Genomic DNA, 72,089 nt, shown 5'->3' with positions numbered 1-72,089 from the left:
TGGTAGCCAAAGATGGGGAAACTCTATACAGTCAGCAAAAACAAGACTGGGAGCTGACTGTGGCTCAGATCATGAACCCCTTATTGCCAAATTCAGACTTAAATTGAAAAAGTAGGGAAAACCACTGAACCATTCAGGTATGACCTAAATCAAATCCCTTATGATTATACAGTGGAAGTGACAAATAGATTCAAGAAATTAGATCTAATAGAGTGCCTGATGAACTATGGACAGAGGGTCATGACATTGTACAGGAGAGAGGGATCAAGACCATCCCCAAGAAAAAGAAATGCAAAAATGCAAAATGGCTGTCTGAGGAGGCATTACAAATAGCTGTGAAAAGAAGAGAAGCGAAATGCAAAGGAGAAAAAGGAAAGAAATACCCATTTGAATGCAGAGTTCCAAAGAACAGCAAGGAGAGATAAGAAAGCCTTCCTCAGTGATCAGTGCAGAGAAATAGAGGAAAACAATAGAATGGGAAACACTAGAGATCTATTCAAGAAAATTAGAGATACCAAGGGAACATTTCATGCAAAGATGGGCTCAATAAAGGACAGAAATTGTATGGACCTAACAGAAGCAGAAGATATTAAGAAGAGGTGTCAAGAATACACAGAAGAACTGTACAAAAAAGATATTTATGACCCAGATAACCATGATGGTGTGATCACTCACCTAGAGCCAGACATCCTGGAATGGAAATCCAGTTGGCCTTAGGAAGCATCACTATGAACAAAGCTAGTGGATGTGATGGAACTCCAGTTGAGCTATTTCAAATCCTGAAAGATGATGCTGTGAAAGTGCTGCACTCAATATGCCAGCAAATTTGGAAAACTCAGCAGTGGCCACAGGACTGGAAAAGGCCAGTTTTCATTCCAATCCCGAGAAAAGGCAATGCCAAAGAATGCCAAACTGCCCCACAGTAGCACTCATCTCACATGCTAATTAAGTAATGCTTAAAATTCTCCAAGCCAGGCTTCAACAGTATGTGAATTGTGAACTTTCAGATTTTCAAGTTGGTTTTAGAAGAGGCGGAGGAACCAGAGATCAAATTGCAAACATCCAGTGGATCATCGAAAAAGCAAGAGAGTTCCAGAAAAACATCTATTTCTGCTTTACTGACTATGCCAAAGCCTTTGACTGTGTGGATCACAATAAACTGTGGAAAATTCTGAAAGAGATGGGAATACCAGACCACCCAACCTGCCTCTTGAGAAATCTGTGTGCAGGTCAGGAAGCAACAGTTAGAACTGGACATGGAACAACAGACTGGTTCCAAATAGGAAAGGAGTACATCAAGGCTGTATTTTGTCACCCTGCTTATTTAGCTTATATTCAGAGTATATCATGAGAAATGTTGGGCTGGATGAAGCACAAGCTGGAATCAAGATTGCTGGAAGAAATATCAATAACCCCAGATATGCATATGGCACCACCCTTATGACAGAAAGTGAAGAACTAAAGAGCTTCTTGATGAAACTGAAAGAGGAGAGTGAAAAGTTGGCTTAAAGCTCTACATTCAGAAAACTAAGATCATGGCATCTGGTCCCATCACTTCATGGCAAATAGATGGGGAAACAGTGGAAACAGTGGCAGACTTTATTTTCTTGGGCTCTAAAATCACTGCCAATGCAGCCGTGAAATTAAAAGATGCTTACTCCTTGAAAGAAAAACTATGACCAATCTAGACAACATATTAAAAAGCAGAGACACTACTTTGCTAACTAAGGTCTGTCTAGTCAAGGCTATGGTTTTTCCAGTAGTCATGTATGGATGTGAGAGTTGGACTGTAAAGAAAGCTGAGGGCCAAAGTATTGATACTTTTGAACTGTGGTGTTGGAGAAGACTCTGAGAGTCCCTTGGACTGCAAGGAGATCCAACCAGTCCATTCTAAAGGAGATCATTCCTGACTGTTCATTGGAAGGACTGATGTTGAAGCTGAAACACCAATACTTTGGCCACCTGATGTGAAGAGCTGACTCATTTGAAAAGACCCTGAGGATGGGAAAGATTGAAGACGGGAGGAGAAGAGGATGACAGAGGATGAGATGGTTGGATGGCATCGCCGACTCAATGGACATGAGTTTGAGTAAACTCTGGGAGTTGGTGATGGACAAGGAGGCTTAGCATGCTGCAGTCCATGGGGTCGCAAAGAATCAGACATGATGAACAACTGAACTGAACTGACTGTAATCTCTTCCTTGAGGCTTAGCTGAAAAATTAAACTAAACTAAGAGTAGTGAATCTCTTGCCAACTTAGACACAAAATACTGCTAATGATGTGATAAAAGTAAATCTAGGGGTCATGCTAGATATTTGTGATCTCATGTGGTCTTCCTACAAACGTCATAAGATGTACACGGCTGTCCTCAGTTGGAGAGGGGATTGCTAGAAGGAAAACAAGTCAAATAGCAAAGTGAAGATTTAAGGGGCAGCCCAGTGACATATGAGTGGCTTTAGGTAGTGGGACATTGGCACAGATCAGGGGCACCTTTGATGCCCGTCTCTGTCAAAGATCTAGGCTGGAGCAGAATTGCAATTGCATGGTTTCAGTATTGAAAGAAATGTGATACAGGCATCCACAAGATACTTTATATTATCCAACAAACATATAAGGAGAACCCGGTGTGCTGGGATCTGGATAGGACACTGGAAAGTCCAAAGTTGAGTAACACTCAGGTGGTCTTTATCCTCAGGGTAGAGCAGTCTAAGTCATTTCTCACTAATTCCTGGCCCAAGAGAAATGAATGGAAGCACTCGGAGGGCATCCTGGACACCCAGCATCACAGGCCCTAATATTGGGGGCAGCCTCTCCTCAGCTCCAACCAGCGGCTGCCATGCTGGAAAGCGGGCTGACCGGCCTCATTTAGAAGAGAGCTCAGAAGCCTGGATATTTATGTACAATCTTCTGATTTAAATGCTAGCAACTTACTTTTTTTTTTTTTAAACAAACTAAAAACAAAATGAGGTAGCTATAGTTGGCCTCTGGGCCAGAAACCTGGTGGTTGTCAAGTGGAGTAAAATTGAGCTTTTGTTCTCACTGACTGTCCAAGGACAAAGCTAGTGGTAAAAGCTGAGCTCTACTAAAACAAGGAGATAAGGTGCCCACTCCTGAGTGCAAGGAAGATTTCATCGTCTGCACATGCTCCAGAAGGCTTCGTGGGGTGGAAAAGGGAGCAGACCTCACCCCATATTAAGTGTGGACACACACCCATAGGCCTGTGCAGTGGGATCCATCTTAGCAAAAATTTGCGAATCCATCTCGGGGAGGGTCCACGGATCAGTCAGGTGTGAAGAAAGAAGATAACTGGCCAAGGACTGTCCTAGACCTAGGACTGTCCTATATGATTTCCTTCACCTCCATACTGCACTCCTCACTCAGGACGCCCACAGTCCTCTCTGGGTATGGCCTCTGCCTAGTTTCTGACTTACTGCGCTCCCCCTCATTAGAGAAGATGCCCATGCCCTTTTTCTCTCTGTGTCTATCTCTACCCTGCTTCTGAGTTGAATAAACCAACTGTTTCCCCATGTGTCCCCCCCATACATTGTGCTGTGTCTCTAGTAATAAACTTTGTACTTGGTTTTACAGTTTTTGCCTCCTTGAAACAGTCTTGCTTTCAAGCAGGGACAGGCGCCAGGCCCACTTTGCTTCTAGCCCCTAGCCCCAGGTGGTGTAGTGATTCTTGGTTTTCTCCCAGGTTGCTTGGGCTTAATTCCTGGCCAGGGAATGAAGATCTCTCTTCAGCACTGCTCACTGCTCTCCCTCTGAGATCAAAAGTGGAGGCCAAATGTCAAACAACTGTGTGCCGAATTCAACCTGCAGACTGCGTGGTCTTTATTTCCATCCTAGAGGTGCAAGTAGAGAGGGGACAGAGAGGGGATTCAATTCAAGTTGGTTGATTGAATAAGAGACTGGATGCATATCACTTATGTTAATTTCCCTTCCATTTGTAAAGAAAGTTCAGCAGGGTCATATAAACCAATGAATACTCTTTGTTGATGACAAATGGATAGAATTCTAATTCCCTAAGAGTTTCCATGTGAAATGAATGCAATAGTGCGGTAGTTTGAACATTCTTTGGCATTGCCCTTCTTTGTGATTGGAATGAAAACTGGCCTTTTCCAGTCCTGTGGCCACTGCTGAGTTTTCCAAATTTGCTGGCATATTGAGTGCAGCACTTTCATAGCATCATCATTTAGGATTTGAAATAGTTCAGCTGGACTTACATCACCTCCACTAGCTTTGTTCCTGGTAATGCTTCATAAGGCACATTTGCCTTCACACTCCAGTATGTCTGGCTCTAGGTGAGTGATCACGCCATTGTAATTATCCAGATCATTAAGACCTGAATTTTTGTAGAGTTCTTCTGTGAATTCTTAACACCTCTTCTTAATATCTTCTGCTTTTGTTAGGTCCATACTTCTCCTTTATTATGCCCATATTTGCATGAAATGTTCCCTTAGTATCTCTAATTTTTTTTAAAGAGATTTCTAGTATTTCCCATTCTATTGTTTTCCTCTATTTCTTTGCATTGTTCACTTAAGAATGTGTTCTTATCTCTCCTTGCTATTCTTTGGAACTCTGCATTCAGATGCTTATGTCTTTCCTTTTCTCCTTTGCCTTTGGATTCTCTTCCTTATTCAGCTATTTTTACAGATGCCTCAGACAATAATTTTGCCTTGATACATTTCTTTTTCCTTGGGGATGGTTTTGGTCACACCTCCTGTACAATGTTATGAACCTCCATCTGTAGTTCTTAAGGCACTCTGTCTACCACATCTAATACCTTGAACCTATTAGTCACTTAAACTGTATAATCATAAGGGGTTAGCTTTAAGTCACATTTGAATGGCCTGATTGTTCTCCCTACTTTTTTCAATTTAAGTCTGAGTTTGCCAATGAGGAGCTTATGACCTGAGCCAGTCAGTCCATGTCTTGCTTTTGCTGACTGTATAGTTTCCCTGTCTTCAGCTGCAAAGAATATAATCAATCTGATTTTGGCATTGACTACACAACTGTGCTTATTTCACTTGCTAGCAAGCTAGTGCTGAAAATCCTTCAAGCTAGGCGTCAATAGTACGTGAACCGAGAACTTCCAGATGTACAAGCTGGATTTAGAAAATGCAGAGGAACCAGAGATCATATTGCCAACATCTGTTGTATCATAGATAAAGCAAGGGAATTCCAGAAAAACATCTACTTCTGCTTCATTGACTATGCTAAAGCCTTTGACCATGTGGATCACAACAAACTGTGGAAAATTCTTCAAGAGATGGGTGTAACAGACCACCTTACTTGCCTCCTGAGAAACCTGTAAGGAGGTCAAGAAGCAACAATTAGAACTGGACATGCAACGATGGACAGGTTCACAATTGTGAAGGAGCATGTCAAGGCTGTGTATTGTCATCCTGCTTATTTAACTTATATTCAGAGTACATCATGTGAAATGCCAGGCTAGATAAAGCACAAACTGGAATCAAGATTGCTGGGAGAAATAACAACCTCTTATATGCAGATGATACCACCCTAATGGCAGAGAGCAGAGAGGAACTAAAGAACTTCTTGATGAAGGTGAAAGAGGAAGAGTGTGAAAAATCTGGCTTAAAACTCAACATTTAAAAAGCAAAGATCATGGCATCTTGTCCCATCACTTCATAGCAAATAGATGGGGAAACAATGGAAACAGTGACAGATTTAATTTTCTTGGTCTCCAAAATCATTGCAGACAGTGACTGCAGCCTTGAAATTAAAAGATGCTTGTTCCTTCGAAGAAAAGCTATAGCAAACTTAGACAGTGTATTACAAAACAGAGACATCACTTTGCCAACAAAGATCCATGTACTCAAAGCTATGGTTTTTCCAGTAGTCATGTACAGATGTGAGAGTTGGATTATAAAGAAGGCTGAGAGCTGAAAAAGTGATACTTTTGAATTGTGGGGCTGGAAAAGACTCTTAAGAGCCCCATGTACAGCAAGGGGATCAAGCCAGTCAATTCTGAAGGAAGTCAACCCTGAATATTCATTGGAAGGACTGATGCTAAAGCTGAAGTGTGAATAATTTGGCCATCTGATGCGAAGACCTAACTCATTGGAAAAGACTCTGATGTGGGAAAAGATTACGGGCAGGAGGAGAAGGGGAAGACAGAGGTCGAGATGGTTGGATAGCATCATTGACTCAGTGGACATGAGTTTGAGCAAACTCTGGGAGAGAGTGATGGACAGGGAAGCCTGGCATGCTGCAATCCATGGGGTGGAAAAGAGTTGGACATGGCTGAATGACTGAATAGCAAGAATAGGATCCATGCCTTGAAACATTTTTTCTGCCAAATCATACATAGAAAGAGATAATTGCAAGGTGTCTAATCAGTCAAGGAACATATACACACAAAATACAAACCATTCAGAGCTCCTGCTCAGCCTGAGATGAACAGGGCTACCTCTTAGACTGTTATTCCATGCAAAATAAAGACGATGGTGCTTCATGGTTCCTTCTACAACTCCCAGGGCCTGGGTATTCCTGTATGAGGTTCGTGCAAGCCTGTCCCTTGGGTAGAACATTGGGAGGCTCCCCAGTCACCAGGTGTGTAGTGATGGGGTGCTGGGTCTTATCCTTCATTTTTGCACAATGTTAACATTCAGTTCAATCCCTACAGAGGGGATTTGACAGCATCTAACAAATGACACACACATATGCTCTTTAACTCAGCCAATTCTACTTCTAGGGATCTGTCCCAAAAATTCACTGGCAAAAAATACAAGAAGTACCATATGTACAAACTATTCACTACAACACTGTGAAAGTATAAGATTATAAATATACTCAAAGTGACCTTCCATGGGAGAGTGTGGAATAAGGCACAGGGCATCCCAACACCTGGGTATCATGTGGATAAAAGGAGAGAAGAGTGGAATGGGTGAGATCTTCAGGATACACTGTTTAGTTTTTTGAAAAAGAGGGACTGAAGAAGTGCTTACAGTTGTTGCTTTTACATACAATATCTGTCTATTTTCAATAAGAAAGAGGGGAAGAAAAAGCCTAAACCTCCTGAAAATGTAATTTATGGATGAGGGCCAGGAATGGAAGTGATTTTTCTTGTTTTATAGTTTGAGTTTGCAATCAAATGAAAATGCATCACAGGCTAAAAAAACAGATAAAGAAATACATCTGCAGAATTTTAGAATAATCAAAAACCAAATGAGCCTAATTGTATCAAGTTGGTGACATTACTGCACAGAACAAAATATTATTTAAGTGGTTTAAATTCAGAAGTGTGACTCTACATTCACAGTGGAATGTCTTCCGATGACTAAGGCAATCAAAAATACTCTGCTGTATCCAAAACAAAACCAAAAGAAAACAGAAAAGCAAAGAAATTTGAGATTATATCCATCTCCTTATTGTTGGTGATATTGCTTTTGTTATTGTGAAAGTACCATATGTTTATTACTGGTTAAAGCAAGTCAATAATTTATGCTAATATTGTTCTGAAGCAAGACTTTCAGTGGATAGGGTAAAGAGGTCAAGTATAAAACAAAAAACTTTTAGTAAAGCCCTACAGCCTTAAAAATTGATAACATAAGTTTGTACCATTTAATTATTTTCCTTTTTTCCCCCCATTTTCTTTAAAGGAATCAATACTTCCTGGCTCTTTCAACTGAAAAGCCTAGAAGGGATGGCAACTTGGTTACAGTGACTATCCTGAGATCTATCACGTGGCTTCTAAATTCCATTTCCCACCTTAGGGTCCATGGATTCTTGAAGAGATGACTGCTTTCAGGACTGGGCCAAGGAATGAACAAGATAAGCCTGAGAATCTTGAAGGACCAGAAATTTGAGGGCCTTCAAAGATTAGCAAGAGCTGAACAAAAAGTTTAGGAATCCATTTGATGAGGCCGAAAGTGAGACAATTTTAGCATCAGATCAAATCCACTGAAACAAATTAAATATGTAAAAATTCAGGATGTTGATAGATAACATGTAATTTGTCACTGTGGCAGATTGCTAGGGCACAAAGTCACTGTCATGGACATTGAGAAAGGGAAATACTCATCAATATTTATGCTATTTTTGTTTGTATGAAACATATTTCATGTAACTATAAACATTTGAAAGAATGCTCTTATTAATTGAAGATTTCCAGGAATTAAATTTAGCAGTGGTAGAAAGAAGAAACCACTGTTTTGCAACATTCTCATGAGCTAGTAGATCTTGGCCAAGATCATCTATGGATGATAAAACCATAAGATGAAAGGTCAAAGGTGAAGTTTATAATGCCTGCATGAGGTTGGAGACATCAGGATCCGCTGCATCTCAGCATACATCAAAGTGAGCAACTAGCGGGTATGTCTCTTAAGTGATGCCATAAGAAATATATGTAACTACAAATTAAATATTCCAATAAAATTTGTTGAACACAAGTCTAGATCTAACTACCAGTTTTCAGGGAAATACATAGATAAAGGAACAGAGAAGCAATCCTCTAAATCAGCAGTCTCCAGCTTTTTTTGGCACTAGGAACTGGTTTCCTGGAAGACAATTTTTCTAGAGACTTGGTGGAGGGGGTGATTTCTGGATGATTCAAGGGTATTACGTTTATTGTGGACTTTATTTCTATTACTATTATGTTGTGATACATAATGAAATAATTATACAACTCACTGTAATACAGACTCTGTGGGAGCCCTGAGCTTGTTTTCCTGGACCGAGACTATCACATCTGGGGGTGATGGGAGAGCGATGGGGAGCCGCAGAAAATACAGATGAAGCCTCGCTTGTGGGCTGCTCATCTCCTGCTGTGTGTCTGGTTCTTAATGGACCAAGGACTGGTACTGGTCCTGGTACTGGTGTGGTGGACTCCTGCTCTCAACACAAGATTTGGGACTTTCTATGAGGCAAATCACCTACCTCCTCTCACATTTTAAACAAATAAATGGTATAAAAAGAAAGGGGGAGAATTTAATTTATTGAAAGTCTTAGAACAACCAAGTGCAACATCCAAATATTTATTCCCTAGACCTAGATTTGAATAAGTAAACTATAAAGGACTTTTTTTTTTAGAGGATTAGGGAAATTTGAACATGGACTAGATATCAGATATTAATTTTATTTGGAAGAAAATAGCATTTGTGGTTATATACATTTTATGAAATGGTACTCTCTTCCTTGGGCTTCCCAGGAGGCTGAGTGGTAGAGAATCTGCCTGCAATGCAGGAGACACTATTTTGATCCCTGGGTTGAGAAGAGCCCATGGAGAAAAAAAAGTTGCAACTCACTGCAGTATTTTTCCCTGGGAAATTCCATGGACAGAGGAGCCAGCAGACTACAGTTCATGGGGCCACAAGAGTCAGACTAAACAACAACAGCAGCAACAACAACAGCAACAATGACAGTCTCTTCCTTAAAATACTTTAGCGAAAATGAATGCATAGCAAAAACCAAAATTTAAATGAGGGTGTGCTTTGATTTAAAGAAATAGATCTGAGTATTTGCTATGGATTGAATTGTGTCCACCCTCAAGTTCAAATGTTGAATCCTTAACTCCTGATGTGATGATTTTAGGAGGCAGGGCCTCTGGGAGGTCATTAGGTTGAGATGAGGTCTTAATGGTGAGGCCCTCATGGTGGGATTAGCACCTTTATAAGAAGAACCACTTGAGAACTTCCTCTCTTTCTCTCATTCTCTCTCTGCTTCCCTCCCTCTCCCTTTCCCATCACGTGTGAGGACACAGCAAGGCTAGAACTGTCTGGGCCAAGAAGAGGGCTCCCACCAGGAACACAAGTGACCAGCATCTTGATCTTGGACATGTAGCCTCAGGTCTATGACCCCCTGGGTGGACCAAGAGAGTAGTGTTGTAGTTCTGATCTCGGTGAGGCAGCAGTGAGCGGTGACATGAAGCAAGATCTTCATTCCCTGCAGAGAAATTGAACCTGGTAGCCTGGATGAGAACCAGGAATCCCAACAACCAGACCAGCAAGGGCTAGAGGCTCGAAACTATTTTTCCCTGGACCTTTGTCCCCAGTGGAAAATGCCTTTATCACGGATGCAGAAGCTGTAAATGAAGGTAGATAGTTTCTTATTAAAGACATAGAACAAGTGGGAGAGCACACGGAGAAATGGTTTGTATAGATGGGATAGAAGCAAGGCAGAAATGCACCCCCGGAGAGAAAGAGGATGGGCCTAGTGAGTAGGAGTTCACTAAAGAGGCGGTTAAGTTATTTATATGGGTCAGTTCTTCAGGGTTTTTGTCTTCCTTCAGGTCAATTATCTGATTTCTTTTTCCATACCTGACTCACCCTGGGAACCTCCCCGGGTGTGCATGCACCCCTCAGCCAAGACAGATCTGGAAGTGAAGGCTTCTGGAAGAGCAAGACTCAGTACTTTCGTTGTTCAGTCGCTAATTCGTGCCCAACTCTTTGCGACCCCGTGGGCTGCAGAACTCCAGGCTTCCCTGTCGTTCACTATCTCCTGGATTTTGACAGGAGGATGTTGGAACTCATTAAAAGAAAAAAAAGATATCCTATGTCACAGGACAAGGGAGAAACCACAAGATGTTAGGAGGGGCACAATCACGTTAAAGTCAAATCCCATACCCACCAGGTGACCCATAATGGAGAACCATAATGCCAGAGAAGTTCTCACATTTTTGTGAAGCTCTAGGCCCCACATAAGACTTCCCAACCTGGGGATCTGACAAAGGGACTGGGCATCCCCGGGGAATCTGACTTTGAAGGTCAGTGGGATTTGATTATAAAACTTCCACAGGACTGGGTGAAACAGAGACTCTTGGAGGACACAAACAAATCATTGCATGCACCAGGACCCAGGGGAAAGGAGCAGTGACCCCCAAAAGACTGAGCTAGACCTGCATGTGAATTTTGAGGGTCTCCTGTGGCAGCTGTGGCCTGCTGCCTGGACAGGGGCACTGGTAGCAGCGGTCCTGGGGGTGTGTTGGTGTAAGTTATTTTGGACTTCACCTTTAACCCTACCACAGAGCCTATAGACTCCAGGACTGGGCTGTCTGAGGTCAAACGACTAACAGGGAGGGAGCACAGCTCCTCCAGAAATCTTGCCTGGAAAATCCCATGGACAGGGGAGCCTGGTGGGCTACAGTCCATGGGGTTATGAAGAGTCCCAGCACATCCCAGTGGTGATCAGATACGACTGAGCAACTGAGCACATGATGCACAGTTTACAAATGATAATAATACATCCAGTGGTTTTTGTTGCAAATTCCACAGGCCAATTACTTTTCACACAGTGCTTTCATCAATTTCAACTCTAACTCTTTTGTGTTAAGATTTATATTAAGTCTCAACATATGCAAGTGTTAGAAATAAGCAAATCCAATTCCAAGCATATATATAGTTCCCAACTAGGGATCAAACCTAGGCCCCTGGTGTGGAAGGGCAGAGTCCAAACCCACGGGGGCCGCCAGGGAATTCCCTTCCATCATTCAATTTAAATCACAATAGCTAGGACATGGAAGCAACCTAGATGTCCATCAGCTGATGAATGGATAAGAAAGCTGTGGTACATATATACAATGGAATATTACTCAGCTATTAAAAAAGAGTACATTTGAATAAGTTATAGTGAGGTGGATGAAACTGGAGCCTATAATGCAGAGTGAAGTAAGTCAGAAAAACACCAATGCAGTATATTAATGCATATATATGAAATTTAGAAAGATGGTAATGATGACCTTATATGTGAAGAGCAGAAGAGACACAGATATAAAGAACAGACTTTTGGACTCTGTGGGAGAAGGTGAGGGTGGGATGATTTGAGAGGATAGCATTGAAACATGTATATTACCATATGTGAAATAGATCACCAGTCCAAGTTTGATGCATGAAGCAGGGCTCTCAAAGCCAGTGTACTGGGATAACCCTGAGGGATGGGATGGGGAGGGAGGTGGGGGGGGTTCAGGATGGGGGACACGTGTACACCCATGGCGATTCATGTCAATGTATGGCAAAACCCACCACAATATTGTAAAGTAATTAGCCTCCAATTAAAATAAGTAAATCAATTTAAAAAAAAAATCTCTGTCCCCAAAACTCCTAAGAGATGAAGCAGCTCTCTCAGCATGGAAGAATGCGCCACCTGCTGGAGACATCAGAGGACTCCGCTTTGCCACAAGTCATCAGGGAAATCTGGGTGTGTCGCCTTTATGAGGAGGTCTAGCACTTTCTGGATGGCTCAGATGGCAATGCAGGAGACCCGGGTTCAATCCCTGGGTCAGGAAGATCCCCTGGAGGAGGGAATGGCAACCCACTCCAGTACTCTTGCCTGGAGAATTCCATGGACAGAGGAACCTAGGGGCTACAGAGTCCGACATGACTGAGCTACTAACACCGCACAGCCTCACCAATGAGCAGAAACTTGGATTAAAGATTTATTGAGTATGGCCCTGCCCATCAGAGCAAGACCCAGTTTTTCCCAAGTCAGTCACTTCCATTAGAAAGTTCACACAAGCTTCTTATCCTCATCCATCAGAGGGCAGGCAGAAGCAAGAACTAAAATCCACATCCTTCAGAATGAAAAGCACAATTACAGAAAGCTAACCAAAGTGATCACATGGATTATGCCTTGTGTAAGTCAGTGAAGCTCTGAGCCATGTTGTGCAGGGCCACCCGAGATGGACGGGTCATAGTGGAGTGTTGTGACAAAACGTGGTCCACTAGAGAAGAGAATGGTAAACCACTTCAGTATTCTTGCCTTGAGAAGCCCATTAACAGTATGAAAAGGCAAAAAAAAAAAAAAAAGAAAAAAAAGAAAAAAAAGAAAAGACTCATTATGGCCTGGTGTTATCCCATGTCTTTCTACCTACAAGGAGCCTTTCTGCACATGTGTAGTGTCTCCCTTGTCCCAAAAGAGTGGGGAGTGGTGATCCCTTAAACCTTTAATCAAACAGGGTTTTTCTCCTCTTTGTCCTTGCCATGACTATTACCTTAAGGTGTTTACAAGAGGTTAAACACTGGCTATTTACCCTGTTTCTGTTGTTACTCCCATTTTGGAGGGCAAAGAGGAGGCTGACTGTAAATGCCCTAACTGGATTCCAGCTATCTCTTGCCTCAGAAAATGCTAACAGTTGTGAGTATCCTGGCTGAAACCCACTTCTTTGTGCCCCATGAACTGCAAACAGGAGGCCAGTTGTAAATGTCTAACCTGGAGCCCATCTCTCTCCTGCAGTTTTGATGCTGTGTGATGAAATACAGGGCTCATGATAGCATGCTTTTAAATTTTTGTTATGTTTGAAATCTTTTTGTAGTAAGAAGCTTACATAATATCCATTTTGAAGTTTCTGTCTTCAGTGATGCCCTGAGGGTCCCAGAAAAGCAGTTTTGTGCAGGCCGAGTGGTTGGAGACCCACCTGCTCATTCCTTACTCCAGCTCTTCTCCTGTTATCTGATCACCTCACCCCACTCCAGACAACCACCCACCACATCCCCACCCCACTGCTACCTGCTTGGTCATTCAGCTGAGCCAGGTTAGAGGCTGGAGGTAGAAGGAATGAGGACTATTTAGAAAGAATAAACCACGATGCATGAGACAGGGTGCTCAGGGCTGGTGCACGGGGATGACCCAGAGGGATGGGATGGGGAGGGAGGTGGGAAGGGGGTTCAGGATGGGGAACAGATATACACCCGTGGCAGATTCATGTCAATGTATGGCCAAAGCACTACAATATTGTAAAGTGATTAGCCTTCAATTAAAACAAATAAATTTATATTATAAAAAAAGAGAATGAACCATATATTAAGGAAAAGGTAATTGAATACTAACAGGATCCTCTCAATTTGTTTCTGAAGCTTGTCTCAGTCATCTTCAGATTAAGACTGCATGACCTACAATCAGGGGATGATGTGTACTGGAAGACATAATTTAAAGGACTGTCTCTGATCTGAATGTAAGGGGCTTTTTCAGGTACTGTTAATTAGCATATGCACAGTACACTGAAGGGAAACTGACTCTTGATTAATTCCCACTTACAAAGACCCTACACTGGACTGGTCTATAGAGAGGACTGCTGACCTCCAGCTTACCTTAAAACAATGCTCAAATAGAAGAAGCCACACTTACACCAGGATGAGAAGAAGATGACACCAGAAGTAGACAGCTTGCCTAAAATGTCAGAAGATGACAGACCTAATTCTTGTGATCATTTATAATGTTTGGTTGACTTTTTGGACCTTTGCCTATAAATTAAATGTTTTCTATCATGGACATGGCCAAATGCTAGTTTTAAAAACTGATACAAAAGAAAAAAATCTATTCAATTGTTGGATTGTGGCTAATTACCTGTGTCTAGTAAGTCTAGATTACCTTGGTGAAATTCTCTACTACAAGATTCTAATTAGCTGACCCTTAAAAAATTAATTTTAGCAGAAAGAAAGTTCACTCCTGTTCAGGCTACTCTTGATATTACTAAGTGGGATCCTCTCACCTGTCCAATTAATAATACCTGCTCTGACCCTGGACATAATATGAATTTCCCTCTAAGTTACTCAAACTCAGCCAGAACAACAAGCAAAAATTAGGAATAAAACCTCTAACATTTATAGGATGGATTTATGCAGTTATCACTAGGCTGTGGTCATTTAAGTTTTCAGGTCACCCTTTAACTGGGGATCAATTAAATTATACTAAGGGTAACTGGGTTAGTAACAATAGGAAATGAGGCTGGGAGCCTTATGAACAGTGTCAATACATAATTTCCCTGAAAGATAAAGATTGGTACAAAATAGACTAAGTCAAACAACCTGAGAATATACTGGGCTACACCTAATGCAAGTTCTTGGTTTAATTCTTACTTATAACTTTAATAATACTGCTAGCTCCATTATTTGTGTTTTGTCGATTTTGCAAGATTGCTGTTTCTTGTGTTACCAAATGTGTGACTGGAACTGCAATGAAAATGAAGACTAGGTGACTTGAAGCAGTTGATCTAATATATAGTTGCAAATGCCACTGCTGTTCAGTCACTCAGTCCTGCCTGACTCTTTGCCACCCTATGGACTGCAGCATGTCAGGCCTCCCCGTCTTTCACCATCTCCCGGAGATTGCTCAAAAGCGTGTCCGTTGAGTCAGTGATGCCATCCAATCACCTCGTCCTCTGTCGTCCCCTTCTCCTCCTGTCTTCAATCTTTCCCAGCATCAGTGCTGTGCTGTGCTGCGCTTGGTCACTCAGTCGTGTCTGACTCTTTGCGACCCCATGGACTGCAGCCTGCCAGGCTTCTCTGTCCATGGGGATTCTCCAGGCAAGAATACTGGAGTGGGTTGCCATGCCCTCCTCCAGGGGATCTTCCCAACCCAGGGATCAGATCCAGGTCTCTGGTATTGCAGGTGGATTCTTTAACATCTGAGCCACCAGGGAAGCCCTCCCAGCATCAGGGTCTTTTCTATTGAGTTTGCTGTTCTTATCAGGTATCCAGAGTATTGGAGCTTCAGCTTCAGTGTCACTCCTTCCAATGAATATTCAGTGTTGATTTCCTTTAGGATTGACTGGTTTGATCTCCTTGCAGTCCAAGGGACTCTCAAGAGTCTTCTCCAACCCCACAGTTCAAAAGCATCAATTCTTTGATGCTCAGCCTTCTTTATGGTCCAATTCTCACATCCATACATGACTACTACTAGAAAAACTGTACCTTTGACTATATGGATATTTATTGGCAAAGTAATGTCTCTGCTTTTTAATATGCTGTCTATTTTTATCATAGCTTTTCTTCCAAGGAGCAAGAGTCTTTTAATTTCATGACCACAGTCACCATCTGCAGTGATTTTGGAGCCCAAGAAAATAGAGTCTGTCACTGTTTCCACTGTTTCCCCATCTATTTGCCATTATGTGATAGGCCTGGATGCCATGATCTTAGTTTTTTGAATGCTGAATTTTAAGCCAAGTTTTTCACTCTTCTCTTTCACCTTCTTCAAGAGGCTGTCTAGTTCCTCTTTGCTTTTTGCCATAAGGTGGTGTCATCGCATATCTGAGGTTATTGATATTTGTCCTGGCAATCTTGATTCCAGTTTGTGCTTCATCCAGTCCAGCATTTTGCATGATGCACTCTGCATCTTGAAGGCGAGACTGAAGGCAGGAAGAGAAGGGGATGACAGAGGGTGAGATGGTTTGATGGCATCACCAATTCGATGGATATTAGTTTGAGCAGGCTCTGGGAGTTGGTAATGGACAGGGAAGCCTGGCATGCTGCAGTCCATGGGGTCACAAAGAGTCGGACATGACTGAGCAACTGAACCGAATTAAACTGAACTCTACATATAAGTTAAATAGGCAAGGTGATGATATACAACCTTGACATACTCCTTTCCCAATTTTGAACCAGATAGCTCTGAGAAGCTGCTCCAAATAAGCAGGAGGGAAAGTCAGTATATACAAGATTTTGTTGAAGGAGGAACACATGCAATCAAGCAATTATTTTTCCAAAAGGTTTCTGGAAAAACTAGTCTCATGAAGTTTTTGCTACTCACAAGGAATACTCATCACTTGAAGGGTTTTAGTGTTTTTCTAGATATGAGGAGACACAGGAATTGGGCTCATAAAATTGTCTCCTGAAAATATCTATTTGAAGATTTGTCCTGTCAATTTTTCCTTGAGTACACACTGCCTCATATCTGCTCTCCACCGTGAATTCCCTTCAGGGGGAGTAAAAAATCAGTACCTACTGCAGCACAGGATTTAATCCTTTTATTTATTTATTTATTTATTTTTGTTTTTGTTTTTTTCCCCCAATTATTTTTATTAGTTGGAGGCTAATTACTTTACAATATTGTAGTGGTTTTTGCCATACATTGACATGAATCAGCCATGGATTTACATGTGTTCCCCATCCTGAACCCCCCTCCCACCTCCCTCCCCATCCCATCCCTCTGGATTTAATCCTTTTAGAGGTAGATGGCTAGTGCCCATGGCAAGTGGGTCTGCCATTAGTGATTGTAATAGTGTCACTCTAGATATGGGAATATACAACAAGAGGGAATTTTTTCCTGGACCATAACAGATCCCATGTGGTCTGGAGCCCCTTGGTTACTGTTGATAGACTTAGTCCAGTAATAGCACATGGAGTGGCCTACTAGCAAAATCTTTGCCTGACCTCGAAATGAAACTTCCTGGCACTATAGGATGAAATGGTCATGAAATGCCTCCCAAAGTATGGTCAAATTTATGACCATGTGGGGCTTCCCTGGTAGCTCAGCTGGTAAAGAATCAGCCTGCAAAGTGGGAGACCTGGGTTTGATCCCTGGTTTGGGAAGATCCCTTGGAGGAGAGCGTGGCAAACCACTCAGTAGTCTTGCCTAGAGAATCCCCATGGACAGAGGAGCCTGGCAGGCTGTAGTCCATGGGGTAGCAGAGTCAGACCCAACTGAGTGGCTAAGCACACACGCATGGGGCTCTGTCCACAAATTGGCAGTTGCCACAGCACTTGCCATATACCTCTTCCGGGAATAAATCCTGCAGCAGCAGCTGGTGATTTTCAACCTCCCCTGAAAGGAGTTGAGGGTGGAGAGCAGAAATGAGGCACTCTGGGCTCAGGAAAAAGCCCAGGACAGATCTTCAAATAGATACCCTGAGGAGGCAATTTTATGAGCTCAATAAAGATAGAATGAAAAATGATGGTTGGCAAGGACTTGGGGAAGGGAGGAATGGAAGTTAATGTTTAATGGGTACAATGTTTCAGTTGGACGATGAAAGAATTCTGGAGGTTGATGGTAATGATGCTTGTACAAGAGTGTGAATGTACTTAATGTCATAAAATTATACACTTTAAATGTTTAAAATGGTAAATGATAGCTCAGTCAGTAAAGAGTTCACCTGCAATGCAGGAAACTGGGATTCGATCCCTGGGTTAGGAATCACCTGGAGAAGGAAATGGCAACCCACTCCAGTATTCTTGCCTGAAAAAATCCCATGGATAGAGGAGCCTGGTGGGCTATAGTCCACGGGTTTGCGACCTGGACATGACTTAGTGACTAAACCACCACCACAGTGTTCTACCATAATTAAAGGGTATCTCTTACATATTTTTACTTTTGAAGTACTTGTGTCTGTATATTTAAAGTGGATTTCTTGTTGGCAGCGGTAGATGAGCTTTGTATTTTTTAAAATCCAATTTTAAAATGTCTGCCTTTTTGCTGGTGACTGCCCATGGTCTCAGACAGTTGACTTGTGGTATTGTATGACCCGTTAGGTCATTATTTGACATGGAGGAATAATCAAAGATGATACGTCCTGGTGGGTCTCACCACTGGCTGCATTTTAGAATCACTTGCAGAGTTCTTAGAAATCCCAATGTGAGGATGTTCCCCATACTATAAGAGTTTTGAGGGTTGAACCAATTGTCAGGCTTTTTTTTAAGGCCTCCCAGTATACCATCAGAGCCAAGAGCCATTGATAAATACCCTCTAGTGATGAGTGTTTGTAAGTGTTGAAATCAAGTGGTTCCTGAAACCAACCCAGAATCTGCATGGCCACTTTCTCACCGGGGTATGAGGTCAGGGAAAGGGAAGCAGAGCTGATGCCCAAGTTAGAAATGTAAATAACAACAGAAAGGTATAATGTGAAAAGACTTCCCCACTGCTTCCCTGAAGGTGACCAGTATTCTCTGTATGTCCTTCCAGAAAATATTAGCTGCATACATATACACATTCATATATATGCATTCAGTTTCTATTAAATTTTATATCTTTATATTTGATTATATATTTGTATCAAATCTATATAGGTATTAAACCATGTAATTGGTAACATTTCCATATTACTCTTTGGACAGCATTTTTAAATGACATGAATACACTCCCAGTGCTCCTTTATTTCTTTCTGGAAAAAACACTACTGTGAAATTAATACCCACCACGCATACTTTTTCAAGAATATCCAATATGTAAATTCCTTGTAGTGAATATTGATTGATCAAAGGGTATATGTTAATTTTAATAAATGTTGCCATCCAGAAATCGTTGTACTTAAACTCCTATGAAAAATAAATGTACAAGTGTGTTTAAAAAAAAAAAAAGTCTGCCTTTTAACGGATGTTTAGACCACACACTTTTAATATGACTATTGCTGTAGTTGGGTTTAGTTCTCAAGGCTCTTCTAGTCCACGTTCATGCTCCCCCAGTGGCTCAGATGGTAAAGAATCTGCTTGCAATGCAGGAGACCTGGGTTTGATTCCTGGGTCCCTCTGATCCCCTGGAGAAGAGAATGGCAACCCACTCCAGTATTGTTGCCTGGAGATTTCCATGGGCAGAGGTGCCTGCTGGGCTACAGTCCATGGGGTGAGAAAGAGTTGGACATGGCTGAGTGACTAACACATACATGTATTCCACTTTCACCCTCCAGATCATAGATTTTAATTTAACCTGACGATGTCAGCTAGGGCATTTTTCTTGCAATTCCCTCTGACAGGTATGCTGTGACTCAAGGCTGTGCTCTGCATCTACATGTTGGGCAGACATCTTGCCTGAACCCGCTTGCTAGGGTGCAGTTACAGTTGCCTGAAGGTCATGCCTAGAGTCTGAGACACATGGGACACTGGGTGATGGGGACCGGTGGGCAATATGTCTTTTTTCCTTCTGGCAACTTTTATTGTTATTTGTTTCAATCAATGTATTTATGATGTGCCTTGGAGTAGTTTTCATATTTCTTGTGTTTGGGTTAACTGATTTTTTGTATCTGTGGTCTTAAAGGTTCCATCACATTTGGAAATTTTACACTGAGTTATTTTTCAGGAATTTTCTCTGTCTCTTATCTCTTGCTTCTTTGGAACTCTAGTTATACATTTTAGTATTCTTAAAGTTGTTTCAAAGCTCCCTGTTGCTCAATTTTTCTTTTGCCTGTATTTTAAAACTTTGTGGTTCCTTTTGTGTAGTTTCTGTTGCTGTTTCTTCAAGTTTACTGACCATTTCTTCTGTTGTGTCTAACCTGCTGTAATTTTCATTCTGTATGCTTCATTCCCAGAATTTTGATTTGGATCTTTTTATTATTTTCCATGTCTCTGCTTAAAGTGTTCAATCTTCTTTAGCTTCTTGAATGTATAGAATATGATTGTAGTAACCATCTTAATGTCCTTCCCTGCTAATTTCATTATCTGTATTTTTGAGTGTGTTTCTATTGATTAATTTTCCCCTTCATTATGAATCATATTTCTCACTTCATTGTATGTATGTAAATTTTTCACTGGATGTTGGATGTTAGGAATTTCATGCTTTTGGGTGCTGGATTTTTTTTTTTTTTTTATATTTCTGGCACTGTTTGGGGACACTGTTAATTTCCTGGAAATAGTTTATTTTTTTTAAAGGCATGCTGTTCAGCTTTGTCAACTGAGAGGAGACCAGCCTTTAGACCAGGGTTACTTTTCCCCACACTCAAGGCAATATCCTCTTCAGTGCCCTCTTGATGTCCTGTGAATTATGAACTATTTCCACTCTGTTAGGTGGTGACACAATTAGTCGTAGCTCAAGTTGAGGCTCAAGGATCATTTCCTCTGATCCTGACCGGTACTATCAATGCTCAGCTGAAAACAGGAGTGGTGTCTCGAGCAGATTTCCAGGGTTCTCTGCGTGCAGCTTTCTCCTGTGAACTCTGGCTACCTAGAGCCCCAAATCTCTCTTCCCAGCTTGCGGAGACTGCAGGACTTTGCCTGGATATATGCTTCCTGTTCCAGGCTTGGAAACTGTCTAGACTTGGAAACGCTTGGAACACTGTCAGAGTTGATTCAATATAGAGCTCATCCCCTTTGTTCCTCCCTCTGAGGAATCTATTCTCTGCTGCCAGATGTCCAATGTCTGAAAACTGTTATTTCGTTTAATATGTCTGTTTGGGTGTTGTTTGAGGTAGGAGAGTAAATCTGGTTGCCTGCTCCTGTTTTTTTCTTTTGTTATTCTGTTGCTAAATCATGTCCAACTCTTTATGACCTGACAGACTGTAGTGCACCAGGCTTCCTGGCCTCCACCATCTCTCAGAGTTTGCTCCTGTTCGTGTTCATTGAGTGAGTGATGCTATCTAGCCATCTCATCCTCTGCTGTCCTCTTCTCCTGTTCTTAATCTTTCCCCACATCAGGGTCTTTTCCAAAGAGTTGGCTCTTTGAATCAGCTGGCCAAAGTTTTGGAGCTTCAGCTTCAGCGTCAGTCCTTCCAATGAATATTCGGAGTTGACTTCCTTTAGGATTGCTTGACTTGATCTCCCTGCAGTCCAAGGGACTCTCAAGAGTTTTTTCAAGCACCATGATTCAAATGCATCAATTCTTTTGTGCTCAGTCTTCTTTATGGTCCAACTCTCACAGTCATACTTGACTACTGGAAAAACGATAGCTATGACTATACAGACTTTTGTCTGCAATGTGTTGTCTCTGCTTTGTAATATGCTATCTAGGTTTGTCATAGCTTTTATCCCAAGAAGCAAGAGTCTTTTAATTTCACAGCTACAATCACTGTCTTCAGTGATTTTGGAGCCCAAGAAAATGAAGTCTCTCACTGTTTCCATTTTTTCCACTTCTGTTTCCCTTGAGGTGATGGGACTGGATGCCTAATAGAGCAGAAGAGGCAGAATAATTAATATTTATTCCAGACTCAGGAGTCCATAAAGCTCTCTCAGGGACCCTCGCTCATCCCAGGCACACATGCGATCCCCATGGTGGGGCTATCATCTTGCTACCCATTTTGCTGATGAGGAAACTGAAGTTATGAGACTTGATCAAGGTCACACAGATGAAGTGCTGAGGAGCCAAAATGCAAACCCAAGACATCAGTCCCCATGTTGTCTGTTTCCACTCGGCATCCAGAGTTTGAGGGAAGTGAAGAGCTGGCACTAATTATTTATGCTAAAGAAAGAGGGGAAGGGGCACCGCCCCCTATCTCTAGGTCTGCATACCTTACTCTAATCTGAGTGTCCTCATGCTTAGAAAATGCTTTGCTTTGCATTCAGTCTTTCCTTTTTCTCCCCTGAGTTTATGGTTATAGGATCTGATGTCAGGTGAAACTATTTGTTGTTGAGCTGAACAGTCCCAGGGTAGATTGTTATTGAGCAAGAGCCATCAATACCTTGCGTTTTTACCCTATTGACATCAGTTCTGGAGAGTTATCCTGATCGAAGCCCTCACCAGCATCTCTTCCCCAGCGGGACTTTCTGCAGCCTCCCTTTTGCAGGTAGTGACCAGAGGCATCACACTGGCCTCCAACTACCGGGTATTGTGTAGCTGCATGTGGGCCTTACTATCATCCAATAGATCAAGTTCCCAGGCATTTGAGGTACATGAGCTGGATTTTGTAAAGATAGAAAGTAGCGGGAAGAAGTTGAAGGCAAGATTGCAAGCAGCAGGGCCAGTATCTGGAGACTTCATGACCCCTCCCCATGGTGAGAGGTTTAGCAAGGCCCACGGTGTGCACAGAAAAGCATCTACTTCTGCTTCACTGACTATGCCAAAGCCTTGACTGTGTGGATCACAACAAATTGTAGAAAATTCTTCAAGAGATGGGAATACCAGACCATCTTACCTGCCTCCTGATAAATCTGTATGCAGGTGAAGAAGCAATCGTTAGGCTGGACATGGAACAACAGCTCAAAACTGGGAAAGGAGTGCATCAAGGCTGTATATTGTCACCCTGTTCATTTAAGTTATATGCAGAGTACATCATGAGAAATGCTGGGCTGGATGAAGCACAAGTTGAAATCAAGATTGCTGGGAGAAATATCAATAACCTCAGATATGCAGATGACACCACCCTTATGGCAGAAAATGAGAACCTAAAGAGCCTCTTTTTGAAAGTGAAAGAGGAGAGTAAAAAAGCTGGCCTAAAACTCAACATTCAGAAAACAAAGATCATGGCATCTGGTCCCATCACTTCATGGCAAATAGATGGGGAAACAGTGGAAACAGTGAGCTCTGTGGGGGTGAAAGCTCAGAGGAGACAAAAGAAGGAAAGGAAGGAAGGAAGGAAAGAAAGAGGAGAGAAAGGAAAAGAGGAAGTTTCTTTCTCAGGGTTTGTTAGGGAGGAAACAGTGACACATTTTCTCTTCTCAGTGGAGAGAATGCAGATCAGCACCTTTTCCTTTCCTGCTTGGGTCCCAGTCCGATCTCCTTAGAGTGGGAGGTACCATCCCCTAAAGAGCTGTTGTCTCTGCACCTGTGGATGCTGTGTGACTTCCTCCCCACTTCCCAGCTGTCCCCACCCTGTCTTGGGCCTCACGCATCTGCAGTGGCTCCCATGGTGGCCTTGCTGTCACCTCTGTCTGTCCAACCCTCTGACTCCTGCCCTGGGATTTGAACCCAGGCAGAAAAGCTCCAGAATGTTCATGCCTGGCAAGGAGGCTGCTCTGTGTTCCAACTGCTCTGCAAACCTGGGATCATGCTGTTTTTTTTCTATTCTTTTCTTTCAATGTCGTATTGGAATGACTTCCCATAACATTAACTACAATTTTCAGGCAGTTGCTTGTGTGATCGTCTGTCTATGCTGTGGACACTCTATGTTGAATTGACCTCGGGATGTCCCAGATATTCTCTTTTGTAGGAGACTCTGAGGACTTCATTCTTGCTCATTTATGTTGGTGGCTGCTTTTGACCATCGCTTTAGCATAATTGTTAGTAGCAAAATTGCTGGGACAAAGGCCATAAGTATATTCAGGACAAAACATCTCCAGAAAAATTGAGCAAAGTTACACTCTTAAAGAAGTGTTCCACACCTATCTTTTTGCTATTTTTCCCACTGTTTCTCTCACCTAAGGTATACATCTCTTTGATCTACAATTTGTAAAGGATAAAAGTGGAGGATGGGGTAAGATTATTGCTTTGAAGATCAGAATTTATCCTCATGTTGGTGGCACAGGCTACAAACATAGAGCCTCAAGAACAGGAGGGGCTTCCCTGGTAGCTCAGCTGGTAAAGAATCAGCCTGCAATGCAGGAGACCTAGCTTCAATCCCTGGGTTGGGAAGATCCCCTGTAGAATGGAACAGCTGCCCACTCCAGTATTCTGAGCCAGAGAATTCCATGAGTGTATAGTCCATGGGTTGCAAAGAGTCGGACCCAACTAAACAATTTTCACTTTCACTTTTCAAGAACAGGAGTCTCCTTAACAGACACCAGCTCCAGCCCCGGCTTTAGGAGAGCCCCAGCTGATCAGTCCCAGCTGATCTAGAGGGGGCAAAGCCTGACCTTTTCCAGTTCATATTATGGCAGTAGCTGTGCTGAGACCATGCGTGTCTCCCAACATGGATGCACCAATGTGTTCTATTGGAAGTATCTATAAATGTGCCCATTCATTTAGTTAGCATGTATTACTTGTGGGACTATTATGTGCCTGTCTCCAGTATGGATGAAAGAAGATCGGAGGAGACTTCTTTCATCTGTACAATGGGGGACATGTCTTGCCAGGCTTGTGTGGAGACAGCAAGATCGCATATGTAATTGACCAGAGCTGTGCTTCTTACACTTACTGGTGATTTCTTACCAACAGAATCATGGCTTATGGTTCTATGAAGACTACTTGGAAAATGAGTTTGAGAGACTGTTGCCTTGAGTCTCCATTTCACTCAGTTCATGATATTTACTGTCAAGGGGATCATAATCCAGTGTCATCTAAAGGGGCCAGGCACAGGCAACCTTGGACACAGGGCTGTTCTGCACAGAGATGACAACCGCAAGGTAGACGGGTGTGTTTCAGGGTTTGATGAGAAGCCTGAAGTCAATGACCCTCCACTTGCCCTCTGCCAGCCTTTCCATGTCTCCCTGAAAGGAAGCTCTTCACTCCTTGGCCTCTTACCCACAGCTCTGCCATTTTCTCCATCTGGCCCTCCCCAGTGAGAGTTGTCTCTTTAACTGTCTCCATGACTTGGTGGTGGGTTCCAGCCCATCCCTCTCCCCTGGGGTCCACCGCAGCACCTGGCACATATAGCTGCTCAGTAAATTTGTAGTGAATGAAAGATGAGGAAGAGATGAGGAATACGTCTCTTTGACTGATGCTTGCCTTATAGAGGAAAGGCCCATACTGAGAGGGTAACAGGTAGGAAGGCCAGAGGACCCCAAGTGGCAGAAGGAAATCATAACCTGCAAGTGGCAGATGTTTTTCACTTCTCAGCACAAAATTCAAAGAGTCTTCTTTAAATTCTGTGTTGATGACGCCTGGTTCTACCTTGAACTAACCAATGTGTTTTTCTTATGGAAGTATTTTTTTCCCAAGCTGTGTTAATGAAACTATGTATTTGCTTTGGAATCTGTCTTTCTTCAAAATGGTTCCACCTAAGACTAATTTTCTTTTTCTTTTCTCAAACCTTGGGCTATAAATGGCTCATCCAACTAGTATTCCTGTTAATTGTTTTATGGCCAGAGGATGTCTCAAAAATGCGTATTGTGGGAGAAGGGCATGTGAAACTCCCTCAGCGCTGAGGTGTCTGTTATATGGTTAATAGCTTTCCAACAGACATAAAACACCTCGTTAAAAACTAGCAAGGGGGCACTCTTTCTGTCCCCTTCTGATGTCTATGTCAGAAGCTTTCCTTATCTCTACTATGCTTTAATAAAATTTTTCTACACAAAAAGCTCAAGTAATCAAGCCATGTCTCTGACCCCTGATCAAAATCCTCTCCTCCAGAGGTCACAAATCCCAGTGTAACACACAGCTCACAGCAGCAAACTTTCAATACTATGCATTGAGTTGGGTCTGTTTTCCACGTTACTTATTTTTTTGTTGTTTGTTTTTTCTCTTATCTTTTCTCTGCCTCTGACCCTGGCGTCCCCATCAGGGCCTCTGCCTCAGGTCTCCAGGTGAGAGAAAGTGATGCTTCCACTCTTATAGTGTCAATCCATGGCAACTTGAACCAAATGGTTTAGAGCTCTACCCTTGAAGGAAGTCAGAAAGGCTGACGGCTCTGTGCACCTTGGGTCCCCCATTATATGAGTGGCATCCTCCCCAGCAGCACTGGAGGCCAGTGGAAGGGTCCTGCTGGACCCCAGAGGAGGGGAATGGCTCAAAGATCCACACAGGCCTGAAACTTGGGAAGTGGGACTGGAAGGGACACAGCAGGTATGGGTTGTAGAGAGCTGGTGATTGGGGTGGGAGGAGGAAAGGAAACCATCTCAACTTGAAGGACTTCACCGAGACCCCCTGGAGCAGAAAGCTACTGCCAGTGTTCCTCTGAGATGGGGAGGATAGAAGCTATTTTTTTTTTTTACCCCTTACCATCCCTCTGAAAGGGGGCTTCCCAGATGGCTCAGAGTTAAGAATCTTGCTCCCAGTGCAGGAGGCTTAGTTCAATCCCTGGGTTCGGAAGTTCCCCTGAGAAGGAAATGGCTACCCACCCCAGTATTCTTGCCTGCAAATCCTATGGACTGAGGACCCTGGGGGCTACAGTCCATGGGGTTGTATAGAGTCAGATATGACTGAGTGTGCAGGCACTGTAACCCTATCCATCTGGATGGGAAGTGGTGGAGTTGGTGTTGCGGTCATAAACTCTTCACTTCTTTGGGGCTGCCTTTCCCCAGTTTCAACTATGTGGTTCTGGAGGAACTGGTCACACATAACTATCACAGGCAGGGCCAGGTGATGAATTAAACCAGCTATAGGACTCCATGCCCCTTCCAGGATGCTTGGTCCAGGACTGGACACATGATCAGATGTGGTCCCTTCAAAGCACTCCCTTGAACCTGATGTCTTCTGAGCTTCTTTCCTTACTGGTTAGTTGCTTTAGAGAGATAAAGGCGTGAGGCAGGCAGCTTGAAACTCTCACTAGGTGTAGAAACCCGAGGGAAGAAAGCTGTCAGGCTAAGAGAATCAAAGAAGAGAGAAGGGGAAGTGTGAGGGTGTCAAAGAGTGAGCTGATGGCTTCTGATTTCTTGGGTACAGTCCCTGAGATCTTTGGATCTGCTCCAGTTCCTGCATCCCAGATCCCCGGTGTCTTTTCAATAAGTCTCTCCTCTCTTGAAGCCAGTTGGAGTTGGGATCCTTTTACTTGTGGTTCAGACTTGATTCTAGATCCTTCCCAGTTTTGATGCACCTCCCCAACCCAAACAGAAGCAGCCATTTGTATTAGCTCTATTGAGATGAAATCCTTTATTCTTTTCTGAGGACAGGGCTTGCATAGCACCAAACACAGTTCACCAGCATCCCTGGGCGGGAGTGCCCTACGTGTGAAGGTGTCTTTGGAGTGGGCCTGAGTGATTCCTAAAGCAGCCCAGCATTTACACTGAGGGAGCCAGGCCAATCCTGTTGTTTCCCCGATCAAAAACTGTGAAATATGCTCTCAGGAAGATGTCCCCCAGGACCCAGGTCTCTGGGGGGCTCAGGTTTTCTGTGCCCCCATTAAAGGTTATAAAGCAGATGTCTTCAGAAACCTGGGGGAGACAAAAATGCACACCAGTCAGCATGAGCACTTACCTGCCACCCCCCTCAATATCCAGAGCAGAGAGCTTTTCCATTTTTTCCCGTTTGGGAAGAATCAAGTGGCTCTCACAGCAGCTGCAGAAGTGAGGGTATAGGAACAAGAAGGGCCAAAACATGTGGTTGCCATGACAGAGGGGTGTGGGGAGGGGAGGATTGGGAGTTTGGGATTATCAGATGCAAACTAATATATAGAGACTGTAAAACAACAAAGTTCTACTGTATAGCACAGGTGACTGCATTCAGTATCCCATGATAAACTGTAATAGAAAAGAATATGAAAAAGAGTAGGCATACATTTATATATATAAAACTGAATGACTTAGGTTTAGAGCAGAAATTAACACAACACTGTAAGTCAGCTCTACTTCAAAGTACTTTTTTTTTTTTTCAAAGAAAAAGAATGGCCCATAGCTCCCCATCACACTCTGCTGTTTCTTTCCTTCTGACTCCTGCCCTCTTTTTTTCATCCACAGGGAATACCTATTCTTCTCCCCATTGCCCACAACCCATTCTTTTTCTAAAAAAAATTTAAATTTTGTATTGAAGGATAGCCAATTAACAGTATTGTGATAGTTTCAGGTGGACAGCAATGGGACTCAGCCATACATATACATGTCCCCACTCTCCCCCAAACTCCCCTCCCGTCCAGGCTGCCATGTAACACTGAGCAGAGCTCCCTGTGCTACGTAGTAGGTTGTTGTTGGTTACCCATTGTAAATAGCATTGTCACAATGCATTCTTCCTACTGCGCTCAGGCCGTCTAGGAAAACTTTCTGGTCCTACACTCACATCATTTGGTCACTCCAGTCTGGGTTGGGTGACTTACCCTGGTGCTCTCTTGGTCTGTAGCCCTCCTCACCCCTAATCTGCCCCCGGACCCCTTTGCACAGCCCCTGTGGGTACCGTAGAATCTATTATAGATTTGTCTCAACCCAAGCAGGCTTCCTCATTCCTTCATGAGGCTGGGGGTTTAGAATTACTGCAATTCCCTTTCTTCAAAGCCTCCTTTGAGCCCATCAGCCTGCTCTGAACTCCCACAGGGAGCTGACATGAAGCCTCCACCCTGTGCCGGGCTGGGCAGCCACTGTGCTCCTTTATTCACCTTAGCATCCAACTTCCCCACAGAGGGGTCAGTACCGCAACTCGCAGAGTGCGACGTTGTAGCCAAATTCTAGCATAAGCATGTAATTTATGATCTCAATCTGGACACTTCCGTGTTGGGAAGGGGAGACTGTTAACCCCTATGGTGGGACAGCACAACAGGACTGTCCTCAGCCAACCCACCTTGTCACTTGTTCTATTCCAGGGATTGCTAGAGCTGACTTTCCGCGTTCATGCATCTGAGGTCTCTGGTTGAACTGAAGCTCTGGGAAACCTGAGACCCTTAGTGTTCCCCTCTCCTTGTGACTCCCACCACGCCAGCACGGGGTGGGGTCTCCACGGTTATTGCAGGAGGAGGGATGTCCCAGACCGCCCTTCACTCTCACGTGGTTGGTTTTGTGGGAGGCGCTGGCCCAGCCACAGGGACTCAGCAGCATCTGAGGTGCAGCAATGTTGTGACCAGGCCTGCAGAGGGCGCCCTCCTCCCAGCAGGAACCCAAGGGTTCCTGTAAGTCTGAGATTTGGGAACCAGCCCCCAAGGTCGTCCCCTTACCTTCTGGATGTAGTATTTACGGGTCAGTGGGTAGTCCATGCCATTGATGGTGAAGATAACAGGAGGCAGGGCTATGGTACGGTGACATGAAATCAATCGCTGTAAAAGAAAGCAGGAGAGAGGTTGATCCAGGTGTTCCTTGGTGTGTGGGGAGCCCAAGAATGACTCTGTGGCATGACCCTTCACCTGTTCATTCTGGAGGGGGCTGGGGTTGATGCTCCTCAGGATGCTTCTGACTATGTCAGTTGGGCCAAACAAATATGAGCTCCCGATATCCAAAATGGCCTGACATCCGCCGGAACAAGCAATCACTTTTCTATTCATGGAGATGCTGAAAGACGGAGGGACAAAGCGGGCACTAGGATCACTCTGGAGACCCCCATATCACTATCCCTTCCCTGACTCTCTCCTGAAGAGCTCTTCAGCTCTTGCCCTGACTCTGTTTTTCTTTTCTCTGGTCACATCATCTTTTTAACTTCCTTTCAGTTCTTACAGGCACCAGGCTCAGGGCCTGGGCTTGTGCTGGCGAGCTTCCTAGAACTTCATCCCCTTTGTTTAGCAAATTTCTCTTTATCTTCCAGGTTAATGGTCACTATGTCAGGAAAGTCTTCTTCGCCAGAGTAGGTAAGGCTCCTGTCGTTCTCAGACTCTGTAGACTCTTCCTCATGTCTAGCATGTACCAAGGTGGTAATTCACTGTGTGTGAACTTCATTTCATGTTGTTTTACCTATGTCTGCCTCACTAGATGTGAGGGCAAGTTGGATCCTCAGTGCCTCCCTCAAGTGCCCAGCACACAAGCGATGTACAATGTATGATTGTTGAACGAATGAATGAGCGGTAGTGGGGGAGACACAGGCTGCCTTGGGAGAGTTTGTCTCCCAGCACTGCCCCCTCACCCGACTCAGACCCTGAGGTCCCTGCCAGGGGAGCATGAGCAGACCCAGGGGCCTCCAAAGAGCAGGTGAGCTTTGGCCTGAGGCTATCACAGAGAATCCCATCAATTCTCGCCCCTTGTTCTCAGGCCATGCCTGGATCCCAGCTTCCTGATTCAGGCACAGCCCCTGCCCCGCTGTGTGCCAGGCTTGGGCGGCAAGTAGCACTGGTTAGGTGGGGTGTCTCTTTTTATGTGTTGCTCTCAGGTCTCAAGACTGCAGCCAGACTCTCTTCACTGTTGTGTAACTTCTCTCTGAGGAGACCAGTTTTCCCAGTTTTTCAGGACTTTCTCAGCTTTTCAACTGGCAATTCTGTGTCCTGAGAATACCCTAGGTCCTGGGTGGCCCTGGTCAGTAGGTCATCTTAACACAATCCTGTTCAGGTTGGTGAAATTCCCCCTGATTCTCTTTTCACCATACTATAGGGTCCTTTAACCAGGCTCCCCACCTCACAGCAGAGGAATGCAGCTCTCCCCCAGCTGCCCAGGCCTCTCTGGACCCTTTCAGGACCCTGGTCAGAGGCCTGGACAGCAGCTCTGGGGAAATTATGAAACCATGGGTGGTGTGTGTTCCTGTGTGCATATTTGCATGCATGTGTGTGTCTCTGTGTGTTTATATGTTTGCCTCTGTATGTGTTTATATGTGTCTCTGTATCTGTTTTTACGTGTGTGTGTGGAGCGTATGTCTGTGTGTGACTGTGTGTGCATTTGTGTGTGTATGAAAAGGAGTACGTCAGGGCTGTATATTGTCACCCTGCTTATTTAACTTACATGCAGAGTGCATCATGAGAAACGCTGGGCTGGAGGAAGCACAAGCTGGAATCAAGATTGCTGGGAGAAATATCAATAACCTCAGATATGCAGATGATACCACCCTTATGGCAGAAAATGAAGAACTAAAGAGCCTCTTGATGAAAGTGAAATAGGAGAGTGAAAAAGTTGGCAAATAGATGGGGAAACATTGGAAACAGTGAGAGACTTTATTTTCTTGGGCTCCAAAATCACTGCAGATGGTGACTGCAGCCATGAAATTAAGAGATGCTTACTCCTTGGAAGGAAAGTTATGACTAACCTAGATAGCATATATATTTTTTTTTTTTAGATAGCATATTAAGAAGCAGAGACATTACTTTGCTGACAAAGGTCCGTCTAGTCAAGGCTATGGTTTTTCCAGTAGTCATGTATGGATGTGAGAGTTGGACTATAAAGAAAGCTGAGCACCAAAGAATATATGCTTTTGAATTGTGGTGTTGAAGGAGACTCTTGAGAGACCCTTGGACTGCAAGGAGATCCAGCCAGTCCATCCTAAAGGAGATCAGTCCTGGGTGTTCATTGGAAGGACTGATGTTGAAGCTGAAACTTACTCCAATACTTTGGCCACCTGATGTGAAGAGCTGACTCATTTGAAAAGACCCTGATGCTGGGAAAGATTGAGGGCAGGAGGAGAAGGGGATGACAGAGGATGAGATGGTTGGATGGCATCACAAACTCAATGGACATTAGTTTGGGTAAACTCTTGGAGTTGGTGATGGACTGGGAGGCCTGGCATGCTGCGATTCATGGGGTCACAAAGAGTCAGACACGACTGAGTGACTGAACTGAACTGAATTGTATGTGTCCATGTGCATGTGTGGCAGCATCGTTTGGGGTGGCCCTCAGAGGGGCAGGCTTACCGGTCCACAGTTATCTGCCATAAGCCGGCTTCGGTAACTGGTACCCACTTGAGAGCTCCCTTGTGGTAGGCGTGGTCCACCCCACCAAGCATCAGCAAGCTGCTCTTGTGTGGCCAGCTGAAGAGAGGAGGAAGAAGGAGCTCATTGGAGGAGGGTAACACCAGCCACTGTCTGAGGGCTGTGCTTCTTCACCCGTCAGAGGCACTACTATCGTCTCCATTTTACACATGCGGAAACGGATGCTTGGAGAGCTTGCGTACCTGACCAGGGTCGGTCCCCATCTAACGAGTGTCACAGAAGAGGTTCGAACCTGGGCAGCCTGGCTCCAACCAGGCCTGGCTCCGACCACCCATCCTTCTGAAGAGGGCCTGGACTTTTCCAGCCACCTGGATGCTCAGATACACCCTCAGAGGACTCTATGCTGGAGGGGTCAGGCTTCCTCCTTGTCTAGCCTGTCATTTTTCAGGAAAGATGATGTCTGAGGGAGCTAAGAACATGGGTTCAGGCTCACCCAGGGTTGGCTCTTCTTGCCTGTGACCTGTGCTGTCCATGGGACTTCAAGCTGAGCAGGCCACCCACCTCCACTCTCCCTGTCTTGAAATCCCTAATGTGTTTCAAACAAGGGGTTTCACTTTTTCATTTTGTGCTGGCTCTTGCAAATTCTGTAGCTTGTCCTGGGTTCCCAGTGAAATGTTAATGAGAAAGGAAACATTCCAGGCATCCTTCTCCTTCCATCCTTATCAAATTCATTAGCAAAACCTGTCGCCTTTTCCTCCAATATCCTGACACCTTCTACTGCTTTCCCTATTACCTCCACCTCCCTGAACAAAACTGCACCCTTGGACTCATGAGCATGGTTGTGTTCCAATGAAACTGTATTGATAAAAACCCAGTGACGGGGCCAGATGTGATCCTGGGGCCATAGTTCTCCTAGGCTAGACCATCTCACTGGAATATTATGGATGAGGTAGTCTTTAATTTTTCATGCAACTGAAAGCATCTTATAGTTAATTTGGAGAGAGGACTTGTCCAGCTCAGACTTACCTGCTTATGAAAAAGGCAAAGACAGGCTCAGAAATGATTCCGTTTTTATTCAGGTTGTCGAAGATGGGGGTGGTCCCTAGGATGGCGAGGCTGGGGTAGGCTAAGCCCATGATGCCATCATAAGGTGCTTGTTCCAAGGCCCCACTGAGCTTATTCATGCTGAGGACAAACGTCTGTGACTTGGCAATAAGTCCCCCGATCTGTGAGAGAGGAGAGTGTGCCCACGTAAAATTTGGGAAGTGGGACTAGAACTGGGCTGTGGGACTGTAGATGCCATTAGCACTCTAGAGAACTGAATCATCAGTTGATCTCAGATGGGGACATCAAGCTGGGACAGGAATTTGGGTTCCGTTTGTGTGGGGCCATGCATCTTAGCAATGCCTGCTTATCCTGCAAACACCATCTGAGTGAGTCAAATTGGTCTCATGTCTTCTGTACAGGTGGGGCAACCAAACTCAGGGCAGGACTGAGTGGTTCCCCTCTGAGGATACAATGAATAGAGAGCAGAATATTCTTCTCTTTGGCAACACTATGATCTGATGACAAACATGAACTGAATTCATTGCAATGCATTGTGGATCCTGCGTCAGCCCAGGAAGACAGAAGCCCATTATACAATGTCTTTGGCTGGGTTCTAATGAACATTCTTCCTGGATATCAGGCTTTTGGGGATATGCACACTTGTGTGTGAGTGCCTGTGTGTGTGTGAGACAGAGGGAGACATAGGCCCAGACAGAGAAACACAGGGGGAGCACACTCAGGCACTGTGTGTGTATGTGGGGGGGGGGGGGGCAGGACATAGTTTTTATTAGTCTCAAAGGCCCCCTAGAGTGAGAACCCTTTTATCAGTCCCATCTTACACCTGTGACCCCTGATTTCCCTGCCTGGATACCTGAAGCCCTGTGCTGCCCCAAGGGCCCCAGATCAGCTTTATCGTTTCCCCAAATCCCACACTTACTCGTATCTTGAAGGACAGCCAAGCTCCAACTTAAAAAATACATGAGCTGGGCAAGGCCCTCATTCTCTACACCTCATGTCCCTCATCTTTATCCTGGGCTAATAATAGTACCTCCTGCCTGTAGATGTTGCAAGATAAAACAAGTTATTACCATGAAAGTGCCCTGTAGAGCCTGTGAATATAAAAGGGGGTGCTTTATTCCCCCTTCTTCCTACTCCAGCAAAACGCACCTTGGGTAATGGATATGCGGGTCCACCCTCCAAGCCCCTCTCTGGGGTTCACTGTTTTGGGAGTTTGTGTGTCAGCAGGGGCACTGTCTCCCCAGGGACAGGGCCCTGCTGGGCATGTGGCCAGCCATGAGGGGACTTTCAGAAAGACAGTCCCTCCCAGCTGCATCTATTTTACAGGCAGTGGTTGCTCCCAGGACCAGACCTGACTGAGCCCCTGGTTCCCACATTACCCGAACTGTGTCAGTGGCAAGAACTCCTGTTATGCTTCCAGATCCATAAGTGAGTTTGATGTGTTTCCCCTCATCAGATTGGAAGCTGCTGGACGTCTTAGGGTTGTATCTCAAGTATTTAGCTGCCGACACAAGTGATGGGTATCAGTCAGGTGCCGGGAATGGAGGGGGGGAGGGGGAGGACAAGATGGGTGGGGGGCTGGTACTCACAGCAGGAGGGAGCTTGGCAGTAGATGAAGGAAACCCACAAGTCAGACGAGCTGGTGTCAATGATGACACTGAACTCTTGAGGGGGTGTTCCAATGGTGATGTTGATGATGTAGGCCATCTACAGGGGTCAGGGAGGGAGGTTAGAGCAGACTTGGCTGCCTGGCTACCCTCTGTTCATAGCGTCCTGCCTCCCTCTGGGCATCCCAAGGCCTGAAATCACTTTCCAATCGCCCTTCCTCACAGCCTCTGCTCAGAGGTCCCTTCATCTGAGAAGCTCTCCAGTCTCCTCTTTAAGGCCAACCTTATCACCTTCTTCTCCAGGTGGCCCTCCTAGTTCACCCCAGGCCACTCCTGCTAATCTCAGAGCATGCCCTGTCAACAACATGAGGGTAGCCCCTTTCTTGATATGTATTCAATTTTTTACTCTCTCTGGCTTGCCTATGCATTCTTGAACAAGAGATAAGCATCTCCCCCTCCTTTAAAAATTAAACAAAACAGTAGCTATAGTGTTAGACCTTTATGGAGTCACATGCATTAGGGGCTCAGTAAACTAGTGTCTTTTCTGGATCTGTAGAGGGTGAACTTTCTCTGCCTGGGGATTCACACTTGATTTGCAGTCGGCGTTATCTTTTGTTTGGCATGTCTCACCATTCGTCTTTTATCAGTGGCTCACTTAGTTCAGAAAGAATAATCTCCCTGAAACTAATGCCACCTTTTTGACCCAGAAATGGATGTTTACCTACCAGCTGGTCATTGCTGGGCCCAGTCACCACAGACCAAGATTTGAAGACAAGACTGCCTTCTCCTCTGGGAATGGGTTCCTGTTCCCCACTGTTTCTGCCTCCTGCAGGAGCCCCAGCCTCAACATCCCACCTGGCACCTCCAGATGAGCCCCAGTGCTAGACCAGAGCCTCAGCTGCGGAGCACCATCCTCCCAACACGCTCACGTTCAAGAAGTTCCTCAGGGGATGAGATGAGAACTTGTAGTCAAGATTAGTTTCCTGGGACAGGTTATAAGATCGTTCCTCCAGGAAATCTTTTGGCGTAATTTCTTCCAAGACTGTTTCTCGAAGTGTCTTCATCTTCGTCATAGGGATTCTTTTACCAAGCATGGGGAAAAGGAAGAGCCAGTAACCAAGTATGAGTGTCATATCTGGCATTGTAATGGCACCGTGTATTTTCCAAGCATTTTTATGAGTGTCACCTTTTATCAGAATGCCATGCAAAGACATGTCAAAGACCTAGGTCTGCATACAGGTTCTGTTGTGTAATCTTGGGTAAACCAGATGACCATTTGGAGCCTACACAGATGAACACCCTGACACATACACACAGCAGAGGAGAGAGAGCAGAGAGAAGACCTAAAAGCAAATGCAGGAGAAATGCTTTTCTATAGCACCACACCGAGAGCTGCACAGGTCATGCACTGAACAATTCCCAGGAGTGCCATTTTTATATGGGTCATGATGTGACTGGTACTCCCAGAGTTATGCAACTCTGTAAGCCTGCCCCATGAACGATGCCCATGACAATATTCTCATCAATAAGTGAGAGTTGAAATTTAAGACTGCCGGAGAATGATTACTTTCTCTTCTAACCCTGATGGATGGAAGAATAAGAGGACGAAAAGAGAAATCCCAGAAAGAGAGATGATGCCACTTACAGTCCCCATACTTACATGACTATGCCCTCTGAGATGGCCACCAGCCCGATGAGCACAAGCCACTTCATGCTTCTTTCCTGGGTCCTAGTATTCAGGGAAGTTCGGGTTCTTAGCATACAGTGGTGGCCAAGAGCTCCTAGCTATATATGTTCTGACCTGAGATAATTGTCCCCTTTAGGCTACTAATAGATCTGATAAAGAATACCAAACTCTTGATAAAATCTTTATCTCTATCATTTTCTGTGGACATTGGATTAGACAATTCTCAGAATACAGAAATTTCTACTGTAACTTGTTCTTTGAGGCTTGAATGAAAAATTAAACTAAACAAAGAATGAGGAGACTGCTGCCAGCTTGGAGATAAAACACTGATAATAATATGATAAAAGTAAATGCTGGGGCCCATGCTAAACATTCGTGATCTCATGTGATATTCCTAAGATGTATGTGGCTGTCCTCAGTTGGAGAAGGGATTGCTAGAAGGAAAAGAAATCACTAGCAAAGTGAAGACTTTAGGGGCAGCCCAGTGACATATGAGTGGCTTTAGGTAGTGGGACATTGGCACAGATCAGGGGCACCTTTGATGCCAGTCTGTATCAAAGATCTAGGCTGGAGTAGTACTGCAATTGCATGGTTTCAGTATTGGAAGAAATGTGATGCAGGCATCCACCAGATTCTTTATATCATCCAACAAACATTTAAGGGGAACCCTGTGTGCTGGGGTCTGGGTAGGACATTGGAAAGTCAAAGTTGAGTAACACACAGATGTTCATTATCCTAAGGAGCTAGCAGTCTAAGTCATTTCTCAAAAACCCCTGGCCCAAGAGAAATGAATGATAGTGTTCAGTGGGCATCCTGGATACCTGGCATGACAGGCCTTTCTACTGGGAACTGCCTCTCCTCAGCTCCAACCAGCAGCTTCCAGGCTGGAAAGCAGGGTGATTGGCTTCATTTAGATTGGCTCCATTCAGAGAAGTCTAGATATTTGTGTACTATCTCCTGACTCAAATATGGACAATCTTAACTCTATCTCTTTTTTATTTTGGTTTTCAAAAACAAAATGAGGTAGCTATAGTTGGCCTCTGAGCCAGACACCTGGTGGTTGTCAAGTGGAGTAAAACTGAGCTTTTGCTCTCACCCAGACTGTTCCAGGGCAAAGCTAGTGGTAAAGCTGAGCTCTACTAAAACAAGGAGATAAGGTGCCCACTCCTGAGGTCAAGGAAGATTTACCCAGCTGCACATGTGCAAGAAGGCTTCTTGGGGTGGAAAAGAGAGGGGATCTCACCCCATAATAAGTGTGGACATGCACCCATAGGCCTGTGCAGTGGGATCCATCTTAGCAAAAAGTTGTGAATGCATCTTGGGGAGGGTCCATGGACCAGTCAGGTGTGAAGAAAGAAAGAAGAAAACTGCCCAAGGGTAAACAGAGGCCCAGAAGGACTGTCCTATGTAAATGATTTCCTTCACCTCCACATGGCACTGCTTCTCACTCAGGACGCCCACACTCCTCTTTGGGTATCACCCCTGCCTAGTTTTTGACGCACTGCACTCCTCTTCATTACAGAAGATGCCCATGTCCTTCCCCTCTCTGTGGGTTTCTATGCCTGCTTCTGAGGCGAATGGAACAACTGTTTTCCCATGGGCCCACCATACATCGTGTCATGTCTCTGATAATAAAATTTGTACCTGATTTCACAGTTTTTGCCTCTTTGAAACATTCTTGCTTTCAAACAGGGGTAAGAGCCAGGACCACATTGCTTCTAACCTCTAGCTCCTGGTGGCCTAGTGGCTAGGACTTTTGGTTTTCTTCCGTTACCCAGGTTTAATTCTTGGGCAGGAAACAAAGTTCTCTCTTCAGGACCACTCACTACTCTCCCTCTGAGATCAATAGTGGGAGCCAAATGTCAAACAACTGTGTGCTGAATTCAGACTGCATGCTGTGCAGGTTTTTATTTCTGCCCTAGAGGTGGGAGTAGTGAGGGGACAGAGAGGGGATTCAATTCAAGTTGGTTGATTGAATAAGAGACTGAATGCATATTAGCTTTGTTAATTTTCTTTCCATTTGTAAAGAAGGATCAGCAGGGTGATGTAAACCAATAAATTTAATAATATCCATTTGTTGGGGACAAATGGATAGAATTCTACTTCCCTAATAGGTTCCATGTGAAATGAGCACAATTGTGTAGTAGTTTGAACATTCTTTGACATTGCCCTTCTTTGGCATTGCAGTGAAAACTGACTTTTTCCAGTCCTGTGACCACTGCTGAGCTTTCCTAATTTGCTGGCATATTGAGTGCAGCACTTTCACAGCACCATGTTTTAGGATTTGAAATAGCTCAGCTGGAATTCCATCACTTCCGCTAGCTTTGTTCATAGTGATGCTTCCTAAGGCTCACTTGACTTACCACTCCAGAATGTCTGGCTTTAGGTGAGTGATCACACCATTGAGGTTATCTGGGTCATTAAGATCTTTTTTTAATAGTTCTTCTGTGTATTCTTGCCACCTCTTAATATCTTCTGCTTCTGTTAGGTCCTTGCGATTTCTGTCCTTTATTGTGCCCATCTTTGCATGAAATGTTCCCTTGGTATCTCTCATTTTCTTGAAGAGATCTCTAATTTTTCCCACTCTATTGTTTTCTTCTATTTCTTTGAATTGTTCACTTAAGGCCGCTTTCTTATTTCTCCTGGCTCTTCTTTGGGACTCGGCATTCAGAGGAGTATATCTTACCTTTTCCCCTTTGCCTTTCACTTCTCTTCTTTTCTCAGCTATTTGTACAGCCTCCTCAGACAATCCATTTACCTTGTTGCATTTCTTTTTTTCCTGGGAATGGCTTTGGTCACCACCTCCTGTACAATGTTACAAACCTCTCTCTGTAATTCTTCAGGCACTCTGTCTATAACATCTAATCCCTGGACTCTATTAGTCACTTAAACTGTATAATCATAATGGATTTGATTTAAGTCACATCTGAATGGCCTAATTGTTTTCCCTTCTTTCTTCAATATAAGTCTGAATTTGCCAATAAAGAGCTCATGATCTGAGCCAAGTCAGCTCCTGGTCTTGTTTTTGTTGACTGTATACAGCCTCTCGACCTTTGTATGCAAAAAATATAATCAATCTGAAATTGATATTGACTGCACAATTGTCCTCATTTCCCATACTAGCAAGGTAACGCTCAAAATCCTTCAAATTAGGCTTCAAAAATACATGAACCAAGAACTTCCAGATGTACAAGCTGGATTTAGAAATGGCAGAGGAACCAGAGATCAAATTGCCAACATCCAGTGGATCATAGAAAAAGCAAGGGAATTCCAGAAAAACATCTACTTCTGCTTTATTGATTTGCTAAAGTCTTTGACTGTGTGAATCAATACAAACTGTGGAAAATTCATAAAGAGTTGGGAATACCAGATCACCTTACTTACCTACTGAGAAACCCATATGCAGGTCAAGAAGCAACAGTTAGAACTGGATATAGAACAATGGACTGGTCAAAATTGGGAAAGGAGTACATCAAGGCTGTATACTGTCACCCTGCTTATTTAACTTATATGTAGACTACATCAAGGGAAATGCTGGGCTGGATGAAGCACAAACTGGAGTTAAGATTACTGGAAGAAATATCAACAAACTCAGATACGCATATGACACTACCTTAATGGCAAAAAGCACAGATGAGCTAAAGAGCCTCTTGATGAAAGTCAGAGAAGAGAGTGAAAACCTGGCTTAAAATTCAACATTCAAAAAGCTAAGATCATGGCATCTGGTCCCATCACTTCAAGGCAAATAGATGGAGAAATAATGGAAACAGTGACAGATTTAATTTTCTTAGTCTCCAAAATCATTGTGGACAGTGACTGCAGCTATGAAATTAAAAGATGCTTGCTCCTTGGAAGAAAAGTGATAACAAACCTAGACAGTATATTACAAAGCAGAGACATCACTTTGCCACCAAAGGCCTGTATAGTCAAAGCTATGGTTTTTCCAGTAGTCAAGTACACATGTGAGAGTTGGCCCATAAAGAAGGCTGAGTGCTGAAGAATGAATGCTTTTGAATTGTGGTGCTGGGAAAGACTCTTGAGAGTCCTGTTTACAGCAAGGAGATAAAAATAGTCAGTTCTGAAGGAAATCTTTGGATATTCATTAGAAGGACTGATGCTGACGCTGAAGTTCCAATTAATTTGCCCATCTGATGTGAAGAACTAACTCACTGGAAAAAACCTGATGCTGGAAAAAATTGAGGGCAGGAGGAAAAGAGGGCAAAAGAGGATGAGATGATTGTATGCCATCACTGACTCCATGGACATGAGTTTGAGCAGACTCCAGGAGACAGTGGAGGACAGGGAAGCCTGGTGTGCTGTAGTTCATGGGGTTATGAAAAGTCATACATGACAAGTGACTGAACAGCAGCAAAAGGATTCAGGCCTTGCAACTTTTTGTCTGCAAAACCAAACCAAACCCAGAAAGAGAAAATTGCAAAGTGTCTAATCAATCAAAGAACACACAAACAAAATACAAACCACTCAGAACTCCTGCTCAGCCTGAGATGAACAGGGTTACCTCTTAGACTGTTATTCCATGCAAAGTAAAGGCGATGGTGCTCCATGGTTCCTTTTACGACTCCCAGGGCCTGGGTGTTTCTATGTGAGGTCTGTCCAAGCCTGTCCTCTGCATAGAATATTGGGAGGCTCTCTGGTCACCAGGTATGTATAGATGGGGTGCTGGGTCTTAGCCCTCATTTTTGCACATTGTTAACATTCAGCTTTGGTGGTTCAGTCCTTACAGAGGGGATTTGACAGCGTCTAACACATGACACACACATATGCCCTTTAACTTAGCAATTCTACTTCTAGGGATCTATCCCAAAAATACACTGGCAAAAATACAAGTACCATATGCACAAGCTCTTCACTACAACACTGTTTGTGGAAGCAAAATATTATAAATATACCCAAACTGACCTTCCACGGGGAAGTATGGAGTAAGGCACAGGGCATCCCAGCACCTGGTATGATGTGGATGGAGGGAGGAGTGGGACACATGAGACCCTCAGGGTACACTGGTTTTAGTTTTTTGAAAAAGAGGTACCAGAAAAGTGCTTATAGTTGTTGCATTTACATACACATATATGTCTATTTTCAATAAGAAAAAGGGGAAGAATAAGCCTAAACCTACTGAAAATATAATATATGGATGAGGGCCAGGGACAGAAGTGATTTTTCTTGTTTTATAGTTTGACTTTGCAACCAAGAAAAGGCGTTACAGGATCAAAAATAAATAAATACATCTGTAGAAGCTGAGAACAATTGACAGCAAATTAGCCTTAGTGTATCAAGTTGGTGACATGACTGCACAGAACAAAACGTTATTTCAGTTCAGTTCAGTCACTCAGTCGTGTCCGACTCTATGACCCCATGAACTGCAGCACACCAGGCCCCCCTGTCCATCATCAACTCCTGGAGTTTACTCAAACTCATGCCCATCGAGTTGGTGATGCCATCCAGCCATCTCATCCTCTGTCGTCCCCTTCTCTTCCTGCCCCCAATCCCTCCAAGCATCAGGGTCTTTTCCAATGAGTCAACTCTTTGCATGAGGTGGCCAAAGTACTGGAGTTTCAGCTTCAGCATCAATCCTTCCAATGAACACCCAGGACTGATCTCCTTTAGGATGGACTGGTTGGATCTCCTTGAAGTCCCAGGGACTCTCAAGAGTCTTCTCCAACACCACAGTTCAAAAACACCTATTCTTTGGTGCTCAGCTTTCTTCACAGTCCAACTCTCACATCCATACATGACCACTGGAAAAGCCATAGCCTTGACCCGACAGACCTTTGTTGGCAAAGTAATGTCTCTGCTCTTTAATATGCTATTTAGGTTGGTCATAACTTTCCTTCCAAGGAGTAAGTGTCTTTTAATTTCATGGCTGCAATCACCATCTGCAGTGATTTTGGAGCCCCCAAAATGAAGTCTGACACTGTTTCCACTGTCTCCCCATCTATTTCCCATGAGGTGATGGGACCAGATGCCATGATCTTAGTTTTCTGAATGTTAAGCTTTAAGCCAACTTTTTCACTCTCCTCTTTCACTTTCATCAAGAGGCTTTTTAGTTCCTCTTCACTTTCTGCCATAAAGGTGGTGTCATCTGCATATCTGAGGTTATTGATATTTCTCCCGGCAATCTTGATTCCAGCTGTGCTTCTTCCAGCCTAGCGTTTCTCATGATGTACTCTACATATAAGTTAAATAAGCAGGGTGACAATATACAGCCTTGACGTACTCCTTTTCCTATTTGGAACCAGTCTGTTGTTACACATGGACATCACCAGATGGTCAACACCGAAATCAGATTGATTATATTCTTTGCAGCCAAAGATGGAAAAGCTCTATACAGTCAGCAAAAACAAGACCAGGAGCTGACTGTGGCTCAGATCATGATCTCCTTATTGCCAAATTCCGACTAAACTGAAGAAAGTAGGGAAAACCACTAGACCATTCAGGTATGACCTAAATCAAACCCCTTATGACTATACAGTGGAAGTGAGAAATAGATTTAAGGGACTAGATCTGATAGACAGAGAGCCTGATGAACTATGGATGGAGGTTCATGACATTGTACAGGAGACAGGGATCAAGGCCATCCCTAAGGAAAAGAAATGCAGAAAGGCAAAATAGTTGTCTGAGGAGGCCTTACAAATAGCTGTGAAAAGAAGAGAAGCAAAAAGCAAAGGAGAAAAGGAAAGATATTCACATTTGAATGCATAGTTCCAAAGAATAGCCAGGAGAGATATGAAAGCCTTCCTCAGCGATCAATGCAAAGAAACATTATTTAAGTGGCTCTAAAACACAGAATTTGACTCTACATTCACAGTGGAATGTCTTCTAATGGCAAAGACAATAAAAAATACTCTCTCACATCCAAAAGAAAACCAAAGACAAAAAAAACAAAATATTTGAGACTATCCACCACCTTATTGTTGGTGATGTTGCTTTTGTTATTGTGAAAGTATCGTATATGTGTTATTGGTTAAAGGAAGTCAGTAATTAGTGCTAATGTTCTGAAGCAAGATTTCAGTGGATAGAAAAAAGTTTCAAGTCTAAAACACAAAATGTTAAGTAAGGGCCCTATAGCCTAAAACTTGATAACATAAGTTTGTACCATTTAATTATTTTCCTTATTTTTCTTTTCTTTAAAGAACTCTGTACTTCCTGGCTCTGACGGCTGAAAAGCCTAAGAAGGGATGGTGACTTGGTTGCAGTGACTATCCAGAGGTCTATCATGGGGCCTCTAAATTCCATTTCCCACCTGAGGGTCCATGGAGTTTTGAAGAGATGACTGATTTCAGGACTGGGCCAGGGAATGAACAAGATAAGCCTGAGAATCTTGAAGGACCAGAAATTTGAGGGCCTTCAAAGATTAGCAAGAGCTGAATAAAAAGTTTAGGAATCCATTTGATGAGGCCAAAAGTGAGACAATTTTAGCATCAGAGCAAATCGATGTTAAAAATATTAAATATTAATTTAAACAATTAAATTAAATGTATAAAATTAAACATATTAAATATATAAAAATTAAAATATAAAACAAATTAAATATATAAAAATCCAACATTTCCAGGTGTTAAAAGATAATATCTAATTTGTCACTGTGTCAGATTGCTAAGAGTACCAACTCACTATTCTGGGCACTGGCTTTCCAGTGCTATCTTTGTTTGTGTGAAGCATATTTCATATAACTACAAAGATTTGAAAGAATGTTTTTATTCATTGAAGGATTCCAGGAATTAAATTCTGGACTGGTAGAAAAAAGAAACCACTGTTTTGCAACATCCTCATGAACAAGTGGATCTTGGCCAAGATCATCCATGGATGATAAAACCATAAGTGAAAGTGAAAGTTGTTTCTGAATCTCTGCAACCCCATGAACTTTAAAGTCCATGAAGTTCTCCAGGCCAGAATATTGGAGTGGGTAGCCTTCCCTTCTCCAGGGGATCTACTGAACCCAGCGATCGAACCCAGGTCTCCCACATTGCAGGTGAATTCTTTATCAGATGAGCTACCTGGCAAGCCACAGAATACTGGAGTGGGTAGCCTATCCCTTCTCCAGCAGATCTTCCCAACCCAGGAATCAAACCAGGGTCCCTTGAATTGCAGGCAGATTCTTTACCAGCTGAGCTACCAGAGAAGCCCACAAGGCCATAAGACAAAACCGTAAGATGCAAGGTCAAAGGGGAAGTATAATGCATGCATGGGGTTGGCAACATCAGGACCCTCTCTATCTCAGCATACATCAAAGTGAGGCAACTAGCAATTATGTCTTTTGAAGTGATGCCATAAGTAATGTATGGAACTACAAATCTTCCAATACAAATCTTCCAGTTGGAACTACAAATATTCCAATAAAATTTGTTGAACTCAAGTCTGCATCTAACTACCAGTTTTTAAGAATTACCACTGGGAGAAGGCAATGGCACCCCACTCCAGTACTCTTGCCTGGAAAATCCCATGGATGGAGGAACATGGTAGGCTGCAGTCCATGGGGTCACCAAGAGTCAGACACGACTGAGCGACTTCACTTTCACTTTTCATTTTCTTGCATTGGAGAAGGATATGGCAACCCACTCCAGTGTTCTTGCCTAGAGAATCCCAGGGACGGGGGAGCCTGGTGGGCTGCCGTCTATGGGATCGCACAGATTTGGACATGACTGAAGCAACTTAGCAGCAGCAGCAGCAGCAGATAAAGGAACAGAGAAGCAGTCCTCTAAATCAGCAGTCCCCAGCTCTTTCAGCACTAGGGACTGGTTTCCTGGAAGACAATTTTTCTAGAGACCTGGGTGCAGGGGGTAATTTCTGGATGATTCAAGGTTATTATATTTCTTTTGAATTTTATTTCTATTTTTGTTGTGATATATAATGAAATAATTATTCAACTCATCATAATGCAGAATCAGTGGGAGCCATGAGCTTGTTATCCTGGAATAAGACTGCCCCATCTGGGGGTGATGGGAGAGCAATGGGAGCAGCTATAAATACAGATAAAGCCTCACTCACTGGCCTGCTGCTCACCTCCTGCTGTGTGGCCTGGGTCCTAATAGATCAAGGACTGGTACTGGTCCTGGTATTGGTGTTGTGGACTCCAGCTCTCAACACAAGACATAGGACTTTCTATGAGACAAACGACCTAACTCCTCCCACATTTTAAACAAATAAATGGTTTAAAAAGGAAGGAGGAGACTTTCATTTATCGAAAGTCCTAGAACAACCAAATGTAATATACAAATGTTCATCTTCTAGATCTAGATTTGAATAAATAAACTGCTAAAGATTTTTTTTAGAAGATTGGAGAAGTTTGTGGTTTTCATTCTGTCTGCCTTCTGATGGATAAGGATAAAAGGAAGCATCACTATGAACAAAGCTAGTGGAGGTGATGGAATTCCAACTGAGCTATTTCAAATCCTAAAAGACGATGCTGTGAAAGTGCTGCACTCACTATGCCAGCAAATTAGGAAAACTCAGCAGTGTCCACAGGACCTGAAAATGTCAGTTTTCATTCCAATCTCAAAGAAGGGCAATGCCAAAGAGGGTTCAAACTACAGCATAATTGCACTCATCTCACATGCTAGCAAAGTAATGCTCAAACTTCTTCAAGCTAGGCTTCAACAGTATGTGACTGAGAACTTCCAGATGTTCAAGCTAGATTTAGGAAAGTCAGAGGAACCAGAGATCAAATTGCCAACATCCGCTGGATCATTGAAAAAAGCTAGAGAATTCCAGAAAAATATCTACTTCTGCTTCATTGACTACAGTAAAGCCTTGGCTGTGTGGATCACAATAAACTGTGGAAAATTCTGAAAGAGATGGTGCCGGGAGCCAACACATGAGACCCTACCCCTAACAAGGCCATAAGGGAGAAAACCTGACGGGCAAGGAGGATCAGGTTTTCAGGGATTTCGAAAAGCTGCCCCGGCGCTCACCTTAAAGATGATATCTCTCTTTCTAATGCCTGTCTCAATGGATTACTCCCTAATTTCTGTGACACAGGCAGGAAGGCCTTCCCTGATCTCTTCCCAAATAAGAATCAATTTAGAACTTTAATCAATAAGTTTCCCAGGTGGTGGTATTTTATGAGATTATTCAGGGTGAAAGGAGTGTTTTAATTTAAACTCCTTTGCTGGTAGTTTGTTAGCCAAATGCATTTATGCCCTTGGTACTAATATGCATGATTGCTTATAATATCCTAATCATAAAATAGCGTAAAGAACCTGATTATATAATAGCCCTAATAAACATAGATCTTTTTTAAGGGGTAAAGGAGTCCTATTAGAAAACATAAGAAAAATTATTCTATAGGTGGTTGTTGGGTTGAGATTTGCTTGCTGTGTTTTGCTTTTAATGTGCTAAGGTAGTGTTATAGAAACCATTGTTAATATAGTTTAAGATCTAGAGAAATAAGGACTTAGCCCTAGTGTGGTAACAATGAGATGGTTGTTAATTGTCAGCCAGGAGTGCTAGGCAGAGGCTGCTTCACTGAAGCCGCAGAGTCTGTATGGGATAAACTTCTTAGATAAACGCAGATGACAACTTTTGCAGAAGGATTAACTTTTGTATTAACAAGGATATAATTCTACTCTGTACTATTTCCCTATGAGACTGCTACCATTCAGTTAAGGTCACCATAAAAACGGAAAACAGGTTTACATTCACCTGATCTGCATAAAATGTTAATGGCCCCAAGGCCAGAAGATCATGTGCTAAGAATTACTATAGAATTAGAAAGCAAAAAACATCCTGCTTTTCCTAAAAAACAAAATGATGTAACACTAATCCTGTGTAATCATGAGTAAGTATCTTGTACCTTGAAAACGTTCTGTGAAAGGGTATAAAACCGGTTGTCAAAAAGTAAAACACAGACTTGGCCCTATCGAGGCTAGTCTCACGTGTCTTCTCTCTCTCTCGCCGATGCCGTTCATCCTGAGGGTACCCCCTGGATCCTGCCGAGGCTGGACCCCGGCAAGTGGCACCACGAACAGGGAACCCGAAGGTAAGCCCCCCTCATTGTTCAGTTTTCGGGATGGTTAGGACCCCACTAGGGCGCTGTCGGCCCCCCTGCATAAGAAAGGTAGGGTAAGAAAAGTGGGTACGTTTCAGTTTCCTTCTTCTCTACAGATCCTTTCCTTTTTCTTCTAATTACTAACAAAAATGTGTAACAGTGAATCAAAAGAAAGGCAACTTTTTATTGGAGTGATATTACAACTATTGAACAAGAGAGGTATTAAAGTGAAAAAGGCCAACATTCAATCCTCTTTCACATTTGTACAGGAACAATGCCCTTGGTTCCCAGAAGAGGGCACTGTTAACTTAGATACATGGGAAAAGGTGGGAAAACAGTTAAGAGAGTATTATACTTTAAATGGACCAGAGAAGGTGCCCACCGATTCCTTCTCCCTGTGGGGCATGATTAGAGATGCCTTAGATCTGACTCACGAATCCGAAAAAGTAAAAGTTAAGGGAAATGAAGACGATAATGTGTCCCAACCGAACTATCAACAGTTAAGACGGATGTTAGCTGCTATGAACACTGATAGTCATCCAGAAGGTAGGGACGAAGAAGGAAAACAACTTTCACCCCAAGATGAGGAAGATTTAGAGAAAGTAGAAACTCGTTATCATTCTGATGAGGATTGGCCTTTTTCTGCCCAAGACGCTCCTAAAAGTTTAAGAGCTACATCTCCAACTAGGTCTTCTGTAAAATCCAATTCTAAAAACCCTAAAGTATCCATAGAATGGGATAAAAGAGGCATAGAGCGATTTTGACCCCCCATGCCTCCCCCTCCATATAGAGGTAAAGACCTTTCCTTAGCTTTTTCACAAAGAAGGGTGCTTTCAAGGCCTGAGGATGATTTTGACCCCTATCGTGAGGCTTGCTTTCCTGTATTATATGATACAGATGAAGAAAGCCCCACTTGGGAACCCCTTCCAATTAAACTGATTAAGGAACTCAAACAGGCTTGCTCCTCATATGGAGCTACAGCCCCATATACCTTAACATTATTAGACGCTTTGGCAGCTAGACGGATGACCCCATATGATTGGAGGGCAGTTGCTAAGGCTGTTTATCTGAAGGACAGTATCTACTTTGGAGAACTGAATATGAAGATTTGGCCCATAAGCAAGCTAGGGATAACTATAAATATGGTCCAAAACATATGTGCAAGAAATGCTGGCAGGAATTAATGAATTTCAATCAGTTAGAGAACAAATGAATTTCGATAGAAAAGCTCTAGAACAAGTGACAGCTTGTGCTCTCGGGGCCTGGTGTTCCTTGCCTCAAGGAAAAGAATTAACCTCTTCCCTATCTGACACAAAACAGAAACCAGAAGAGCCATATGAAGATTTTGTATCTAGACTTATTGAAGGAATCCACAGGGTCATTCCTAGCGATGGAGCAGCCGAGATCTTAATAAATCAGCTAGCATTTGGTTATGCAAATTCTATCTGCCAGACCTTACTTCGCCCTATAAGAAAGTCTGGAGATATAGGAGAGTATATTAAGCAGTGCGCAGATGTAGGGCCAGCAACGATGCAGGGCTTAGCCATAGCTGCAGCTATAAAGGGTAGCTCTTATCAACAAGAAATACAGTCCTTCTTTGCAGGCAAGGGCAATCCTCAAAAGGGCCACTCAAACAGTCAGGGACAAAATACTAATCTAAATAAAACCTGTTTTTCCTGTGGTCAGATGGGACATTTCAGCCGTGCCTGCCCTCAAAAGGCCACCAATACTCCTTTGCTAAATTCTACCTCCACAGTTATGGCCCCCAGTCTTCCTAAGGCCCCCTGCCCTCGCTGCCAAAGGGGATACCACTGGGCCAAGGACTGTAGATCCAAGTTCCATAAAAACGGAACCTTGTTAGTTTCTGGCCAACAGTCGGGAAACGGATTGAGGGGCCAGCCTCAGGCCCCGACAACTATTGGGGAAACGACATTAAACCCATTCATGCCCTTCATCCCATCACAGAACTCATCAGAGCAACCCCAGGCAGTGCAGGACTGGACTTCGGTTCCACCGCCACATCAATACTAACACCTGACTCCCCCGCTGTGAAAATTCCCACTGGTGTTCATGGCCTTTTGCCTAGAGAAACGATGGGACAATTAATAGGCAGGAGCTCCACGTCCTTACATGGGATCACAGTGATTCCAGAAGTCATAGACTCAGACTATACTGGTGAAATTCAAATAATGGTGTCTCCCCCCACTGAGACTATTCAAATCTATAAAGGACAGAAAATAGCTCAGTTGCTGATGCTACCTTGTCATGCTGACGTAAGAAAAGCAGCTTCAGCTGCCAAGCATCAAGACGGGGGATCTGATTCAAGTGATTATGCCTTTTGGGTTACACCAGTTACTCAAAAAAGACCTATGAAAACAATTCTAGTTAATGGTAAAAAGGTGACTGGCCTGCTAGACACGGGAGCAGACGTTTCCTGTATTGTGGGCAATGACTGGTCTAGTGCTTGGCCAACTCAAACCACAGCTAATGAGTTGGTCGGCATTGGGAGAGCACCTTCAGTGAAAGAGCTCACAAATTTTACCTTGGTATGTAGATAAAGACTGCCAGGGACATTTTCAACCTTATGTGATTCCTTCATTACCTTTTACTCTTTGGGGGAGAGATATTCTTGCTCAGATGGGAGTTTTGCTGTATTGCCCAGATGAAAAGTGGCTGCACAGATGTTACAGATGAGTTATAATCCTTTTATGGATCTCGGTAAAGATCAAGAGGGACAAATTGAACCAGTTGTCCCAAAAATAAAAAGAGAGAGACAAGGCTTAAGATATCCAAATTTATAGGAGAGGCCATTGTTCTCGCTGCTGACCCCATAGTCTGGAAATCTCCTGATCTGGTGTGGGTGGAACAATGGCCCTTAAATTCAGAAAAACTTTCAGCAGCACGACAATTAGTGCAAGAACAATTAAAGGCTGGACATATAGAGTCTTCAAATAGTCCATGGAACACGCCAATTTTTGTAATAAAAAAAAAAAAACCTGGGAAATGGAGACTCTTGCAAGATCTAAGAGCAATAAATGTCACTATGGAAGATATGGGAGCCTTACAGCCTGAACTTCCCTCTCCTGTGGCTGTTCCCCAAGGCTACAATGTCGTAGTGATTGATCTTCAAGATTGCTTCTTTACTATTCCCTTAGACCCTCAAGATAAAAAAGGTTTGCCTTTAGTCTTCCCTCAGAAAATTTTAGACAACCTCATCAGAGATTTCAATGGAAGGTTCTTCCCCAGGGTATGAAACATAGTCCCACATTGTGTCAAAAGTTTGTGGACACTGCCCTACAAGGTATCAGGGAGAAACATCGGGATGTCTATCTAGTCCACTATATGGATGATATATTGCTAGCACACCCGGGTAGGGTTTATTTACAGGAAGTTTTGATTAAATTACAAGAGACTTTGAATCGCTGGGGCCTAAAGGTGGCCCCTGAAAAAATCCAGGTGAATATGCCTATAACATATCTGGGAAGAATCCTAAATAATGAAACAGTTACTCATGTACCTTTGCAGCTTAGAAAAGATAATTTGGTTACTTTAAATGAATATCAAAAGTTGTTAGGGGATATAAATTGGATTCGGCCCTTTTTAAAGTTGGCTACTTCTGATCTTAAGCCTTTGTTTGACATTCTTCGAGGGGATCCAGACCCCACCTCTGCTAGAATGCTGACACCTGCAGCCAGGGAAGCCTTAATGAAGGTAGAAGAAGCTTTAGATAAAAATTATATTGAGACTAGATTATAGTATGGCATGGCAGTTTATAGTGTTGCCCACAGCTGTGGCCCCTACAGGGGTGCTATGGCAGGAGGGCCCCCTAGAATGGTTGCATTTACCTGTCACGGCCAAAAAGGTTGTGGCTTGTTATCCAGGACTAGTGGCTACTTTAATAATTAAAGGGAGACTTAGAAGCATTGAAATGTTTGGAAAAGAACCATCTGAAATCATAGTGCCTTATAATAAAGATCAACTAAATGCCCTTTTATTAAATGAAGGCTGGCAGATTGCCATTGGTAATTATCCGGGACAAACTTTATACCATTTACCTGCTAGTCCTTTATTAAATTTCCTCTCGCGACATCCAGTAATATTTCAAGAAAGGTGTCAAGTTTCCCCTATCGAGGGGGCAATGTTGGTGTTTATGGATGGGTCTTCTAATGGAAAGGCTGCTATTGTCACCCAGACTTCAAAAAGGGTCTTAAATACTGGGGAAATGTCAGCCCAGAAAGCAGAATTAACAGCCGTGATAGAGGCGTTCAAAGAGTTTTCAGATCAGGCCTTTAATTTATTTTCTGACTCGCAGTATGTAGTTAGGTTGTTCCCTCAAATTGAAACGGCTGTTTTACCGGAAAATAAAACCACAATTTTTATATTGTTATCTACCCTTCAACAGCAAATTTGAAAAAGGTCAAAGCAATTCTATGTTGGACATATAAGAGCTCATTCTAATTTACCTGGACCCCTCCATACGTTTAACCAAGAGGCAGATTTGCTAACCTGAACCATAGTGGCCAGTGCTTTTGAGGATGCTAAAGCCTCACATGCTATGCATCATCAAAATGCAACTGCCCTTTGATATCAATTCCATATTCCTAGGGAATCTGCATGTGAAACTTTTAGGACATGTCAACTTTGCCCTACTTCAGTTCCCACTTTGCCTTTTGGGGTAAGTCCCCGTGGCTTACTACATAATGTGCTTATGGTAGGTGGATGTTAACACATGTCCCTTCTTTTGGAAAACTATCCTTTGTGCATGGGTACTGTAGTACCCATGTCATTGTGGCTACTGCCAGAACGGGAGAAGCCTATAAAGATGTAGTTCAACATCTTTTTGCCTGCTTTTCCTATTTAGAAATGCCAAAATCAATTAAGACAGACAATGCTCCAGCTTATACATCTAAGTCCTTTAAAAATTTCTGTGCCCAATTCAGTATATCCCACTCTACAGGAATTCCTTACAATCCCCAGGGACAAGCAATTGTAGAAAGGGCACATCAGACACTCAAAACACAAATCTCTAAATTACAGGAAGGGCAGTTCAAATAGTTCTCCACTCCACATTTTGCAGCATGCCCTCTTTGTGCTCAATAACCTTAATGCTGATCAAGCCGATTTAACAGCTATGTTCCGTCCCTGGAACCCAGAACAAAAAGATATGAAACCTTTAGTAAAGTGGAAAGACCTCTTTTCCAGACTATGGAAAGGACCTGATCCCTTGCTAACCAGTGGGCGAGGGTATGCTTATATTTTCCCACACGGTGCTGACTCACCAATTTAGAGCCAAGACAGACTGATTCGCCATGTCGCAGTCCCCCAGACCTCCGGTTCCCTCGCAGCCTCAACCGTAAAGGAGGAAGAGCACTCCTCTGCCCTCGCCTCGGCCACTCACCTAGAAGGTCCAGCAGACTCTAAAACAACCGGCAATGGAGATCCCAGAAGAACAAATGGAAACCACCAGGACGTCCTGCGTGGGCAACTCAACAAGCCTCCATACCCACATGGGGACAAATTAAATCACTCTGTCATCAAGCACAGAGAATAGTTTCCCTGCAGGGATCCTCAGCCTCTCCCGAAAGGGTTTTTATTGCTATGCTTGCTTTACTGTCTTGTCAGACAAATGCTACCTCCTCTACTTCAAAAAAATACTGGACACATTTCCCTGATCCCCCGACTTTCCAAGTAGTTACTTGAAACAGCGACCCTATACGGGTCAACACAGACCAGCTTCATCTCTTGGGAGGATCCTATACTTCTTATGATAAAGATCACTACCCCATCAAGTTTAACTATACTTTTAGGGGATTAAGGGATGATCTTCCCCTTTGCTTTAACCTCCCTCATAGTCATACAAGTGATCTCATCATTCCCTCTAAGGAGGGGTGTGTTGGAGCCTCCAAGAAAGCAATTCTGACAGATTCTCCAGCATCAAAAATTTCAGAGAAAACAGGAGATCAGCTGGTTTGGATATTACAGGCCCATATGCCCGGGGTCCTTGACCCCTATAAATCCTTGTTCCTTAATGCTCCACAAAAATATCCAAATTGTTTTGATGTTGCTGTGTCAGATGTCATATGGAACTGCCTTGGATAGCCAGTATGGAAATCTTGTACTTATAATTCAAAAATAGATTATAGAATACCGGGAGGCGGAAACTATTTGGTACAAGACTGGAGCAATCCAAATCCAAGTCAGAATCTAGGAGCTGTTTCTGACCATGTCAGTAGGTTTAGCAATTGGAAAAAAGATTCCCTCCCTTGGCCATTGGTGCCCAGCAGATGGTATTATAATCAATTTGTTCCCCCCATGTTGTCCTATACAACTAAGGGTAAAACTTTTTGGCAACCAGAAATTTGGAGAGCCCTTGCTGCCACCTCCCTTGTTACTCTATCTTGGCCAGAGAATGATTCCACCTATTCTGTGCTGGCTTGTTTACCCTCCCCTTACATTTTTTGTTTACTAATGATTCAAAAAGTCTTCATATACAGATGAATTATTCAGGTGGACCAAATATAGTCTACTATGAACAATGCATGCTTTCATCCTGTTTAACCCCTCAATATAATATTTGTTCTTTTGTGGTGCTTCAACATCTGCCTTACCTTATGGTGCCTGTCACAGTGAACGCCTATTGGTATGACAATTATGGTTTAGCCATTCTGCAACAACTGCAAGATATAATGCGTTCCCAACGGTTTGTAGGACTACTTATTCTAGGATTTCAGCTTTGATAACAGCAATTGCCTCTGTCACTGTGGCAGCGATATCCTTGACTCAACAAGTACGTACTGCTCAATATGTCAATGATATGTCAAATAATGTTTCTTTAGCTCTAGCTATGCAAGAGATTATAGATAGGAAATTAGTAGGAAAAACAGATGCCCTAGAAGTAGCAGTCATGCATATTGGAACTGAGTTATAAGCTTTAAGGGTAAAGTTAGCGTTATCCTGTCATGCCAACCATCAGTGGATCTGTGTAATGCCCTAAAACTAATTGATACAGATTACAATTGGGGAAAGATTAAAAATCATATTTCAGGTGTATGGAATAGCTCCAGCATTAGTTTACATCTTGGAAAGCTTCACGGTCAGATAAAAACCTTAGAACATTCCCGCCTGGACTTTACTGCTGCAGGAGCTGCTAATGATTTTTTTCATACCTTTTGTAACTTTATTACTGGAAAAAAATCCTATCAACTATTTTCAGCTATGCTGCTGTAGCAGCCCTTGTTTTACTTCTCATTATAATCCTTCCTTGCATTGTCAGAACTCTGGCAGAGCACTCAGAAGCTCGCAACTGAGATCCATCTGGCTGTCTTAAAAAGTAAAAAAAGGGAGAGATGCCGGGAGCCAACATACGAGACCCTACCCCTAAAAAGGCCATGGGGAGAAAACCTGACGGGCAAGGGGGATCAGGTTTTCAGGGGTCTTGAAAAGGCCAGCTCATGAGACCCCACCCATGACAAGGTCATGAGGAGAAAGCCTGACAGGCAAGGCAGATCAGGTTTTCAGGGATTTCGAAAAGCTGCCCCCGGCGCTCACCTTAAAGATGATATCTCTCTTTCTGATGCCTGCCTCAATGGACTACTCCCTAATTTCTGTGACACAGGCAGGAAAGCCTTCCCTGATCTCTTCCCAAATAAGAATCAATTTAGAACTTTAATCAATAAGTTTCCCAGGTGGTGGTATTTTATGAGATTATTCAGGGTGAAAGGAGTGTTTTAATTTAAACTCCTTTGCTGGTAGTTTGTTAGCCAAATGCATTTATGCCCTTGGTACTAATATGCATGATTGCTTATAATATCCTAATCATAAAATAGCATAAAGAACCTGATTATATAATAGCCCTAATAAACATAGATCCTTTTTAAGGGGTAAAGGAGTCCTACTAGAAAACATAAGAAAAATTATTCTATAGGTGGTTGTTGGGTTGAGATTTGCTTGCTGTGTTTTGCTTGCTGTGTTTTGCTTTTAATGTGCTAAGGTAGTGTTATAGAAACCATTGTTAATATAGTTTAAGATCTAGAGAAATAAGGACTTAGCCCTAGTGTGGTAACAATGAGGTGGTTGTTAATTGTCAGCCAGGAGTGCTAGGCAGAGGCTGCCTCACTGAAGCCGCAGAGTCTGTATGGGGTAAACTTCTTAGATAAACACAACTGACAACTTTTGCAGAAAGATTAATTTTTGTATTAACAAGGATATAATTCTACTCTGTACTATTTCTCTATGAGACTGCTACCATTCAGTTAAGGTCACCATAAAAACGGAAAACAGGTTTACATTCACCTGACCTGCATAAAATGTTAATGGCCCCAAGACCAGAAGATCCTGTGCTAAGAATTACTATAGAATTAGAAAGCAAAAGACATCCTGCTTTTCCTAAAAAACAAAATGATGTAACACTAATCCTGTGTAATCATGAGTAAGTATCTTGTACCTTGAAAACGTTCTGTGAAAGGGTATAAAACCAATCGTCAAAAAGTAAAACACAGACTTGGCCCTATCAAGCTAGTCTCACAGGTCTTCTCTCTCTCTTGCTGATGCCGTTCATCCTGAGGGTACCCCCTGGATCCTGCCGAGGCTGGACCCCGGCAAGATGGGAATACCAAACCACTTTATCTGCGTCGTGAAGAATCTGTATGCAGGTCAAGAAGCAACAGTTAGAACTGAACGTGGAACAACAGACTGGTTCCAAATTGGGAAGGAGTACATCAAGGCTGTATATTGTCACCCTGCTTATTTAACTTATATGCAGAGTACATCATGTGAAATGCCAGGCTGGATGAAGCACAAGCTGGAATCAAGATTGCCGGGAGAAATATTAATAACCTCAAATATGCAGATGACACCACCTTTATGACAGAAAGTGAAGAGGAACTAAAGAGTCTCTTGATGAAAGTGAAAGAAGAGAGTGAAAAAGCTGGCTTAAAACTCAACATTCAAAAAAACTAAGATCATGGCATCTGGTCCCATTGTGAGGCTGTCACTGCTAATGCCATGACAGGCAGCCTAGATTAGGAGTAGGCCTGGTTTCCCGGGGTAACATAATTATCAGGCCTCCTGGAGCTAGCCAATCAACATATGCCTAGCAAGAAAAAAGGGAACTTTTCAGGGGAAAGCTGAAAGCTCCACGTTGGGCCAACAAAAATTGCCTTGCAACTGTGTAACCAATCCGCTTGCGCCAACTACCCGCTGTGTAACCAATCCGCTTGCGCCAACTACCTGCTGCTTTTTTTGACCTAATAAATACCCGAGAGAACTGGGGCTCGGGGCCTTTCTGTCCTCACACCTTTGGTGAGGGCGGGAGGCCCTGGCTCGAGTCAGTAATAAATTCCCCTATTGCAAGTTGCATTGTTTCGAGGAGTCTTCTTTCCCGACCGGGGACTCGGACTACGGGCAGAACATTTGGGGGCTCGTCCGGGATCCCTTGACCGGGGAAGAACGCTCTTTGGAACAAAGGGGAAAAAGGACAGGTAATAGCACCGGTGCTCAGGCAGGTCTGAAGAAAGTCCAGTGTAAATCCGGGGCCCTGCTGTAAAGCAGGAAGGTGTCTGGCATAGAAAATCCAGTGTAAATCCGGGGTCCTGCTGTGAAGCAGGAAGGTGTCTGGCGCAGAAAGTCCAGTGTAAATCCGGGGTCCTGCTGTGAAGCAGGAAGGTGTCTGGCGCAGGAAGTCCAGTGTAAATCCGGGGTCCTGCTGTGAAGCAGGAAGGTGTCTGGCGCAAGAGAAAGCTTTCTATCTGGTGAGAAAACTCAGGGGGTCCCGCCCCCCAGTTCTGTGTTGTCGGCCGATGTGTGTCTCTGTGTTTTTTTATGCTCTTTCGCGTCTGTATAACTGCCGGCATTGTCTCCTGTCTCGTTGTTCTCTGGTGTGTCGTTGTCTACTTCCTCCTATAAAGGCTTGGAGCCTCATTTCTGTTTCTGAGAGTTTCAGTGAACAGGCAGACAGTTGTCGGGGCAACTGACGAGTTCCAGCCAGGGCTACTCCCTGGTGGATTCTGAAGGCCTTCCAACAAGTCAGCCCCAATAATGGGAGCCCGAGAGGGTAAAACTCTTTTCTTTTTTCCTGTATTCTAAACCGAGAATCTGGCCAAATAAAAACCCATCTGTGTGGGCACGGGACAGGCGCTTAAGAGCCGATAGGGCGCCTGCCACTGGAAGACTCCTGTGAAAGGATAAGAGGGTCACAGAACGGGCTAGAAACCCTTAGGGTGCCCGCCCCCAACAAGAAAACTTCCGTGCAACGACTAAGGCACTCAAATAGTTCCACAAAGCATACCACAAGCCCAACCTCCTGGCCGCCACCACTCCCGATAGGATTTTTTGGTGGTAATTCTCGGTGACCTTCTTCTGACTCTCGCTATGGGGCAAGAAAATCTACCCCACTCTCTCTCATGACTGATCATTTCTCGGATGTCAGGGCTAGAGCGTATGATCTGTCGCTACTGGTTACAAAGAGTAAATTAATAACCTTTTGCTCTGCAGAGTGGCCCACCTTCCAAGTTGGATGGCCTCCAGAGGGAACTTTTCAACCTTCTATTATTCGGGCGATGAGAGAGAAAGTTATGGCTCCTGATCCCTGGGGCCACCCGAGCCAAGTCCCATATGTTATGGTCTGGCAAGATCTAATAGAAGATCCGCCCGAATGGTTAAAACCTTTTGTTCACAAACTCCCTGATTCCCTGTACTCTCCTAATGTACAAGCCCTGGTTATGGAAACCCCCACTCCCCCAGAGGAAGCCAAGAAGAATAAGGGCCCAAAACCGGTCTTGCAGGAATCCTCGAACCGGAACCTGATTGACTTGGAGACGGAAATTAGGCCTCCGCCATATGCCCCTCCTCCGTTGCAAGTTCCCCCAGGGGGAAGAGCCCCCCCCCCCCCCCCCCCCGATGAATCAGAAGGGATAAGGGAACCCCGACCCCGGAGAAGGAATAGAGGAAATAGGGGTGAGCAAGATCATGGGGACCCAGAGTTACCTTCATCTACTGTACAGGCACTCCCTGTCCGAGTGGGACCAGCTAACCCAGACGGAAAGCGAACCTATCAGTACCGGCCCTTTTCCACGAGTGATATGTATAATTGGAAAACCCAAAATCCTCCTTTTTCGGAGAAACCCCAAGGCCTCATTGACCTCTTAGATTCCATTTTGTTCACTCATAACCCCACCTGGGATGATTGTCAGCAGCTGTTACAGGTACTCTTCACCACGGAAGAACGGGAGCGAATCCTGGCAGAGGCGCGGAAACGGGTCCCGGGGGCCGACGGGAGGCCAACCGCCCAGCCTCATCTCGTGGACGAGGGGTTTCCTCTGTTGCGGCCTAACTGGGATTTTGAGCTAGTGGAAGGTAGGGAGCGTCTCCGAGTGTACCGCCAGACTCTAATGGCTGGCCTGCGGGCCGCAGCTAGGAGGCCGACAAATTTGGCGAAGGTAAATTTAGTAAGGCAAGAGCCCACTGAGAGCCCGGCAGCCTTCCTAGAGAGGCTGATGAAAGCCTTTAGGCAATATACACCTATGGACCCCCAGGCTGAGGAGTCACGCGCTGCAGCTCTGTTAGCGTTTGTAAATCAGGCAGTCCCAGATATTAGAAAGAAATTACAAAAGATAGATTGGGAGAACAGAGAAGACAAGATTTACTGAAAGCAGCTGAAAACGTATTTAATAATAGGGAGACCCCAGAAGAAAGGGAGGGACGACTTCGTCGGGAGGAAAGGGAACTAGCTGAGAAGATCAGGAAGGAAGATCGGGAGCGTAGGGCGAAGGAAAACCGGAAGAACCAGACAGAGCTGGCCAAGATTCTTTTTGCGGGGATAAAGGTCGAACAGAACTGAGGGAGCCTCGAGGCCCCCAGATGGGAGAAAAAGAGAGACCAAAATGGCAGGCCCTAAAGAAAGATCAGTGCGCTTACTGCAAAGAACGGGGGCACTAAAAAAGTAAGTGCCCTAAGAGGGACCCGAAGAGAGGAACAACCCAGAGAGAGAGAATTTCCCTTGGAACTCGAGTTCTATATGCGGGGGAAGACAGTGACTAGGGGAGTCAAGACTCGGCGCCCCTCCCCGAGTCCTGGGTAACCATACATGTGGAGGGGAAACCCGTTGGCTTCATGGTGGACACTGGGGCCCAACACTGTTTTAAATCAAAAACTGGGACCAATGTCTAAGAAAACCAGCTTGGTGCAGGGAGCCACGGGGACAAAAAGATATTGTCGGACCACAGAACGGAAAGTAAATCTGGGGACCCACCAGGTGTCCCATTTGTTTTTGGTGATACCAGAATGCCCAGCCCCTCTACTTGGACGGGACTTGTTGACTAAAGTTAATGCTCAGATCCATTTTGACCCTGGGGGAATGTCAGTCACGGATGGACTTGGACAGCCGATACATGTCTTGTCTCTAGCTTTAAGAGATGAATACAGACTTTTTGTGCCTAAGCCCTCAGAGGTTATAGCACCAGATATACAACCATGGGTCCACAAATACCCATTGGCATGGGCAGAAACAGCAGGAATGGGACTGGCTAAACAGAGACATCCGGTCGTCATCGAACTAAAAGCCGAGGCGATTCCTATGAGGGTGAGACAGTACCCTATGAGCCAGGAGGCTTGGCGGGGGATCACTCCCCACATTCGATGGCTCATGGATGCCAGAATTCTCAAGCGGTGCCAATCCCCTTGGAACACCCCCTTACTACCAGTGAAGAAGCCAGGGAGTACAGATTACAGACCTGTCCAGGACCTATGAGAAGTCAACAAGCGGGTGAGTGACATACACCCTACTGTCCCCAACCCGTATACCCTCCTGAGCAGCTTACTGCCTGACTACACTTGGTACACTGTATTGGACTTGAAAGATGCTTTTTTCAGCCTACCCCTGGTGGCCCAGAGCCAGGAGATATTTGCCTTTGAGTAGACTGAGGGGGAAGGCCAACCAGTAGTACAACTAACTTGGACCCGCCTCCCACAAGAGTTCAAAAACTCCCCTACCTTGTTTAATGAGGCTTTGAGTGAAGACCTCTATGAATATCGGACTCGCCACCCAGAGGTCATCCTGCTGCAATATGTGGATGACCTTATGTTGGCTGGAACCACAGAGGAGGCATGCAGCCATGCCACCGGTGACCTCTTACAGACTCTAGGCACCTTGGGATATCGTGCTAGCACAAAGAAGGCACAAATAGCCCGGCAAGAGGTCACCTATTTGGGGTATAAGATCAGGCAGGGGCAAAAGTGGCTAACTCAGGCCATGAAGGAAACAATATTGCAGATACCAGAGCCCAAGACCCCCCACCAGGTGAGAGAGTTTTTAGGGACTGTTGGATATTGTAGACTGTGGATCATGGGGTTTGCTGAGAAGGCCTGGCCCTTGTATGAGGGAAGTAAAGAGGCCCCAAACTGGACTTGGACTGAGCCAATGAAACAGGCTTTCCAGACGCTCAGACAGGCCCTACTAGAAGCCCCAGCCCTTGCCCTGCCTAACCCAAATAAGCCATTCCAGCTGTTTGTAGATGAAAAGCAAGGAATAGGAAAGGGGGTCTTGACGCAACAATGGGGACCATGGAAGCGGCCGGTGGCATACCTTTCAAAGCGATTAGACCCGGTGGCCGCTGGGTGGCCCCCTTGCCTTCGCATCATTGCAGCCACTGCCCTCCTCGTCCGCGACACTGACAAGTTGACATATGGACAGCAACTCTGGGTTTACACTCCCCACACCATCGAAGGGGTTTTAAAGCAGCCGCCGGGTAAGTGGATCGCCAATGCCCATTTGACACATTACCAGGCCCTGCTGCTCGATGCCCCATGGGTGTGGTTTCAGACCCCTTGCTTCCTGAATCCAGCCACGCTCCTACCTAACCCAGAGAAGGACCGCCCTCTCCATGATTGCAGTGAGATACTGGCTGAAGCCCTGGCGGCTCGAAAAGACTTAACTGATGTACCGCTAAACAACAGTGAGCTAGTATGGTTCACTGATGGGAGCAGCCATGTAAAAGATGGACAAAGGAAGGCGGGAGCCGCCATAGTTGATGATTCAGGACAGACAATATGGGCTGAGGCACTTCCCCCAAACACGTCTGCACAAAAAGCAGAGTTGATTGCCCTAATACAGGCTCTGGAGCAAGCGAAAAGGGAAGAGAGTCACCATTTTTACGGACAGCCGATATGCTTTTAGCACTGTCCATATTCAAGGTCCGATATACCAGGAAAGGGGATTTAGAACAGCAGAGGGAAAAGAAGTCAAGAATTTGCCTGAGATCCGCAGGCTCCTGAAAGCTGTTCAACTGCCCCGGGCAGTAGCAATTGTACATGTCCCTGGTCACGAGAAAGGAGAAGACCCTAAGGCACGGGGCAATCGTGCCGCTGATGCGGCCGCTCGAGAAGCGGCTAGCCGGTACTACGCCGCCCCCATATTAGCCGTGGGTCTTCCACTTCCTGGTATGGGGACTCTGCCGCCAGTCCCCGACTATTCCCTCCCTGACCTCGTTTGGATCAACGAGGATACCACCCTCCAGAAGGATGACAAAGATGGATGGTACCGAGATCAAAACAACAACCTGATATTGCCTGCCATCCTGGGTCGTCACCTATGTGAACACCTGCACACAACTACACACTTGGGGGAGAAAAAGACCTTGACACTTCTCCAGACGGCCTGCCTGAGGTTCCCTCGACAAAATGCAACTGTACGAGAGATAATCCAGGTTTGCAAAGCGTGCCAGCTGATGAGGACAGGGAAAAGGCAGCACACTGGAATGAGGTACTGAGGGGAAGAGCCAGGGCAACACTGGGAGATAGATTTCACTGAGGTAAGACCAGGCAAGCATGGGTATCACTATCTGTTGGTTCTGGTAGATACCTTCTTGGGGTGGGTAGAAGCTTTCCCCACTAAGGGAGAGACAGCAACACGGGTTGTTAAAAAGATCTTAGAGGAGATAGTGCCGAGGTACGGGCTGCTGGTGACTATGGGCTCTGATAATGGGCCTGCCTTGTGAGCCAGATTGTACAAGGGCTGGCCCAAGCTCTGGGGACGAAATGGAAGTTACATTGTGAATATAATCCCCGGAGCTCAGGACAGGTTGAGAGAATGAATCAGACCCTAAAAGAAACTTTGACAAAGTTGGCAATGGAGACTGGAGGGGAATGGGTGACCCTCCTTCCCTTTGCGCTCTTTTGAGCACGTAACACCCCTTATAAGCTGAATCTTACCCCTTTTGAGATTCTGTATGGAAGACCCCCTCCTGTGTGTCCTATATTCGAGGGAAAATGCCTACCACCCCCTACCTTGGGACAATTCCAGCAAACACTGATGGCATTAAGTAAGGTGCATAGCCATGTTTAGAAATTAATTCGAGAGATACACGAGGGAACAAGCAAGGGGACCATCCCCTCACATAATATTGGCCCCGGTGATTGGGTTTGGGTAAAACGACACCAATCTAAAACATCAGAACCTAGATGGAAAGGCCCTTATGTTGTTCTCCTTACCACTTCTACTGCTGTTAAGGTCGACGGGATCGGGCCCTGGGTTCACTGCAATCACACGCGACAAGCCACCCCGGAAGAACAGGAGAAGGCGCAAGCAGAATGGGAGGCAAGACCTCACCCGTCAAATCCTTTAAAACTGAAACTCGTACGACGAGAGCCCTCTTAACTCTCCTGCTGATAACAGTTTTCATCGGCCCAGGAGCAACCAGCCACAACCCCCATCAGCTGGCTAACCTGACTTGGGTGATCTACAATCCTGAGACTAGAGAAGTGCTTAGTTCGAGCTCCAACGTGACCCCCAAAGGGACATGGTGGCCAGTACTGACCTTTGATTTGTGCGTGCTGGCGGCTGACGGTAATGGGTTTGGTCCCCACCAACTGACCAAGTTCTTTGCCCACGGCTTTTTCAGTCTGTTCACCCGTAACTGTGAGCGAAAAGGCCCACAGTACTACGAACAGATGCCTGTCTATGTCTGCCCGGGGGGGAAAAAAAAAAGGATCGGAACCAAATTGAAAAATGTGGGAGAGTTGACTCTTTAACAAAAATCTCTCCAGAAAGTAAGAGAGAGACTAGCCCAGCAGAAGAGAAAACAAGAAGCCCAACAAGGCTGGTTTAAATCTTGGTTTCAGCACTCCCCCTAGTTAACCACTTTGATTTCCACCCTCCTGGGTCCACTCATAATATTGTTACTGACCTTTGGTCCATGCATTTTAAACCATCTGGTCTCATTTATTAGAGAGCGCTTAAATACCATCCAAATTATGGTATTGAGACAACAATATCAGTCAGTTTCACAGGGTGAAGAGAAAGATTCCTCTACAAAAGTACAAAGATGGGGGGAAATGTGAAGCTGTCACGGCTAACGCCATGACAGGCAGCCTAGATTAGGAGTAGGCCTGGTTTCCCGGGGTAACATAATTATCAGGCCTCCTGGAGCTAGCCAATCAACATATGCCTAGCAAGAAAAAAGGGAACCTATCAGGGGAAAGCTGAAAGCTCCACGTTGGGCCAACAAAAATTGCCTTGCAACTGTGTAACCAATCCGCTTGCGCCAACTACCTGCTGTGTAACCAATCTGCTTGCGCCAACTACCTGCTGCTTTTTTTGACCTAATAAATACCCGAGAGAACTGGGGCTCGGGGCCTTTTCGTCCTCACACCCTTGGTGAGGGCGGGAGGCCCTGGCTCGAGTCAGTAATAAATTCCCCTATTGCAAGTTGCATTGTTTCGAGGAGTCTTCTTTCCCGACTGGGGACTCGGACTACGGGCAGAACACCCATCACTTCACGGTAAATAGATGGGGAAAAAATGGAAACAGTGTCAGACTTTATTTTCTTGGGTTCCAAAATCACTGCAGATAATGACTGCAGCCATGAAATTAAAAGATGCTTGCTCCTTGAAACAAAGCTATAACAAGGCTAGATAACATATTAAAAAGCAGAGACATTGCTTTACCAACAAGGTCCATATAGTCAAAACTCTGGTTTTTCCAGTAGTCACATATGGAAAGTTAGACCATAAAGAAAGCAGAGAGCCAAAGAATTGATGCTTTTGAACTGTGGTATTGGGAGAAGACTCTTGAGGGTCCCTTGGATTTCAAGATCAAACCAGTCCATCCTAAAGGAAATCAATCCTGAATATTCATTGAAAGGATTGATGCTGAAGTTGAAGCTCCAATACGTTGGCCATCTGCTGTGAAGAGCTGACTCATTAGAAAAGACCCTGATGTTGGGAAAGATTGAAGGCAGGAGGAGAAGGGGATAACAGAGGCAGAAACTATATATGGAGGTACAAAGTAAGAGACACAGCACAGCAGGTGGGAGAGCCCACAGAGAAATGGTTTGTACAGATGAGATAGAAGCAAGGTGCACCTGGAGGAGAAAGGCTGTGGGCAAGTGCCTAGTGAGTAGGAGTGCGGCAAAGAGGGGGTTAAGTTATTTATATGGGTCAGTTCTTCTGGGTCTTGGTCTTCCTTCAGGCCAATTACTTGATTTCTTTTTCCAAACCTGACTCACCCTGGGAACCTCCCCTGGGTGTGCATGCACACTTCAGTCAAGACGGATCTGGAAGTAGTCTTCTGGGAGTAGCAAGACTCAGTATTGTCATCGTTGTTAAGTCACTAAGTTGTGTCTGACTCTTTGCAACCCCATGAACTGCAGAACACCAGGCTTCCCTGTCTTTCAGTATCACCTGGATTTTGACAGGAGGATGTTGGAACCCACCAAAAAAAAAAAAAAAAAAAAAAAGATACCCTATGTCAAAGGACATGGGAGAAGCCACAAGGAGATGTTAGGAGGGGCACAATCACGTTGAAGTCAAATCCCATACCCACCAGGTGGGCAACACACAAACTGGAAAGTAATAATGCCAGAGAAGTTCTCACACTTTTGTGAAGCTCCAGGCCCCACATCAGACTTCCCAACCTGGGGATCTGACAAAGGGATTGGGAATCCCCAGGGAATCTGACTTTGAAGGTCAGTGGGATTTGATTATAAAACTTCCACAGGACTGGGTGAAACAGAGACTCTTGGAGGACACAAACAAATCCTTGCATTCATCAGGACCCAGGGGAAAGGAGCAGTGACCTCCAAAAGACTGAGCCAGAGTCTGGAGTTTTGAAGGTCTCCTGTGGCAACCTGTGTCAGCAGTGGCCTGCCTTGTGCATAGGGTCACTGGTAGTAGCAGTCCTGGGAGGTGTGTGTTGGCCTAAGTTCTTTTGGACTGTACCTTTAACTGTACCATACAGCCTGTAGACTCCCAGACTTGGCTGCCTCAGTTCAAACAACTAATAGTGAGGGAGAACAGCCCCACCCATCAGCAGAAAATCGGATTAAAGATTTACTGAGCATGGCTTTGCTCGCCAGAACAAGACCCAGTTTCCCACAAGTCAGTCACTCCCATCAGGAAGTTTGCAAAAGCTTCTTATCCTCATTCATCAGAGTGCAGACAGAAGAAGGAAGAACTACAATCTACAGCTTCCAGAATGAAAACCACAAGTTTAGAAAACTAAGAAAAATTGTCACATGGATCACAGCTGTGTGTAATTCAATGAAGCTATGAGGCATGCCAAGCATCACAAATTGTCTGGGACTCTGATTGGAGACTTCTCCTGGGGACTCACACTGATGGAGTCTTCACCATCTGCAGTGTCACTGGTTGCAACAGCAGGGGCCAGCTATGTACCAATGTGTATACTGACTATTGTGAATGCCAGATTAGTAAACAAATGCCGTACAGTCATCCAGCGATCACATCACATCTGCTACCAATGGTTACTCGGGAAGGTATTCAGGATGGCAATAGGATGCCCTCCATCAAGTCTCAGCTACAGAAGCCACCTTTCCCACACCCCACCAACTGTGTATCTAGGAAACTCAGGATGATAAGAAGGTGGACACTTGCCCTAGATAGCTAAGGTGCATATCAAAGGAAAGATTCCAACATGTCCAGGCTTTTGCATCTTCCCATACATTGAAAGACTATTAAATTCCTTGAGATATTTAACTTCTTTTAATGAACAGCAATTTTTAATGTTCCAATTATCTTTTGTGTTGCAAAACTCCCATATATCCTGGCTCCTCTTTTCCCTCTTCAGAGTGGTACCTTAGATCTGAGAGGCTGCCCTTGGCTTGAAGTCCTCATACAGTTTGCCAAATTAAACAGAACTGTCAACTTTTAGTATGTACATTTTTTCCAATGGACACTATCAAAGCATTTGCCAGGAGTGACCTGTATCACGGATACCTGTATTATGTTGGTATAACAAGCCATAGGACCGCAATGAAATATGAGGGAATATGGATGTGTAATTCAGGCTGAGTTTAGGATGAAGATTTGAATATCTGTACAATGGCACTAATGATACACAGGACAATGTAGAAAATGGGAACCAACACCAGGTCCCAGGGTGGGTTGGAGTGGGGCCTGATGTTCAAATCCACATTCAAGAGTGTGGGATTTATCCTGGGGGTGATGGGGATCTTTGAGAAGGTGAGTGAGAGGTTAGATTGTGATAATGGAGGAGAACAAGGGAAAATGAGGCTAAAACATAAGATGGATACAAGAGAGTAAAGATGTGAAGAGAAAGGAAGTACGTTAAGAGAAATTGGAAGCTGTAGAGATGGGCCAGAGAAGACCCTTTGAACAGTGAGTGAAGGCCATGACCTCTAGCTTCCATTCCTTCCTTTCCTTGAGGAAGGTGACTGTGGACAGAAGTGTTGGAGGATTGTTTACACGGGAAAATCAAGACGTAGGTAGAGGTACAAGGAACAACCGAAAGTCTCTAAAAGTTTTTCACACACACAAAAAAGGACTACGTTTATTCGGTGGTGAATTTTCTGAGTAGGATGAGGACAAACGTTAGATGGGAGGAAGGCAGATTTCACTTTAACTTAATAACAGCTTCTGTCATTAACTAACCCTTGTTATTCAAACTGTTTAGAAGGATCTTGAACAGATTGAGCTGTGTGTGTGGTATTCAAAAATGTTCACTTCCCTCCTGTTCTCAGACCCTAGGAAAGATGGCATGGAAAGGTAATACTTTAGGCTTAGGAACTGGGGTGGGAGTCAAGAGCTTTTGGTGTTCTCTAACAGCATTGAAGAAAGCTCCCAGCTCCCACCCTTCCTTGTGGTTCGATGGCAAGTTAAATGAATTTAGAAGAGGAGAAATGCAAAAGGGTAATTGCTGGGGTGGAAAGGAGGAGGAAGATCTCTCTAGGGAAAGTGGGGTGGTCCACGCTGAGGCTGGTTCTTCTCTCATGACTGCAGGAAGGGGCAGAACTTCTACCGGAGGCTGGTGGGTACTGTGGTCTGATCCCTGAGCATGTAGCCTTCAGAGGAATTGGTGTGATCCCCTAGGGCTGACTGCTGCTCCGCCTGGACCTTGGGAGGGCAGCTCTGTGACCTTCTCAAATGCAGAGTCCAATGGCATGCCACCATGTGGTTGGGGAAACTGGTATATGAGGGTGACCTCATGGTGTCTGCACAAACACCACCTTGTTTCATTTTCTTTCTGACACTGCAATAGTCTGGAAACCTCCAAGGATTCTATGGAGGAGGGAAAAGAGTGGAGTATAAGTTTTCTCTGGCTTGAAGAGTGAGAAGATGGAACTTGAGTTATAGATAAATGTGTATGACATCCTTCCAAAATGAGAGTGAGCAGAGCATAGCACTTAAGAACATAGTGCTGCAGCCAGATGAATGAAAAGAAAGAAAGTGAAGTCACTCAGTTGTCTCCAACTCTTTGCGACCCCATGAACTTCAGCCCACCAGGGTACTCTGTCCATGGGATTTTCCAGGCAAGAATACTGGAGTGGGTTGCCATTTCCTTCTCCAGGAGATCTTCCAGACCCAGGAATAGAACCCGGGTTTCCTGCATTTCAGGCAGACGCTTTACCATTTGAGCCACCAGGGAAGCCCAGATGTCCTGGGTTCAAATCCCAGCTTTGTTCATCTACTAGCTGTATGTCCTTGGGCAAGTTTCTTAGCCTGCCTGTGCCTCAGGTTTTCCCATCTTTAAACAGTGGATGACAGAACCAATTGAGTTACTTCAAATCTTGGTAAGTGCTATATGAGTTTTAAATAAAATTGTCAAATAAATAAAAGCACAATATGAGATTTGTGAGCTTAGTTTTGTTTGAGGCAAAGTGACAACTGTAGCCCATGACACAACCTTTCACATAGTCCTAAGGAACTTCCCAGACCACCTGACCTGCCTCTTGGGAAACCTGTATGCAGGTCAGGAAGCAACAATTAGAACTGGACATGGAACAACAGACTGGTTCCAAATAGGGAAAAGAGTACGTCAAGGCTGTATATTGTCACCCTGCTTATTTAACTTATATGCAGAGTACATCATGAGAAACACTGGGCTGGAAGAAGCACAAGCTGGAATCAAGATTGCCGGGAGAAATATCAATAACCTCAGATATGCAGATGACACCACCTTTATGGCAGAAAGTGAAGAGGAACTAAAAAGCCTCTTGATGAAAGTGAAAGAGGAGAGTGAAAAAGTTGGCTTAAAGCTTAACATTCAGAAAACTAAGATCATGGCATCTGGTCCCATCACCTCATGGGAAATAGATGGGGAGACAGTGGAAACAGTGTCAGACTTCATTTTGGGGGCTCCAAAATCACTGCAGATGGTGATTGCAGCCATGAAATTAAAAGACACTTACTCCTTGGAAGGAAAGTTATGACCAACCTAAATAGCATATTAAAGAGCAGAGACATTACTTTGCCAACAAAGGTCTGTCGGGTCAAGGCTATGGCTTTTCCAGTGGTCATGTATGGATGTGAGAGTTGGACTGTGAAGAAAGCTGAGCACCAAAAAATTGATGCTTTTGAACTGTGGTGTTGGAGAAGACTCTTGAGAGTCCCTTGGACTTCAAGGAGATCCAACCAGTCCATCCTGAAGGAGATAAGTCCTGGGTGTTCATTGGAAGGACTGATGCTGAAGCTGAAACTCCAGTACTTTGGCCACCTCATGCAAAGAGTTGACTCATTGGAAAAGACCCTGATGCTTGGAGGGATTTGGGGCAGGAGGAGAAGGGGACGACAGAGGATGAGATGGCTGGATGGCATCACCAACTCGATGGGCATGAGTTTGAGTAAACTCTGGGAGTTTGTGATGGACAGGGAGGCCTGGCTTGCTGCAATTCATGGGGTCGCAAAGATTCCGACATGACTGAGTGACTGAACTGAACTGAACTGAAGGAACTTCATTAAAGAGGTTCGTGTGTGGGAGAGGTTAGTGTATATGTGATCTGGTGAAGAGGGATGTGCAGTCAAGCACACATTTTGGCAGGGGTCACTGGTTGTTATGAGGAGCAGATGTCTCTGTTCATGATGTTAGTGCTTTTCTATATATGAGAATATACAATAAGATAGGCTCATTAAATCTTTTGAAAATATTTCTCTAAAGGCTTGTTCTGTCAGTTTTCCCAGAGCACCGAGTGCCTCATTTCTGACCTCTGCCCTGACCTCCTTGCAGGATGTGTTGAAAGTCAGTGATGTCAGTGGCTAATGACTCCATCCTGGTAGTGCCAGACGGTGAGGGACAATGTGAAGTTGGCAAAATTAATCAGGTGTGATGGAGTCAAATTCTTACCTGTTCCACCCGCTGTATGTGAGGAGCTTGTTGATGACTTGGGAGCTGCTTCAGGTCATGTCATAATTTCAGGGGGCATCTGGTCCCATCTCTGTCTTTGCAGTTGAGGAATCAAGGCCAAGAGAGCAGATAGGACTTGACCACGGTTGCTCTAGACCCAGGAAATTTTGTGACAAACCTGGGACTGGAACTCGGGCAAGTTGGAGTCGTGAGTCAGCCTCTCATGAGCTGTGTGATCGCTGTCAGGAGCTATCCAGCTCTAGAATGAAGGTGCTGCTTTGTGGGTCTCCAGGCCTGAATGGGGCAAGTGGAGACTGACCTATAGCTGCTCTGGGGACTGCCTTGGACTGCCTGGAGGAGAGGCTGGTTTTTCCCTCTCACATCTAGCTGGTCTGAGGGCTTGGGGAGCTTTGTTTGACCTCCTGGAACCTTATCACAGCTGATGCCAACGTTAGTGGGAATGCAAGTGTGATGGGCTGCAGTGGGATGCCAAAGGAGATCCAAACTGAAGACTGAGCCCGATCTGTTTGGCTGCGCAGTTTATCAGCAATCCCACTAGTTTCTTCATCTTGCTCCTAAAAGCATAGATTGTGTGTGTGTGTGTGTGTGTGTGTGTGTGTGTGTGTGTGTGTGTGTGTATGTGAGGGGGTAGTATGAAAAGCTAGTGTGAAATGGTCTCCATTGCTGTGAACAATATTCCTACCTCCAGCTGATGACATCCTGATTCATCACAAATGGTTTCTTGACAACAGAAACAGAATTCAGAGCCTTCAAAATCAATCTTATGGTTACCAAAGTGAAAAGGTGGGGAGAGAGGGATAAAGTGAGAATTTGGGATTAATGTATAAAATTGTCTATCTATAAAGTGTATAATCAACTAGCACCTACTGTATAGCACAAGGAACTCTAATCAATATTTGGTAATAACCTGTATGGGAAAAGAATCTAAAAAGCAAGGATTCATGAATATGTGTAATAGAATCACTTTCCCATACAGCTAAAACTGATATAGCATTGTAAATCAACTATACTTCATTATAAAAGAAAAATCAAATTTAAAAAGATTTCCTGTAGAGACCAGAAAGGGCTCTTTCCATTCGTGGGATTCCTGATGTGACGCTGGAGAGGGCAGAGTGTGTACAGAACACCTTGACATTATCTGACGTTTCATTATCTGAGGTTGCATTTTCCTTCACGTTGGTTTTCTCTTGCTTCTTTTAATAGTTGGGCTTACCTGTTGGCTCTGTCTGGAAAGAATCTACCTGCATGCAGGAGAACCAAGTTTGATCCCTAGGTTGAGTTCATTTTCTTGGGGAAGGAAACGGCAACCCAGTTCAGAATTATTGCTTGTAAAATCCCATGGACAGAGGATCCTGATGGTTATCTTTAACTTGTCTAAGGAGGATCAAAGGATTCACATGCAAGAGCTCTTATAAACTGGGTATGTTGAAAGCTCAGACAACAAAGCCTTTCTCAGTTTATCTGGGCTGAACTGCTGGGCATAGTGTGGGAGCCAGGAAGAAGGACCAGGACTGAGAAACAGCTAGATGGATCTGACTTGTGTTCCAAAAAAAAAAAAAAAAAAAAAAAAGGCCAAGTCTTCACTGGAGATCTCCTGAGCACTGAACTGGGGATTATACATACCACAACGACTAACTTCTTTTGAAAAGTTCTTTTCCAACTCAGGTCCCATATTTTTCTCAATACTTCAGCTTCTTAAATATTTCATCTTTGTGAACTCACATTCTGACATACCTGTCTCACCTTCCTTACTCCTGTTCATATCACTTCTCCATCTAGTCCACTAGCATAACAAGATCCAGAACTGAGGAGGTAAATGATACTTTCTAGAAGTGGGTAGAAACAGGATGACTATTCCTACTGCAGTATTTTTTTTTTTTTTCTGATTAAGGTCATCTGAAGGACTGAGTTGGCTAGAATATAGAGATCTCTTATTTCCTGTAAAATCCCAACTGAGAAAGTGACTTCCTTGAACCTGGGGATGGTGTGTTCAATTTTGTACCCACAGATCTTAGCAGTACAGGGATTCAGTGAATGTATTTGGAGTGAATTAACAAGAGAAGAAAGTAAGGAGCTGCCTTCTCTTCCTCTCCCATTTTTGCCTGTATCAGAGTCAGCCTGAATAGGAATGACATTGTGTTTAATCGAGGCATGGTGTATGAGGACATAGGAGCAAGTGATAGGACACAAGGCTCATAGAGGGTGGGGAGGCTGAAAATAGCCTGAAGTGGAAAATAGGAGCAAATGAGGTTGGAGGAGCACCCTTTTCTAATGTCATCTGCCTCTCATAAGTGGCCCGAGCCCCAGCTCCCAAGGCCTGGATATTGGAAGGGGGTCACATCCTGGTGGAAAGGTGGTGGTTGTGGTCTCTAGAGGTGTGGGCTTGGGTTGTGATTTAACTGGAGGTAGCGGTGGTGGCAGCTGTGGAATCCTGGGATTGGTTGGAACA

At 44.2% G+C, this 72,089-nt stretch overlaps 1 protein-coding gene across 2 annotated transcripts; it reads right to left on the bottom strand.

The window, feature by feature from the left end:
* Positions 1 to 27,074: 27,074 nt before the first annotated feature.
* On the bottom strand, positions 27,075 to 63,401 carry LOC110131309 (pregnancy-associated glycoprotein 2-like). 2 transcript variants are annotated; one of them, XM_070457433.1, is made up of 9 exons: positions 63,207 to 63,401; positions 35,266 to 35,416; positions 34,319 to 34,436; positions 34,109 to 34,230; positions 32,691 to 32,890; positions 31,647 to 31,763; positions 29,229 to 29,373; positions 29,043 to 29,141; positions 27,075 to 27,339 (listed from the first exon to the last, which is right to left on the bottom strand). In XM_070457433.1, exons 1-9 carry the CDS (start codon positions 63,239 to 63,241, stop codon positions 27,187 to 27,189), a joined length of 1,140 nt encoding a protein of 379 aa, XP_070313534.1. In that variant the 5' UTR covers positions 63,242 to 63,401; the 3' UTR covers positions 27,075 to 27,186. The 2 variants fall into 2 exon arrangements, with proteins under 2 accessions (XP_070313534.1, XP_020739485.2); XM_020883826.2 differs by lacking the exon at positions 63,207 to 63,401 and adding an exon at positions 35,997 to 36,511.
* Positions 63,402 to 72,089: the final 8,688 nt, after the last annotated feature.

Source organism: Odocoileus virginianus, chromosome 28 (genome assembly GCF_023699985.2).
Source record: "Odocoileus virginianus isolate 20LAN1187 ecotype Illinois chromosome 28, Ovbor_1.2, whole genome shotgun sequence".
In the NCBI taxonomy this organism is placed as follows: Eukaryota; Metazoa; Chordata; class Mammalia; order Artiodactyla; family Cervidae; genus Odocoileus; species Odocoileus virginianus.
This window is presented reverse-complemented; position numbering and strand designations above follow the sequence as displayed.

Excerpts from the sequence above, each read along its gene's own strand:
- LOC110131309 (XM_020883826.2), bottom strand. The coding sequence starts at position 36,097 with ATGCTAAGAACCCGAACTTCCCTGAATACTAGGACCCAGGAAAGAAGC. Across the intron at positions 29,142-29,228 it reads GCCCCCTCCAGAATGAACAG|CGATTGATTTCATGTCACCG; the intron begins GTGAAGGGTCAT and ends TTTCTTTTACAG. Across the intron at positions 27,340-29,042 it reads GTAAATACTACATCCAGAAG|GTTTCTGAAGACATCTGCTT; the intron begins GTAAGGGGACGA and ends TGTCTCCCCCAG.